Here is a 72,089-nt window from a genome sequence, read left to right as displayed (position 1 = left end):
TCAAAAAAAGTTACAGTTTTAACTCCTGAACAACAAAACTATTAGACTCTATTAAAAATTTACTTAGTACATATTTTAAAATTTTATTATCTTTATTAACTTTTTCAATTTTGACATTTCATTTGCAAAAATAGAGAATTAACAACATTCTTCTCTAAATTTTTTATCTTCAATTGTAGTATGTTGTGCCTAATTTCCTACACCAACATGTTAAAATCAAGTTTTTTTTACAAATGAAATATTGAAACTAAAGAAGATTATATTTAAAAAAAAAAAACATTAAAAAGTACTAAAATATTCATGTACTAAGTAAAATGTTTATAGAATTTAATAATTTTGTTGCTTAAGGGGTTAAATCTGCAACTTTTTAAAAGAATTAGGAGTAAAAATGCATTTTTTTCCATTAATAAATAAAAAGAAATATTAATTTGGAGAGAGAGAATATATTATTATCACTTTCCATTTACTCACTATTTACTTATTAAAATGACAATTTATTATTGATTGAGACTTATATTGACACTAGTATTTTCTATGCGCGATGCGCAAAAATAGGTGCCCAATATTAGTACTTTATATTTTATATTAAAATTTTGAATTTATTTAGATTTTAGATATTTAAATTATTGTAAATAATGTAAATAATAATAATAATAATATAAAACATTTTAATAAATTTAATATTTATAATTTAGGAATTAACTAAGTAACTAATATATAACTCAATTATATAACGTGTATAAATTATAATTATTATTGAAGAAGATAATAAAATATATGATGGATACATGTGCATGGTAACAATAGTGAAAAAAATAACGGAAGTTATAACGGTAGGGGTATGTTTGTCCAAAATATTGTATAGTACCACTTTTATAGTATAATAATGTATTAAAAAGAAAACGTAACGAAAAAATGGACATAAATAAAATGTATAACTATCATTCACAATATTATTTTTTAGATTAGATTAGATTAGATGCCGCATCGCCGTGTACCAAATCCTATCTCCTATGTCATAAGGAAAATGCTCCAAATTAATATATCAGAAATGATTTGATATATGAAGAATGTAACAATTACTTTATACTTTTACGTTACCTGTTCACCTCGAGTTAATTATTGTAAAAATAAACAATAAAAAAGAAAATTGAACAGAAGTAATATTATCCATTAGTAAAACACGTTTGTTAAAACAAATAAACCATAACAAAAGAGGGGCACTGTAAGAATTGATCGCTTTTGTGGACTAGAATAGACTATGGAAAGCTAAGAAATACTCCATAACTTAGTATCTCCAATTTTAGTTTATTTAATTTTTAATTACTATTAATTCTGTTACAATTTAGTATTTGTCCATACATTATCAAGCTATTGAAGCATAAAAAGTCAATAGTCCTGTTTGGTAAATGGCTGTTAGCTATTAGCTGATTGGGTTAGAGAGTATGACTAGTTGATAACATTAACTGATTGTAGAAAGGTGTTTCATAAATTAACTTAGTTTAGTATAATTTCTTTTCTAAAAAAATTAATTGAAAAAGTTACTTTAACAGGGCGTTTGGTTGGAGGGATTTTAAATTCCCTTCCCACTTAATTCCCACCTAATTCCAAAGACCATTAAATTCCGTAGTTTGGTTGGAGGGAATTGCAATTCCATGGAATTAAAATCCCATGTCCCCCCTGGTATTTTAATTCCTAGGAAAAAAAGATAGTGATGAGTCAAAATTACCCCTGCCTTTTTTTATCCTAAAATTAATGTCTAACAACAATAATGAACATTTTTTACTTTATACTACTTATTCCCTTTCAATTCCCATGTATACCAAACATTGGAATTGAAATTCCCAGTAATTCTATTCCTGTCAACCAAACACTGGAATTTAAATTCCCACTTTATTCCCAGTAATTCAACTCCCATAGAATTACAATTTCTTTCCCACATAATTCTCCCCCTCCAACCAAACGCCCTGTAAGTAATTTTTTGAATTTTAACTAATTAACCATATACTTATATTGATTTTTAAATTAAGTCAAACAGTATTCAATGTCCCACCACTAAGGATTCAAGACCTCTCATTTGGAAAGCTACAATTATGTGGGCTCTACGGCAAGGTTTTGGCTTAGTTTATTTAATTTAATTAGATAAAAACATAAAATGAAAAAGCAAGGTAAAATAGAAAGTAATCCGTAAAATAATACGGAGTATAATAAATAAATAAATATCAATACATCAAAATCAAAACCGAAAAAGAATAGTAAATTTGAATGCAAAATGGTTATTCATTTTCCTTTCCAATTTAAGCTAATACCTGTATCGTAGCCAAAAAGGAGACCCCCAATACCGGCAGTGATGGTCAAACCCAGAACATAAGGATTGCTAAAATATGTAACTTTCCGATCGCCGGCGTCTAAGTACCCTGAACTGCCAGGCATGGATTCGATCGTCATTTTTCTTCAATTTCTCTACTACTATACCCTTACGCTCGCAATCGAAATTAGGGAGTGAAATCCCAACGGATAAGGAAACTGAGGCCTTAAATGGGAATTCCTCGATTTCCGGACTTAATGTCTGAGAAAATAGGGAATAATATTGTGGAAGCAAATTGGAAAAGGCGATATGGATTTGCTGTTATTTCTCTCCGGCGAAGGTAGCTGCGAGGCACGGCTCCGGCACCGGCGCCGCCGGGGGCTGGTTGAGAATTGCCTTGAGAACGGAGAGAGAAGCAAACCGGAAAACGCAAAAAAAAAAATGTGATGACTACTCAACGCAAATGGACGGTGTTTTATACTGTGATATGATTTTGCATATACCCGCGGGTGAGTCACAGCTTTTTTTTTTTTTTTTTTTTTTTTATGAGAGTAAATGGAACGAAATATTTTTTTCCCGCAATTAGATAACAAAAAACTTGAGGAATGAAAGATATGTTTACTTCTACCATTTTTTCTTTTAAAAATTTTAAAAATAAATTTTATATTTAAAAAAAATAAAAAAATCACTTTTTTGCTGTTTTTTTTTTAAATAAATGTAATTTTATCTATATAGATAAAATTATTAATTCATTTATTTATTAATTTCTATTATCTGCCTACTCACCATTACCACCTATATAAATATCTATCCACATCTATCATCACGTACTCACCACATTCACATCATTATCTAATCACGTATGAGTGTATGACACGCATCTACATATTATTATGATTATATTCATTATTATCTTCCCTTACTTCGTAGTCTATCATCTATTTTCTCTATTTCATATTTAATATACCAATGTATCCTACTTACTTAAGCATTGTTCATATTATCTTAATTCTTGGTATCTAAATTAGTTTTTAGATTATGAGTGCACCCAACAACTAGGATATTCATTGTGATATTTTTAAAGGTCCATTTGGAAACTCAAAAAAGGACTTTCGGAAGTCATTCTTTTAGATTTTTCCGTGTTTGGATGGATACTCAATGAAAATATAATTTTTTTGATGAAAAATATAATAAGTCATAAGTGCAACGCCAAGTACCTTGTACTCAGATGACATGTAGTGACCTCTCCCATGTGGGAAGCCGAGATCGATTGACTCTTTGTGCTTCATTAGGTTGAAAAAGTATGTTTGAACAGATACTACAATGTAATAGTATCAGTAGCATTAAAAAAAAAAAAGGTCATAAGTGCAACATTACTTAATTTAGAAAATATAATACTTTTGAAAAAAAAAAAAAGTAATACTTTTACATCAAAATATAAATGAATTACATTTGTCCTAAAAAAATATTATGTTTTCCCTTATAAGTAACAAACAATTTATTCATGATTTAGTATTACATTTGCTAGAATAAGTATTACATTTGCACATTGACTCAACCCGACCCGATCCGACTCACACAAGTGTGACTCATATATATATATATATATATATATATATATATATATATATATATATATGTATATATATATATATATATATATATATATATATATATATATATATGTATATATATATATATATATATATATATATATATATAGAGTTAGGATCATATGAGAACATGTGTTTAGGTGAGAACGTGAGAACACATCATGTGCATCCATCTAATATTTTTTAATGGTCTAGATTAGATTAAGTGTGTGCGAACGCGCATTAAATGTGTGCAAACACACTAAATTGCGTTTGCACACATTTAATGCGCGTTCGCACACACTTAATATAATCTAGACCATTAAAAAATATTAGATGGATGCATATGATGTGTTCTCACGTTCTCACCTAAGCACATGTTCTCACTGGAACTCTACCCTATATATATATATATATATATATATATATATATATATATATATATATATATATATATATATATATATATATATATATATATATATATATGAGTTAATACCACCCAAGGTCCCTCGAGTATAGTGGTTCCGCCACCTATGGTCCTAAACTTTCAAATTGACCATCCGTGATCCTCCGAGTTTCAAAAATGACCTGGGGTAGTCTTTCCGTTAAGTTTCTCCGTCTCAACCGTGAAATCTAAGGGCATAATAGTCATTTCATTTATTTCCCACCCATTTTTGCTAAGTAGTTTGGTTTAGTATTTGGGTTGCGGTCAGAACTTGATCGGAGCTGGTTGTGAGCGCAGAAAGCTAGCCGAAAAGTTCATATCTTCAACTTTCGCCAACGATATGCGTATGATTTTCCCTTTTTAGCTGCTACAGATTAAAGAACAACAAAACTACTCCAAAGATATGAGGACTGACGCGATAAGAACGACTCCCTTGGCTCCGGCGAAGCAAGCATTTCTTCCTCCGAGAACCAAGCAGCGCCGCCATCGAAAGCAACCAGCAAGAAAAAACAAAATCTTCACGGAATGTCAGGTAACATATATAGGTTGGAACCAGAAAAAAAAATTATTAATTTAAGCAGGAAATTTACAGGGTGAATTAGGAGAGATGCAACAAAAAATGAAAATGTAAAGCGCGTTGACTTGAAGAGAGTCTTCGACGTTGATGAAGAAGGAGGTTTGATCAGCCGGCACGGAAATCCAGCAGCCATCTTTGAGTGAGATTTGAAGGCCCGAGGTGTTGTTGGATCTCAGAACAGATATGATTTGTGGGTCTGTGTGTTCGCCGAACCCAATCAAATTCCTGCCGTTGATTTCTTGGGAGCTACGGGCATGGAGGGTAGTGATTCGGCCTCAACATCGAGTCGCTCTCTTCATCCATCACCAGCCTACTGAACACATTCTTCGGCTGAATCTTCAGCCCCTTTGCCATTAATTCAAAAATCTCACACGCCATTCTCTTCACATCTGTCACATAGTCACTCACAGCGGCCCTGCATGTATTTTTTCCACTTTGTTACTATATGTTACACCCAATTTCCAAGCAATAAAATAAAAGAATCTGGCCAGAATATCTCACCAGAACATTTCAGGGGATAAACCGAAGTCTGACGAGAACTGTCGTAATCGAATTCCAGGTTGTTGAGGGATAAAAGAATGTATTCAACCCACTCGATATTGCCATTGCGGCCGATCTTTTTTTTGCCATACCCGGACGGGTCAGGCGGCCCTGCGTTTTCCTTGTCAGACATGGGAGAGGAGAAGAATTTCACCCCTGTGTTTTCCTTGTCAGAGATGGGAGAGGAGAAGAATTTCACGGCTTCGGATTCGAGCCTGGTTATGAATTCAGTGGGAACGCCATGGTTCACCATCTTAAAGAATCTGAATTCCTCGCATGCTTTGACGATGTGGTGTTTGGAGTCGGGCTGGGACAGGTCTATCAATAGAACTCCCGCCAATAATTCAAGAATCTCACGGCGGGTGGTGAGGAGGCGTGCGGGTGGTGGGTTATTTTATTTTCTGATCGAATTAATGTGTATTGGGTGGGAAATAAATGAAATGACTATTATGACCTTAGATTTCACAGCTGAGACGGAAAAACTAAACAGAAGGACTGCCCCAGGTCATTTTTGAAACTCGGAGGATCACAGATGGTTAATTTGAAAGTTTAGGACCATAGGTGGCGGAACCACTATACTCGAGGGACCTTGGCTGGTATTAACTCATATATATATATATATATATATATATATATATATATATATATATATATATATATATATATATATATATATATATATATATATATATATATATATATATATATATATATATATATATATATGGAAGGGATCAGGTGCGGGGAGGGCTTCCCGTGCGGTTGTGCAAAGGAACGCACCTTAAGCATTAAACTGCCACACTTTAAGCACACAACACACGCACATTAAGCACACAAACAAAATACCTTAAGAAAACAAACACACGCACCTTAAGCACAAAACTCACGCACCTTAACCACAAACCTCACGCACCTTAAGCACAAAACCCACGCACCTTAAGTTTCAACAACTACTCACATCAAGCACAAAACTCACGCACCTTAAGTTTCAACAACTACTCACATTAAGTACACACACACGTACCTTAAGCACAAAACTCACGCGACTTAAGCAAAAGACTCACGCACCTTAAGTACAAAACTCACGCACATTACTCACCGCAAAACTGCACGAGAAACACTTAACCGCACGAGAATATAATATGTTATTGTTGTTGTTTTTGTTGATATTGTTTACACACACATATATAACATTCAGTATAATTGATATTTATATCTTTTTATTTGAGTATTTATTTCATTTATATTATTTAAACCAATCAAACACTATAATATAATTTTTGAAGTATATTAGTTTTCAAAACCAAGCAATGGAATAGAATTTCTATTTTATTCTTATATATTCAATCCCTTATGAAATAACATTTATATTCACTCAAAAATTCATTATGTGAACCAAACATATTGTAAGTGAAAGTTCACTCAGAAGATACTTTCTTCATGCATGAGATTTTTGGAAATTGTTTTGTGGTGATGTTATTAAAAATTAAAATCATGTTTTTACTATATAAATGGAAGACTATTGACAATAATATATACAGTATATGGTTGATTTTAATGTTAAGTATGTTTATTATATAAATGGATCGGAGCAACTGCGCAGGAGGCCAGTGTGGTTAAACAGTGTTTATCGATGTATGAGGAAATGTCTGGGCAAGCAGTGAATTACTATAAATCAAGCATTTGCTATAGTAAGAACACGCGGGATGAACACAGAGAGGAGATTGCCAGTATCTTGGGAGTGGTTCAGGCTCCGAATTTTGGGAAGTATTTAGGACTTCCATCATTTGTGGGCAGGAATAGGAGAGCTGTTTTCTCATATATTGATGACAAGATTAGACAGCGAATTGGTTCATGGAATAAGAAGTTGCTTTCACAGGCAGGTAAGGAGGTCTTATTGAAAAGTGTGGCATAATCTATGCCCACCTTTTCTATGAGTGTCTTTTTATTACCTATGAATATTTGAACAGCTATTGAGAGAACTATGAATCGTTACTGGTGGAGATCTAAAGATGACCAGGGCATCCATTGGAAGGCATGGGATAAATTATGTATCCCTAAGAAATATGGATGGTTGGGCTTTAAGGAGTTGCATGCCTTTAATTTAGCTATGTTGGGGAAACAGGCCTGGCGTTTACTCACCAAACCTGAATCGTTGGTTTCCAGAATATTTAAAGCCAGATACTATCCTAAGGGGTCATTCTTTGATGCTTGTATAGGGAATAACCCAAGTTTCTGCTGGCGTAGTATTATGGCGGCACAGGAATTAATTTGTGGAGGAGTTAGACGCAGGATTGGGGATGGAAAGGCAACTCTTATATGGGATCATCCATGGCTTCAGGATGAAAATAATGCGAAAGTAATAACTGAGAAACCACCATACTTGGCGCAGGCAACTGTTATGGGGTTAATAGATCAGGAAACGGCGACATGGAATCATGATATTTTCACTGATATTTTCATTCCGGAGGATGTGACACGAATATTGAAAATACCTGTGGCACCGGATTATGAGGATATGTGGTATTGGTATGGTGATATAACAGGTGAATACTCGGTTAAAAGTGGTTACAGACAAGTAGTGGGGAATTATGTTCAAACGACAGGGATGTTTGATAAATGGCCCAAATTATGGAAGCTCAAAGTACCCCCGAGATGGAAAACATTTTTATGGAGAGCCTTGAATGATATATTACCCACAAAAAGGAACCTCATTATAAAGAGAGTGGAGATTAGCCCAACATGTGCTATGTGTGGGATTATGCATGAGGATGTTATGCACTCTTTGGTTAGATGTGATTATACAAGGAACATTTGGGCACAATCTCACCTTCCAATCCCCAATACTATCACAGATATTTTCCATGTTTGGTTTAATGAGATATTGAATATTCTAGATGATGATGGAATTATTTTTGCAGTAAGCCTGTTATATTATATATGGCGGGCGAGGAATGGAGCTGTGTGGGATGCATGCTTGCCCAGACCACGAAAGATAATTGCAGCCGGAACCGCAGGGATCCGGGCATGGCAAATAGCACACCCGGACCGCACGCAGCACCAACCGTCTCGGGATAGATTGGCCACGGCAACCTCCGAGCAGCGCCAAGGAGTGGATTTGCAACCTGCTGCCGTGACTGCCGCAACACACATGGCCATCTCCCCACGGATAGCTCATGGAACCATACGGAACAAATGTTATTTTGATGCGGCGTATTTCCATGCCACAAATAAGGCCGCTGTTGGGGCAATTCTCCTAGACGAACAGGGTTCGTATATCTCAGCTTTACAGGCACCATTGATAGACTGCTTTTCCCCGCTTATGGCAGAAGCAATTGCATGTAAAGAAGTGTTATCTTGGTTATGGGATCGTGGAGAGAGATCGGTAGACATCCTAAGGGATTGTCTGTCACTACAACAATATTTATCACTTGCGAAGGATACACCTCGTTAGTACCTCGGCTATGCCATTGACACCTGCAGAAACCGGATGATTTCCTTTGATTATGTTTCAGTCAGTTTTGTTCCTAGATCAGATAATTGTTTAGCACATGTTTTAGCCACTTCGGCCTTTAATTATTCAGCAGCTATGTATCCGGACTCTGGTCCGCCAGACTCTATTTCAACGTATTTCCAATAAATGCCGCGCAGGATCCTTTGAAAAAAAATATAAATGGATCGGATGACTATTGGAGATTTATAAAATAATTGATACTTAGATTTTAGACATGGTTATAAAGATAAAGAATTTAAATACTATTTTAGTGGCTTTCAAAAAAAAAAAATACTATTTTATTGTTGTGTGGTTTAAAATATTATTTGAAGTTAGTATGAATTTTTATTAATTATTATCTTTTATTTTTAAAAATACGAATTCATAATATGTGAACTATAGGTAAATAAACTTAAAGGTATTGATTTGTAAATTGAGTGTTTGACATGTAATCATGATTGTAATATACTTTTAATAGATATTTAGTTAAAAATTAGCAAGTTTCTATTATTAGCTGAATATATTGATTTTATAAACATGGAGATACCAAATTATATAGATGATGTTAACAATTATCATATATTTATACACTAATTTGGAGGGTGTGGTTGAGTGGAAAGGATTCATCCATTCTTAATTAACTAAAGGTCAAGGGTTTGATCCTTAGCTTTAGGAATGGAGCTGCCTTAAATCTCTAGGCCAGTTGAAGCTAATATTAGGGGTCGAAAGAATTATTATTTTCCTCCGTAGAGAAAACGGGAAGGAAAGATGAAGAGAATGACTCGTGTTTGGGGTTGGGTTTTTAGCAAGAGTCAAGCATCACTCTTTCCTTAAAACCTTATTTGCTACCTCCCACAAGTGCTAGGAGCGTGGAAAGATGAAGAGAATGACTCGTGTTTGGGGTTGGTTTCTAGCAAGAGTCAAGCATCACTCTTTCCTTAAAACCTTATTTGCTACCTCCCACAAGTGCTAGGAGTGTTGTAGCCTAGGCTTCCCAGGATAAAACTTGCTACGATTCAATGTTTCAGCTAGTAGAGGCAGAGAGTTTTGAGGCTAAGTTTTGAGGCTAGGCTACAGACGATTCAATGTTTCAGCTAGTAGAGGCAGAGAGTTTTGAGGCTAGGCTAGAATTATATAGGGGTGAAGGATTAAATAGCTTTTAATAAGGCACACTTAAAGGGCACCCTTACACCTTCTTGTAAGAGCAACCATTAAACATGGGTTTTAATTCAATATTTAAAGTTTGAATTAACTCCGTAACACCCCCCAACCTTTCGCGCAAGAGAGAACCTCTATGCTATACATTCAATAAGCTTCTAAAAGACTCTTGTATAAATAGTGGGGCAAATCCTCTTCCCAAACCAATGTGGGACAAAAGCTCACTTTTTCCCTTCATTTTTGCAACTCAATGGGTCTACTTTGAGAATCAATATCTCATTCACCCATTATCCGTTTTGAGCGTACAATATATCAATCTCTTCGTCTCACTACGAAGAACCCGAATCCACTTTGACCCGACCCAAATTGGAAGTGGACCCCACTGATAATTGTACCACAAAATAGCCACTTAACATGCCATTTTAAGCTATTTTTTCCAACAATCCTCCACATGAATGAAAAATTGATTTTCAGGGTATTTTGAAATCGGAAACAACTGTGTTCAACGGTCGATCCCTGCATAGGATAGGTAGGGGGTACCGCACCCTTTGAACCTTCCCTTGTGAAGATATGTTTACTCTACTGGCTGTACGGTAGAACGCAATGTCTTTGAACCGACTGCCGTTTGTGTAGACGATGACATTTCACACACAAAAACCTCTCAACTGTGCTCTGTTCTCATGAGTGTGCCCGTATTGTTCATGGGTCACCGTTCCTGGTTCTGCGAGAGTTTCTAAAGAATTGTGCCTCGTCAATTCTCCTTTGAAGCGACCCTCACTTCTCTCTTACATAGGTGATTCTTCCTCCAGTATCCCGCATACTCACACATGTCAACCGACATTCGAATCATTAAAGCATCAACGTGCTAGCCTCTTGCGGGAGTCACTGTTTTAACGAGGAGTGGTAGGGAGTCCGAGATCCCACAGTGACATGCTCCGTTCCATAATTTAGTTGTCCCATTGAACCTAGGTGCCAGCTAGGTTAGGTATCCACTATAGAACTTTTTAATCCAAGGGCTTTAGACCCATTCCTTGTGTCAACTTCTCCACAACTTCTTTGCCTAACCCTTTGGTCAGCGGATCCGCTATATTGTCTTTTGACTTTACGTAGTCAATCGAGACAACACCAGTTGTGAGAAGTTGTCTAATGGTATTATGTCTACGACGCACATGTCTAGACTTACCATTATACATATGACTCTGTACTCTCCCAATTATGGCTTGACTATCGCAATGCACACATATTGGAGGTACCGGTCTTTCCCAATTAGGAATATCCTCTAGAAAATGGTGCAGCCATTCAGCCTCTTCACAACCTTTGTCCAAGGCTATCAGCTCAGATTCCATTGTGGATCTAGCTATCACAGTTTGCTTAGAGGATTTCCATGCAACAGCTGCACCGGCTAGTGTAAACACGTAACCACTCGTGGACTTAGAGTCCTTAATATCATATATCCAATTTGCGTCGCTATACCCTTCAAGTACATCGGGATATTTCCCGTAGTGCAGTCCAAGGTCACGAATATACCTCAAGTATCTCATAACCTTTACTATTGCCTTCCAGTGCATAGCACTGGGGTTACTCGTATATCTACTAAGTTTACTAACCGCAAAGGCAATATCCGGCCTAGTACAACTCATAAGATACATCAAACTACCAATAACCCGAGCATATTCCACTTGTGAAATACTTTCTCCGTGGTTCTTGGTTAGATGAACGTTTGTATCAAACGATGTTCTAGCCAATTGACCATCATCCTTGTTAAATTTCTCAAGGATTTTGTCAATATAATGTGATTGGCTCAACACGAGACCATCAGGTCTTCTAATGATTCTAATCCTGAGGATTAAATCATCCAAACCCATATCTTTCATGTCAAATCTCGCATTTAACATGTTTTTGGTAGACTTGATCATCTGATCGTTACTACCAATGATGAGCATATAATCTACGTATAAACAAAGAATGACATAGCCATTTATCGTTTCCTCAACGTAGACACATTTGTCACTTTCGTTTATTTTAAACCCGTTAGTTAACATCGCATGGTCAAACTTCTCGTGCCACTGCTTAGGCGTTTGTTTCAAACCATAGAGCGATTTAACCAACTTACACACTTTCCTTTCTTGGCCCAGAACCACGAACCCTTCGGGTTGTTCCATATAGATTTCCTCATCTAATTCGCCATTTAGGAAAGCGGTTTTCACAATCCATTTAGTGAACTTCCAAGTTCCGCAACGCGGCTATGGCAAGTATCATCCTAATGGAGTTTATTCTCGTCACAGGAGAATATGTGTCGAAGTAATCAAGGCCTTCGCATTGCCTGTAACCCGAAGGCCTTGATTACAAGCCTAGCCTTATACTTCTCGATGGAACCATCAAGTTTCATCTTCCTTTTAAAGACCCACTTGGATCCTAAGGGTTTACTACCCGGAGGGAGATCAACAAGTTCCCAAGTGTGATTCTGTAGAATAGAATCCACTTCGCTCTTTATAGCTTCTTTCCACATTGGTCCTTCTGTAGAAGTCACGACGTCTACATACGTTCGAGGCTCGTTCTCTATCAGAAAAGATAGAAAATTGGGTTCATTTTCTAATAAACAAGCTAGAGTACCCGAATTATACTCTAACAAGTAAGTTAGAAAATCAGGACCAAATGATTTTTTAACTCTTGCCCGCTTACTGCGTTTTGGCTCGAGCTCGGGTTCTTTCTCAGATTCCCCCCTATCATTATCCATAGTTTCGTCAAACGTCCGTTTTGACGTACTCGGTCCCTCGTTGGACCTACAAGGAAATACAGTTTCAAAGAAATATGCATTTCTTGATTCTATTATCATGTTCTCATGTACGTCCGGTTATGGGACTCGTGTACTAAGAACCGATAAGCACTACTATTATGTGCATAGCCAATAAAGATACAGTCCACTGTCTTAGGACATATCTTTACTTTCTTAGGTGTTGGTACCAAAACTTTGGCAAGACACCCCCACACTTTAATTTCAAGTATTGGTCGGAAGGTTTCCTACCGTTCCACAGCTCATAAGGAGTCTTATCGAGCTTCTTGCGGGGTACCTTATTCAAAAGGTAATTACTTGTCAAAATCGCCTCACCCCACATACCTTGAGGTAGGCCCGAACTTATAAGAATCGCATTCATTATATCTTTCAATGTACGATTCTTTCGTTCGGCAACACTGTTCGATTGAGGTGCGTAAGGTGCCGTACGCTTGTGTATTATACCTACACTTGCACAGAAGTCACCAATCGGTGCTTCGTACTCACCACCTCTATCACTTCTAACCTTCTTAATTCTCCGATTAAGTTGGTTTTCCACTTCATTCTTATAAAGAACGAATTTATCAACGGCTTCATCTTTGCTCTTAAGCAAATACACATAGCAGTATCGTGTGTTATCATCGATAAACGTGACAAAATACTTATTACCACCTCTCGTTTGTATCGATCTAAAATCGCAAAAATCACTATGGATTAATTTCAGTGGTTCAGTTTCCCTTTCAATCGATTCGAAAGGTACTTTCGTTAGTTTTGCCTCAACACAAATTTCACATTTGTTATTTGTGTTAATTTGAAAGTTAGGAATATGGTCCATGCTAATTAATCTATGCATAGAATTAAAATTAACATGACTTAGTCTACTATGCCACAAATTGGAAGACTCAAGCAAGTAAACAGAATTAACTTTGCTTTTATTGATAACAGGAATTACACTGAGCTTAAAAAACCCATCAGTTACATATCCTTTACCAACAAACATTCCTAACTTAGACGAAGGAGTAAGGTTTTAAGACTGTTGGAAATCCATTGGTGAAAAAACCGATAATAATCCTATGAAAGAATTATTATTTTTCTGTAGAGAAAACGGGAAGGAAAGATGAAGAGAATGGCTCGTGTTTGGGTTGAGTTTTTAGCAAGAGTCAAGCGATCACTCTTGCCTTAAAACCTTATTTGCTACCTCCCACAAGTGCTAGGAGCATTGTAGCTTAGGCTTCCTAGGATAAAACTTGCTACGATTCAATGTTTGAGCACCCAAACAAGGAATCGGCGAACTAGAGCAAGATTATGAACACAATTTGGCTTAAGAAAGGAGTAGAGGCAGAGAGTTTTGAGGCTAGAAAAATATATTTCTGTTGTGTAAATTTTGTGCTGCCCCTACCCTCTCTTATATAGGGGTAAAGGATTAAATAGCTTTTAATAAGGAACTTAAGGGCACCCCTACACCTTTCTGTAACAGCAACCATTGGAGTTAAAGAATTAACTCCGTAATAGTAGAATTGAACACCCGAAAATCCAGTTCGTTCTAAAGTCTCCATGCTATAGATTCAATAAGCCTCATTTTGTTGGGATTTGATTTGCACCCCCCCCCCCCCCCCTGGTATTTTTCACATGAATTCCATTTTTTTAAATCTTTTTTTTTTCAGACCTACTTACTTCAGACTGAAATATTCCTTGTGTTCGAAAAGAGTCTTTCATTTGAGTTTTAAGGAAGAAAGATGTTCCATGATGTTGAAGAACGGATCTTAATTTATACACCATTGTTGAGATTATTTCTTAAAATTGAATCATATTATTTTGTTGGAAAATACTATATGTACTTCCATTCTCTACTCCACACTTAGAATTTTGATGTAGACACTTTTACATGGGCCTACATGAAAAAAAAAAAAAAAATCTATCAAACCCGCCATATCAGGCAGTAAAATTGATGGAGTAAGATTTGGGAGTACATATAGTAGAACTCTATTTTGTTTTGTGTTTGATTTATCTTATTTATTCGAGACCAACACTAACGTCTATCATCTTAGATAGTAGAGAAACGTGACATAAAATATGAAAAAAAGAAGAAGCAATTTTTAAAAATATAAGATATAAAAAGTGAGAGAATTGTGCAAATATTAAAAACAGGGAAAATCAATGATTTGGTCCCTCAATTATTAGCGAAATATCAATGTAGTCCCTTAATCGCTTATTCATCGATTTGGTCTCTAAAAATAACTGTTTTTAGTTGATTTAGTCCCTCCTGTCGTATTTCGTCGTTCAGCGGCGAGAGCTCCGATTTGCCATGGGCATTTTGGTCTTTTCTTGTCTTTAGTCTTCTTCTTAATACCTGGCGTTGAACTACACTCATCAAAGAGTCATGAGAATCATATTTCAATGATTTTCTAAGAATTTTTTGCAAGAATTTGTTTGAGCATAGTAGCAAAGCTCCAATGAATGTCAAGATCAAATCTAAGCCAACACAAACAACATATACACAATAAGAACAAAAAAGATAAACACAGAAAATGGTAAGATGACATACAAAGACCAAAACAAGATCAGGAACCAAAAACAAATATGCAGTCCAGTATATATATTACTATCCCCAAGCTGACAACTCTGAAAGTTAAGATCAGGAACCAAAAACAAGACTGCTAATATAAATCCATACATCCATAATTAAACAGGGCATCCAGAAACCACATATCTGAGATAAGAACCGGCCGTTCCGGGATGCTGCCGTCGCCTCCGTCGGAGCGCGTTGGATTTGGAAATTAGTGCCTGCTCTCATGGAACCGATCTCCATTTCTTCTTCTTCTTCTCTTCTTTTTCTGCTACTTCACCCAAACTGATTATATAATATAGATATATGGATTATGGATGATTATATCCAGTTTAGTAGGTATTTACTAATAAAAATAAGATTTTTACTTTCTATTTTGTGATTATAGGATTGTTTTAATCTCAATTACTTCCTTTATCGCAAAACGGTCAATTAAGGTGAGCCTCTCCTCAATCGTAGCCATCTTCTCCCATTATGCTTCTGAAAACCCCACCGTTGGCTTACCTCGACCCTCCTCTGCCTCTAGATTTCTCCTTCGCAACAGATCTACTCGATCGCTCTCAGATCTGGAATTTACGTAACATGGAGGCGCGATTTCTAGAAAGCGGACACAATTTGACAACAAATCCCCCATCTGATCATCAATCGAAGCTTTTAGAGACCTCCTTGACGCTGTCGCTGATTTCGCGATCTCCGGCGACGTAACCGCCGCTGGAAATTGCTCCGCCGCCGTCCAATGTTCAATCTATTGGAGTATACTATCGTGAGTACTCATATCATGCACGACATGAAAGCAATCGGAGTTTCTTCGAAATTAAACACTCTGCAATTCGGTACAAAAACAAAGAGATAAATTACACAAAGCGATCTCCGACGACATAACAAAGGGCTTTCATTTCATTCTCCACTTTGGAGTCAATGGCTTGGTAAGAAAGGGCTGAACAAAGGAAAAGGCCAAAATGCCCATGACAAATCCGAGCTCTTGCCGGCTGAACGATGGAATACTGCCGGAGGGATTAAATCAACTAAAAACAGTTATTTTCAGGGACCAAATCGATGAATAAGCGATTGAGGGACTACATTGATATTTCGCTAATAATTGAGGGACCAAATCGTTGGTTTCCCTTAAAAATATAAAAAATTTATACCAAGTGAGATCCTCAACTATTGTGATTTATTTAAAAATAATTCTCTCATTAATTTCTTTGCTTGAAAAGTCGATTTTGTCCCTAGGTCTAACAGTTAATCTAACAGAAGAAGACTTAACAAAGTTATGTTTTACGAGTTAGAACTTAGAAGACTAAATTAAATAAAAAATTAAAAAGACAATAGTCGATCCTAGTATTAACTTTGTTTTTTTTTTCATTCATTCACCAATCACCGAAGAACATTCTAGGTCCAAGACAGATACAGTCACGGGTGAGTTTATCAAGACCCCATCGATAAATTTTTTTTTTTTTTTTTTTTTTTCAATGACCCATAAATCGATAAAATCTTGGAAGCTTCGTAATTATCCATGCCAAGACGCCGTACGTGTCAATATGGATAACCACTAGTGACTAGTGTATTAATCCAAAATGCTTACAGCATGTCTACTACACGCGCCGTCTTATGCAATACTGATGCACTCGCCACACAACAGCTCCAGTTGTTCCGACACTAAAATTTTTATGGCGCTCGATGGCGCGTATCTGAACGCGCCAAACGAAAAGAAAGAGTGCTGCTTCATGCATAAAGGGAGATATGTCACTGTCCCGCCACGTGGGTGAAATGGGTAGAATGTTTGGTACACGCACTCGCAGAAGGGTATACCTGTGATGTGAATGATTGACGAGGTTAGCACGTTTATTGGGATCATTTGGTGAATCATGTACTTGGGTGACACAGCACGGATTTTTATTCGCGAGACAAGTCGGGTCGAGTCAAATTTACATGAAAATGTATTTATATGCACAAATATCATACTTATATGTGTAATATTAATCAAGAATAAAATTTTTGTTACTTATAAAGAACAATGTAATACTTTTGAGAAAAAAATGTAATATTTTTGTATTTTGATATAAAAGTATTACATTTTTTATAATAAGTAATGTTGGCAAGTGCCCTTTACTTATAAGGAAAACATAATACATTTAAGAAAAAAATGTAATACTTTTAAATTGAAATGTAAAAGTATTACATTTTCCTGTAAAAGTATTACGTTTACCCTTATAAGTAACAAAAATTTTATTCCTGAATAGTATTACATTTGAGCAGAGTTTTATCCCAAAATGGTCCTTCAGCTCGACTATTGCTCATTCTCAATTTTACATTTCGACTTTCAATTGCACCAAATGTGTTCCTCAACTTTCAAAAAGTCACTCAATTCAGTTCTCCGTTAGATATTTCGTCTACTCAGAGTTAAAATGGATGACATTTTCATCCATTTCTCTATTGTACGCCTAATACTGAGAAATAGTCGAGGGACTATTTTGAGAAAAACTCTTTTATTTATTTCATTTTTGTTTATTTTTATTTTTTTTTGAATTTTTGTAGATTTTTTTTATCAAAAATATAAATAGTTAAAATCTCACAATCCAACCTCAAAATTTTTATCTTTTTCTACAGACTTTTTCCCTATGTCGAAATTTTTATCTTTTTTATATTCACACACACACACACACACACACACACACATATATAGAAGAGCGCTCATATGTGGTCATGTCATTAGGTGTGGTCGTGTGGTCGTATCTGTGTCGTTGAATCAGTTTAATCTAACGGCAGTGATAATTCTGAGGATTTTCGCGCGTTTTGGTAAGTGGGGGTGTTATGGTAATTACAGTGGCCATTTATAGCGGGCGGGTTCTAGAATACACCAACAGTGTTGACAACATACACCAATAGTGTAATAAAATACACCACAATGAAGCACACCAATGGTGTATTCCCGTGTTATGGTAATTACAATGGCCATTTATAGCGGCCGGGTTCCAGAATACACCAACAGTGTTGACAACATGCACCAATAGTGTAATAAAACACACAACAAAATCTTGATTAATATTCTGGTGTTTTATGACGAGTTTACCCTTGCAGTTCGCTGGGTAGGATAATGTGCGCGAAAATACTAGAAAAATCTTGATTAATATGATTCATTGGATCTATCTAATCTAATGGCCTATAATTGACCATATGACCACACCTAACTACATGGCCACATGTGATCACTCCTATATATATATATATATATATATATATATATATATATATATATATATATATATATATATATATATATATAATCATACTAAAAGTTTAATAGACAATTAATTATTATGTATCACATTAAATATTAGTTTTATTGTTGAAAATAATAATATTATTTTTTTCATACCTTGGTAAAAAAGTTTCGCTTTCAAATTTAAGTTTATTAATATTCATATATAAAATACCAAAAAAAAAAAAATCAAAATGGCAAGAACTTGTAATTGTAGTAAAGGATGAGGCTTTAGGTTTAGGATTGTCTATTTTATGCTAATTATTTTTGCATTTGATTTGTTAGGTTTTACTTGTCCTTTAACACATAATTGGTAGCCATAGTTGTAGACTCTCTTTAGCATGATGTACTACTTGGTAGCTAGGAATTTGGAAATGGTAGCTACGGTTTGTACTAACTTTGAAATTGAACTAATAGCCTTGCAAGCTAAGTTAAGCCTAGCTACTTTCCAAAAATATTTTTCAACATTTTGTAATTGGTCGAGAAGTGAAGCGTACTTCTCAGTTCCGAGAAGTGCCAAAAGCACCTCTCTGACTTAGAAGTGCACCATCGGTCGTGTGATCGAGAAGTAAACTTACCTTCCGGTCATAGACGAGATTTTACTTTTCGGCTCAGCCGAGAAGTTTATTGGAAAAACTTACCTTTCAGTCCAACATTTTCCCTACATTTTGCACTATTTGGGTGTCTAAACTCGAAAAAAATAATATTATTTTCAATGATAAAAATAATATTTAATGTGATCCATAGTGATTGATTGTCTATTGAATTTTTAACATGATTATATATATATAGAGGCGGGTTCAGGTGCGGCAGTGTCTTACGGTGCAGTTATTTCTTACGGTGCGGCAACACCAATAGTTCACCAAATATGCACCATCAACGTTAGGAAATACACCACACAAAACAGAGTAAACAGAGCCCTGCATCACCAAACACACACCATTGGGTGTGAGTAAAAACACCATACACTGTTCGGAAATACACCATTGGGGGTGGTGAGTTATATGGTGTGTTTTTTTGAGTCTATGGTGTATTTTGTGATGTTTTATTACATTTCATTGGGGTGTGTTTTTATTACATTGTTGGTGCATATTGTTAACACTGTTGGTGTATTCTGGAATTTGACCGCACCGTCGCACCCTAAGACCCCGCCGCATATGAGCGCTCTTCTATATATAGTGATTGAGTGAAGCCTTTTCAAGTCAGTTTATTAGCCTGACATAATTAGTGTTTGAAGTTGTGGAAGATAGTTTCCAAGCCTATGCAAGTTAGATTGTACTATGTGCAATTCACTTTTAATACGAGTGCAAGTTATGTGCGAGTTATATGTATCACGCGTGTGCAACTTATTATACTTTCTGTGCAAGATGTATGGTATGTTGTGTTTAGCGTTCTCAAGATAGTCTATTTGCGTGTGCACGTTTTTGTTTTAGCTTGTGCAAGTTACTGTTTATGCCTATGCAAGTTACTGTTTCGTTTTTGTTTTAGCCTGTGCAAGTTACTGTAGAGCCTGTGCATTTTATTTTTAATGACAGTGCAAGAGTGCAAGATATGTGCAAATGTATAGACATAAAATATTTTATTATTAAACCACACGAAGAGTCATGAGTTAGTTGATGAAATGATGCTGTGTGATTTAATATGTAAGCGAATACGAATCATATGTTACAGGTGTGTGCGGTGCAGAGCCCAGTGGTGAAAAAGAATCAAAAAAGGATTGCAGTATGGATATTAGCCATGGGGGTACGAAATATTGGTTTACGGAATGCGACCCTAGCTTGAAACTATATGAAGGCCAACATTTTAACACAATGGAAGATGGATATCAATTCTATAAGAAGTATGCCGCAATAACTATATTTGAATAACTCCCCTAACCCAATTTGATTCATGGCTTTCCGTTGACATGCATTTAACCGCTTTAGGTGCGAAACCAGGTGCTTTGGAGATGCACGAGTGTTCAGAGATGGGAATACAGCCACACCATCACCACCGGACCCCACTTGCGCCCCACTCAAGGGCGGCTGAACTTGAGCTGGGATGGGCACCACAACGGGGGCAACTGGTGGAGACCCAACATGTACACCATCCAAAACCGGTTGTACTTGAGCAGGGGTAGACACCTCCGCGGGAGGAACTGGTGGAGCTGCTTGGGCAGTAGGAAAACCCACACCAGGAGGTGCTGCAAATAAATCCGAATTGTTCTCTACAAGGAAGACAACCAAACCAGATAAATTTAAAGCCATAAAAAATAATAGATGAAACAAACTCACCACCAATGTAATTCGCACGTGCCATAACAACGAACTACACACCAAAAATACAAAAGAACAACCCTAGACAAACTATTACACATAGTCCGTAATGTATACTCTTAAACGAAAAACCATTTAGAAAAATAAAACAAGAAAATGCCATTGACAAATAAAATAGAAAGATAGAAGACCGAACTATTACAAAATAAACAAAATTGATTAAGACGCACACACCATAACCCTGCAGTGCACACAACTCAAATCCTTGATTTAAAATTAAAAAAAAAAAAAACAAAACCATTGACCAAAATGAAAATGAAATACAAAAACGTATTTATAACGAAAACGAACTTATAACGCACATAATAAAATTACAACACGCCCTGTGCAAACGAGTGTACGAATTATTTCCCATACCCTACAGTTGAATACAAAGTTGCACCCACCACAAATAGCAAATGCACACAGCAATTGAATTTTCACACGCTCAAACCCTATTACGCAACCACCACCACCCCGCCCCAAACGGCGAACAGACACACCACCCCCGACTAAAATAAATTATTCTTCTTAAAAAAACGTGGGAACAAAATCACCAACCACCCATCACCACCATAAGAAAACATAGACGGATGCATACAATAGCAAATTTAAACACACGCAGTACATATGTCACGTAATGCTAAATTAAATACTACAATTCAACGTAATGCAACCGCATATCACCACACCCGCACACACCGACATATCCATTTTCACTTTAGGGAAGCCATACCTTCACTGCACCGTGAGCAAAAACGGAATAAACCCCGGACAAATAAAAACAGGATGCACACGCTGAAATCCTATAATGCACCCACCGCTTACTAAACATTACGGCAATCACACACCACCTGCTAAACATAAAGTCCTTAAAAAAGCAACAACAAAAAAAAATGTGTAGAAACCATTACCCAGGCATCCAAAACACAAAAAACTTAGAACCTTAACATCCCGCTACAATCCACCCACCCAAACAGACCAGAACCACCACCCCATCCGTCTCGCCGCCACAAACATGCAACACCAGCACAAACCCACATACACGAAGGAAAACAAAACAAACAAACAAAAAAAAAAAAAACGCAGCTACCGGAATACCTGGAACGCAACTGGAAGACCCACTCCTCAAACGCTTGGACCGACGGTTGGTAGAACCGGCCATCACGATAGAACGGCACAGACAAAGATGAGCAGGGTCGGCGCTAGCCTAAAGAGACAGGACGAAGAATACACACGGCGCGGAGGAGATTGCAAGAACCGAAGAGACCACCGGAGAATACATGCAAAAGCCAACTACAAAGAAGTCGAATAGTCTACAATTAAAGTTGCAAGAAAATAACACCCGATTTTGAACCATAATTAAATTGCACAAGCCCATAAAATCTTGTAAATAATTACTACTACCTATTAAAGATACAAAGAAAAAGACAATAATGACCCTACATCTACAAATAATCAGCGCACAAAGCAAGAAATCTCATTAAATCTGGGACGTCCATATATGCAAACAAACGTACAAGAGTGAGCCTCAAGACCTCACCTGACAATGCTAACCTCACCGGATCCAATATATATATATATATATATATATATATATATATATATATATATATATATATATATATATATATATATATATATATATATATATATATATATAGGTCTTCCCATGCGGTCAGTGCGGCATACACCATTAGGTATGCATAAATGCACCATACAGTGTTCCAGAATACACTAGAATGAAATGTCAAAAAAATGTACCACAAAAAAAAAATACACCACACATTATGGTGTATTTTCGAACACTCTGTGGTGCATTTATGCATACCTAATGGTGCATGCCGCACTGACCGCACGGGAAGACTTGTTCTCACAGGAACCTGACCCTATATATATATATATATATATATATATATATATATATATATATAGGGAAGGGTTCAGGTGCGGGTATAGCTTCCCGTGCGGTTAGATTTGAGCTGTTGATCAAATTTAGATCAACGGCTCAAATCAATAAAAATTAAAAAAAAAAAAAAACGCGTGTCGGGAAGAAGATAGCGCCTACACAGCGTCTACACAAATGATAGCGTCTACACAAATGTTAGCGTCTACACATAGTGTCTACACAAATGAGTAGCGTCTACACAAATGATAGCGTCTGCACAACCTCACGCACATTAAGTACAAACCCCACACACATTAAGCATAGTCTCACGCACATTAAGCACAAACCCCACGCACTTTAAATATTAACTCACAAATTTTAAGTTTCAACAACTATTGACCCTCACGCACATTAAGTACAAACCCCACACACATTAAGCACAACCTCACGCACATTAAGCACAAACCACACGCACATTAATCACAGATCCGCTAACCTTAATTTTGACCTACATGCAAAAATTATAAAATTGCCACCGCGTTTTTTTTTTTTTTTTTTTAAATTTTGACAATTCTGAATGTTGATTTAAGCGAGATGAATGGTCCAGATTAAACCGCACAACCGCACCTGGGCACTCTAACCGCACCAGAACCTAATTATATATATATATATATATATATATATATATATATATATATATATATATATATATATATATATTACGGAGATAAATTATATAAAAACAAATAAATAAATAATTAGTATATATTAAATAAAATTAAAGGTTACCCATCAATTAAATTATGATTTGTCGCTTGAGGAATCAATACGCCATTGGCGTAATTAAAATTCCTTTTTGTTTTTCTTCATTTAGCATCAGCATAATCAACTGTTTGTGTATGTACTGTATGTTTATATATATAATATATGTTTGTGTGCGTACTGGTTACAGGTAACCCATCATATTAAAATCCTAATTTGATTAAAGTTTATCATACTATTCTAACTTGTTTAAAATTAATTTAGGGTTTCTCAATCATAATAAAATCGTTGAACATAATAACAACCTCATACTATAAAAATCCTGCAGGCTGGAGTTAATTTTCTACATCATTCTACAAGCTACTATAATAATTAATCATGTTTACCAAGATTGTTTTTTTTTTTTTAAATGTTACTGGCTCTATTACAATGTAGTATCTGTTCATACTTTCTCAACCTACTGAAACACAAAGAACCAATAACGTCTCCACTGAGGCTCCACCAAGATTGTTTTGTTGATATGGTTTTAATTGTCTTTTTTTTTTCAAGCATCAATTTTATATCGTTCCAGAAATATCAATTATACAAATTTATTCAGGTCTATGAGTACCATTATAATTGTTCAGTTTATCCTGGTTATCCTTTTCTCCTTGTTCCACCTTTTTCGTGAAGGGATCAACAATGAATTCATTAATGATTATGATTATGATGATAGCGATAATGATGATGAGGATAACGGTGATGATGATGATTGTTATTTATTTCAGACGCAAATTGCCTATTCTGTACTAATTGAGGATGGGGATGAGGATGAGAATGAGGAGATAGTGGTGATGAGGGCAAATTATGCTGTGCATCCGTGTGCACCAGCGAACCCTGTTAAAGTTCAAACCATATAAGACATGTGTTGTTACTCCACTCCATCCCATGTTATTTTTCACTAACATATAAAGACATACACAACGCGGCGCATTAACTTATAATCTGATCGACTTTGGAAGTACACTGGCAATCCAAAAACCAAACGGGAAAAAAAGCTTGCACAGGTTTAGCTCACTAGTTTGCAGTATTTGAACAAATAGATCAAGATTTAAATTTTGATAGCAGTATTGTAGGGATTATGCTTAAAGTGGGCAGATTCTTTGTGTGCAAAGATATTTGACCTTGTCTGTTGAATCATTAAGTTAACATAATTTACACCATCCTAATACCAACTCCAGGGGAGCGCTAAAATGGCGCCAAATGCCAAAGTGGCGCCCAATTTGGCGCTGAACCTTCTCCAGTGAAGGCGCCAAATTGGGCGCCATTTTGGCGATTGTCTACAGTGCAACACCATATTTGGCGCTGCACTGTAGCTTTATGCCAAACTGGATTTACATATTTTGTTAAATACATAAACATAAAATTATGGATTTACATATTTTGTTATGGATCCCTATTTTGTTAAAAACTGTTGTCTTATATGGAAAAGACAACAGTTAAAAACCGTTGTCTTATATGGAAAAGACAACAGTTAAAAACTGTTGTCTATGCATATGACTTTCAACAACACTCAATAGACAATTATTTTTAACCAATGTCTTTTATAAAAAAGACAACGGTTAAAAACCGTTGTCTATGCATGTGACTTTCAACGACATCGATTTTAACAACACTAAATAGACAACGGTTAAAAACCGTTGTCTATGTGTGTGACTTTAAACAACACCTATTTCAGCAACACTCAATAGACAACGGTGTTTAACCGTTGTCTTTTGCAGAAAAGGCAACAGTTAAAAGCTGTTGTCTATGTGCGTGACTTTCAATAACACCGGTTTCAACAACACTTGAAAATATGTAATGCAGATATGTAACGCAATATGTAAAAATAAATGAAGCATCAAATAAGTACACAACTGAATTTTTTAACGCAGTTGGAGAACACCTCCTAATTTGCGGGGCCACACCCAAAAACTTTTTCACTCAAGATCAACCCGCGATTTTTATAATTACAGGTTCAATGAATTACAAAACTAGGTCTACCACCTATTTAAACATTAACCTTGTAAAACAACTCTATAAAGAAGTTTACAAATACAGTTTAAACTAATTCTTCCAATTAAACAAACTGTAACCAACCTGGATTTCAACACAGCTTGAACTAATATAAAATGGAGCTGACTTCTCCAGATAGTACACCAATCTTTCCCTGTTTGGAGGTTTTCTTGTAGCGTCTTCCAAATAATTCCTTGTAGCACCTTCCAGAATAATATTTCAATTTTTCCCGTTTTTGAAACTTCAATTCAAGTTCTTCATTATAAATATGTCTATTTATAATATTGAATCTCTCTTTTTCCCTTTGGTTCATGCCATCATCCAACTTCCACATAATTAGTATGTTTTCACTTCCACATTTACTCACCCATGCACTACACACGTACACCACTACTCATGTCACCATCTTACATCCACAATTCATGCATAACCTCAATTCATGCATTATCTTTGAATTCATAACCACACACCACATCAATAACAGAACTCCACAGAAATAGCTTCATTAGTTTCACGATTAATTTGGACCATCATATTTATAATAATCCAACCAAACAACTAACATATGCCAATTAAAAACTAAATTAATATTTTCATATTAATTTTGTACTAACAACACTCAATAGTTTAACCGTTGTCTTTTCTAGAAAAGACAATGGTTAAAAACCGTTGTCTATGTGCGTGACTTACAACAACACTGGTTTCAACAACAAAATTTTTACCCTTAAGACAATTGTTAAAAATCGTTGTCTATGTGCATTTTTCTTGTAGTGTTCTCTACAACGTATCTACTTCAACTGTCATGTACTGTGATGACATTCAGGTTACTCATCCAAATGGATGGTCATAGGTTCTTAGATTCTTTAGGCTGAAATTGTTTGAGAAAGTATAGAACATATACTACCTAGTAAAGAATCATGAGTATTTAAAAAAAAAATAGGGTGAAGTGCCAAATAACACCATGAACCAATCGCGATATGTCATGCCGCACCCTGATCTTATAGAAGTGATTATTCAATTCACAAACCAAAATAAATTGTCTGCCTAGCCTTTTTTATAGGTAACCTTCAAGTTAAAGGTTATAAGTTGGCGATGTGGCGGTGACTTGGTTGCGACGTGTGCTGTTTTGTAGATGTGGTAGAGACATGAGTAGATGTGGCATCCATTCAGCTGTTTAATGTAATTTAGGCGAAATTGAAGTATCAAATTCAACCCCAATTTCATTTGTATTTCGAATCCCTTTCAATGTCTGAAGAAACCCTACCTTAATCTCAGTCCCAAATCCCACATCGCGACTTGAACAATCTCATTCTCAAATCCATAATCTCAAACCCAAATCCCTAATCGCCTAGCTTAAGCCCTAAGCCCTAAGCCCTAATCTGTATTTGTAATTCGAAACCCTAAATCCCTAAAGGCGACGACAATCTCAAATCGAGTGGAAGAAGACTGGAAAGAAGATTAGAAATAAGGCTCAAACCTCAAACCGAGTAAGGTATGTAGAACAATATTTGAATATCCTTGTGAATATATGCTTTTAATATGTAATTTTGTATTGATTGTGATGTATTGGGGTCATGCTATACTGTCTTTAAATTGAATATATGTTTGTATATAGTGTGGTCCTATATGCTTTGAATATGATGCTGGGTGAACCTACTACTTTAGTTTTTCGTTTAATTTTGTATTGATTGTGATGCAGTGGGGTCCTGCTATAATGTGTTTAAGTTGTTTTTGTTTTTATATACTGTGGTCCTGCTCGAGTTAGGCTGTTTTTTTTGGTCTTGCTACGCTAGTTTGTAAAGTGTGTAGAAACTAGAAAGTGATAAAGTATGATGTTGCTTTTATGTTAAAATGTGCTTTGCAATTTTTTTTTTTTGTTAGGATGACTGATAGTGTGGAATTAATAATTCATCATGGTGGTAAATTTGTCAAATCCCCTAGGTTAAAATATTTGAATGGTGAGACAGAGGTAGTGGATATGGACCCTGACTTAATATGTTATCCCCACTTAATGAAATATATAGCAGCCCAAAGATATGGGAAAATAGTCTCACTTACATATAAGTTGACCTCTGAACCCTTTACAACTTTAAAACTCTTACATAATGATGCTAGTAGTCTACATTTAACTCAGATTGCTCGTGAAAATAAAAAGTGTGAGATATATGTTGAGCATTAGGTAGATGAGCCTGAGGTGGTTGGTTTATGTTTACCTGGGCCTGAGGATGATGGGAATGAAGCTGGATTAGTAGGTGAGGAAGGGGGGACAAAAGCTGATATATTGGGTGAGAGATTAGGGGCAGAAGATGAAGTATTGGGTGAGGAAGTGAGAGGAGAAGATGAAGTACTTGGTGAGGAAGAAGGGAGTGAAGTAGATGCTGATTATGGTGTTGAGAGTGACTATAGTGGTTGTGAGCATATAAGTAGTGGCAGTGAGGGTGAGGAGACTACAAATAGGGATAAGAGGAAAAGGAAAATAAGAGTACAAGCTGAACCTATACCACAATCTGTGCCCACGTCTGAAAATCCTTTAGTAAATGAGGCAGATTCTGTGTACTATGATTCACAAGATCCACCAACTGTTGAAGAAGACTTGGAGAATGAGGATGGGAATGAGGTTCAATCAAGGTACAATGATAAGTACCCTAAATACTAACCCTAAATCTGATCCACCATTTCTTGAATTAAGCATGTACTTTGATAATAATGTGCAGTTCAAACTTGCCATGATAAGTTATGCTATACACACCAAGAGGGATTTATTTTGGAAGAAGAATGGTTTAAAGTATTTTAGAGTGGAATGTGTTGGAAAGGGGTGTGAATTTCATGTGAGTGCAGGGTGGGAGGAAAGAACAAAGTGTTTTCAATTGAAAGCTATGGTGTTGGATCATAAATGCAACAATCAATTCACCTTAGGCATTATTAGTCAAAAATGGTTAGAATGGAAATATGAAGACAAGGTTAGGCTGAATCCAACTATTGGGTATTCTGAGTTGAGCAAAGATATAAAGTCTGAGTTGAACCTCAAAAGGGAAATAGTATGTGTAAAAGGGAAATTACTGGGATTCTGAAGAAGCTTGACAAAGGGTATGAAAGCCAGTTCAAAAGGGTTAGGGATTATGCACAAGAATGCTTGAATTCTAACCCAGGATCTACTGTGAAGATTAAAACAACTACAACTGTTCCTACTTCACCCTTGGTATTTGAGAGGATATATGTGTGTTTTAATGCCATGAAGAAGGTTTTTCTAGAGGGTTGTAAGAGGTTTATTGGAGTAAATGACTGCTTTCTAAAAGGTAAATTAAAAGGTGAGATCCTCTCAGCTGTGGGCAGAGATGGGAATAATCAAATGTACTCAATTGCCTGGGCTATGGTAGAGATTGAGAATAGCTCATCATAGAGGTGGTTTCTGGAGCTGTTGAAGGCTGACTTTGAGATTGTGGATAACACTTAATGGACTTTAATTTTGAGTGATCAGCAGAAGGTAACTCTGTTTCTGGTTTCTGCATTCAATCTGTTAATGTTTTCTGTAATCTGTTTCTGGTTTCTGCATTCAATCTTATATGATAAATCTGTTATAATTGTAGGGTTTATCTAATGTAATTCAGGAACTATTCCCTGGTGTTGAGCACAGAAATTGTGCTAGGCATGTCCATGCCAATTGGAGTAAGACTCATAGAGGGAGGGTTCTAAAGGGGCATTTTTGGCAGATTGCAAAGACCCCTAATCAAGCACTACTTACATATCAGTTGAAAGCTTTACAGAAGGTAGATGCTGCAACTCTTTAAGATCTCAACAAGTACCCTATGAAATTCTGGTGCAAAGCTTTTTTCAAAGAGGGAGTGAGATGTGACATGGTATATAATAATTTGAGTGAAGCATTCAACAAGACATTGTTGGGTGCAAGGAGTAAGAATATCGTTCCAATGCTAGAAGACATAAGTGTTGCAATGATGAAGAGGGTTGCAAAGAAGAAAACACTTGGTGAAAGATGGAATGGGAATTATGGCACATTAATTCTGAAGAAGTTGAATGAAAACGTTATTGGGAGTACAGATTGGAGGTAGTTTTCAATGGAGTTGATGGATATGAGGTGAAAAGGGGAAGGTTTTAATTCAAGGTCAATTTAGAATTGAGGACTTGTTCATGTAGAATGTGGCAGTTGACTGGTTTGCCATGTCCTCATTCCATTTGTGCAATATTTCACCAGGGGGATCAGCCAGATTAGTACATCCATATATGTTACAGTAAGAAAATGTACATGAAGACCTATCAGCATGTAATACAGCCCATGAATGGGGAACAATTTGGCCAAGGACTGAAGGTGATGAGATATATACGTGCTCCAGTTCCAAGGAAGATGACTGGCATGCCAAAAAAAAAAAAAAGAAGCTTGAAGATCATGAAAAGAACAAGGACAAAAACAAAATGAGCGAAGAGGTTAGAAAGCTTTCAAGGAAGGGAAGGATAATGACATGTCAGCTATGCAAGGGGAAGGGACCAGTGTTGTGAAACTCGGCCTCCTCGGCGCCTAGGCGGCCTCCTCGGCACTAGGCGGCGCCATGCCGTGACGCTTTTGATTATAGTCGGCCATTACTCGGCCAGCCTCCTAGGCGGCCAACTCGGCCAAACTCGGTCAAAATCGGCCAACTCGGCCGAGTCGATCGATTTTGTCCGATTTTGATTGATTTCGTCTGATTTTGACTAATTTTGACCAATTTTGTCCCATGTTGTATTTCATTAATTATTGATTTTAATATTATTATGATGTTATGACTTATAAATTATCGTTATTCCATTTATTTGTGTTATTTGATTGAATGTTGAAAACAATCTCTTAAAATTGTCAAACTACAAGTCTGTCACTATTTTTTTAAAATTTTTTTGGTGCCCGCCTAGACCGCTTAGGCGCTGCCCAGGCACCCGACTAGTGCCTAGCGCCTACTGCAACCATGGAAGGAATACAACAAAAGATATTGTACTACCCAACAAGGACAAGCTGGTACTTCTACTGTCAGAGGAAGAGGCATGTCTGCTGCAAGTGGTCTCACAAGAAGAGCTAGAGGTAGAGGAAGGGGTGTTGCTAGTGGTGGAAGAGCCATGTCTGCTGCAAGTGGTCTCACAGGAAGAGCTGCTGATAGTGTTGATAATGGATTGTTAACTCAAGAAAGCAACATTGGAATGCCAGGTAATGGTACAAACTGTTAATGTGGGTTGCTGCTATTTGTTGTTGGAGCGTTAGATTATCATACTAATCTTTTGTTTTTGTTTATGCTTGTAGATTGCACACAAAATTGAAGACGTCTATGGCATGATTGACTGTATTGCCAAGGACTTTTTGGCAAATCTAACTATTTTGGCTGGACTTTTTGGCAAATCTAACTGTTTTGGCATGGACTTTTTGGCAAATTTGACTGTTTTGGCATGGACTTTTTGATACCAGTGCAAACATGCAAATCTGACTGTTTTGGCTTATGTATTCTATGTAAATCTAAATGTATTCTATGTAGTATGATTTATTGGCTATTGTAGTTGCCAATGTAGTATGACTTATTGGCTAATGGCCTTATGTACTGGTAATGCTTAATGATTTATGGCAAGGTACTTATGCATTGATTTATGGCTTAGCTTCTGTATGGTATTGATTTATGGCTTACTGTATATTATGCATTCATTTACAGTTAGGCAGCTGACAAAACATTGGAATTGATTTGTGCATATATTCATTTACTGTATGTATAGTAGTGATTTATGACTTTAAATTGCAAACTGGAAATTGGCTTAAAATTGCAAACTGGAAATTGGCTTCAACAATGCAAACTGGAAACTTAAAATGCAAACTACCAAATTTTCATTACAATGTCAAACCATTATAATTTCTAACTACAAATTTTTGCTAGAAGGACCACAATTACAATTAGGAGAACAACACACTTGATCCTCAACATTTGATTTTCTTTTTTCATACCAGTATACTTATTTACAATTAATTGTTTAGCAACTTCGATTTCACGCCTCAAAAACACCACCATCTTCTTTAGGTCTTCATGCTCACCTTCGACCCTTCTTGCATTGTGATCCTTCCAAAGAAAGAAGCCACAACCATTTCCATCCTATACAATGAACAAACCATAGCTTTAATTACCAAAAGATATCAAATTACCAAAACTATCAAATTGCAGATTTGCAGTGCTATCAAATTACAAAAAACAAATTACCAAAGCTATCAAATTGCAGGTTTGCAGTGTTATCAAATTACCAAAATCAAATAACCAAATAAAATACTCAAACAACGAACAAATCCTAGCTTTAAATTTTAATACAATTGAAAACTCAAAATTCATACAAAATTTCACTAACTGCGTACCTTCCATCTTTGACACGCAAAGAATTGCTTTCCCGATTCTCTACTTGTGCAAATTGGAGCTTTCAACCCACAATTATAATAAACACTAGGCGCGTACTCCATATTTACTCTAACACCCGTAACACATGATGAAGTTGAGGAAGATGATATCTTGTAGAGCTGTGGCTTCGACGGAGGAACTGGAGCCAACTATTGGGTCGTCGGAAACTGAAATGGAACTGGAAACTGGAGCTGTGACTTCATATACAATAGCTTTGCGATAGGAAGAAGAAGACTCCGTTATAAATAAGCACAATTAGTAGGAAATGTACAAATCAGCTTCCACGTCATATTTTTATCGGAGCGATGTCACCAAGGCAATAGGGAGACCTGTAAAAAAGGCTAGGCAAACATTTTTTTTTTTTTTTTTTGGTTTGTGAATCGAATAATCACTTATGTAAGATTAGGTTCTGGCATGACATTTCGCTGGAGTTCATTGTGCTATTTGGCACTTCACCCATAAATTTATTTGTTTTGTATTTCGGTTCAAAATTTTTTAAATTGAAATAATTTTATTTTATTCAAATTTAATTGTATATATTTTCAATCTTATATTTAAATTAAAGTAAATATTAATATTTGTATTGATTTAAGCTTAAAATAATGATAATGATTTAGTTTAATGATTTATATTCATAATATAGTAATGATTTATGTCCAAAATATCATAAAATAACTAAAATTATATTAAAGAATGGATTGTACTCAAAATAATGGTAATGATTCATAGTTTTAATGATTTATGCTCAATATAGTTACGGACTATATTAATTCATAAAATTTAATAATTAAATTCTTTTCATTTGTACATGCAGTTTCCTTAATTATAATTAATAAATAGGAAATATAATTAAGGAAAAAAACTTATAAAATTTACAATATATGTGTTCATAAATATTTATTTTTTTTAAATACATGTATACATACATATACTTATGCACTATATTAATCATATAAAATTTAAATGCTAATTTTTTTTTTTAATTTTTAAATGTAATTATTTTAAATATAAATCTATCAATATCTATCTATACTACTAATAAAAACAATTTTTTTTTTTGGTGAAAATAAAAACAAAATCCTACTTTTATAATTTCCACTCAAACTATATTACTATATAAAATCTAATAACTATTATGTTAATTAACCTAATAAATACATAAATATTAGTATAATTACAATTAAACATGGTATAAAAGTATAATTGCACATCGTGGAATCTGATTGCATTGAGGCCGTCAAACTCATCACGACAGAAGGGAACTATGATGGTCTGGGAAGGAACATTATCACTCTCTGTCGTGCAGCAAGGAGATGGGACTGGTTAATCCAAATTCAGCACATTCCAAAGGAGCAAAACAAAGTGGCGGACAGGATTGCCAAATTCGTCCCCGAGCGGAACAAGCAGGTGAAGGACTTTGTGCTGAATAACGAGAGCATGAAGTAAGCCTTGAGAGAGGATGAGCTTGGCCTTTTAAGAGTCTCGTCCATGGTGAGGATCAGCTACTGATATTGGATTTTCTCCCACCTTTTTTTTTTTTCAAAAAAAAAAGTATAATTGCACAATATTAATATAATTACCTAATAATTATTATGCTAATTAAGAAATTAATTACATAAATATTAGTATAATTAAATAATAATTATTATGTTAATTAAGTTAATAATTACACGAATATTAGTATAATTGCAATTAAACATGGATTGTTAGATTTTTATAATAATTACAATTAATTCATTCAGATATGGAGGATGAGGATTGGAAAAAACTAAATGTGATATGCTGAAAATGAATATACTTAATGTATAAAAGTATAATTGCATATATATTAGTATAATTGATTAATAATAATTGACTAATAATTATTATGATAATTAAGCTAAACATTGATCGTTGTATTTATTTTTATAATAATTAAAAGTAAATTATTTATCATTTTTTCCATATTTATTTTAGTAATAATTTAATTACATAAATCATATTACATATCGATTTTTTAAAGATAATTGCAGACAAATGAGTCTTATATTATTCAATTAATTGAGTGATACTTTTGCACTAATCTTATAAATTATAATCAAATAAATGTACACGTTCAGTATTAGAATTTTTTATAATTTTATCTTTAATTTTATTATCTAAATATATAATAAAAAAATTTATCCGCATATCGCACGGATAATTGGGCAATTATTTGCTCGTTCAACAAATTTTATCAATTGCACTATATAATATTGAATGTTATAATTTATATAAGAATTAATTTCACTTTTGGTCCCACGACTTTTGATGTTCTATCACTTTTGGTGCACAACTTTAAAATTTTTTAATTTTGGTGCCTAACTTTGTTATTTTTATCAATTTTGGTCCTTTCGGCCAAATTGACAGTGAAATGTTGTTGGATTTTATATTGTTAGGGGTAAAATCGTCATCCCAAGGAAACATCTTCAATATCTAAACAAAATCACCGTAAAATCATATCTATAGGTGTTTGATGATGAGAATAATGGGGAAGATGGGCAGAAACCAGACAGATCTATGAGATTTATAGTTTTGACCATTGGCAAACTCTTCTTTTTCTCTTAATATGATTTTTCTTTTGTTTAAATATTGAAGATCTTTTCATGGGATGACGATTTTGCCCCTAAAATATAAAATTTGGAAATATTTTACCGTCAATTTGGCTAGAAAGACCTAAACTGATAAAAATAACAAAGTTAGGCACTAAAATTAAAAAAATTTAAAGTTGTGCACCAAAAGTGATAAGAACTCAAAAGTCGTGGGACCAAAAGTGAAATTAATTCTTTATATAATCCTATATCGATCTAAATATTCTTAGAATTTTATAACAAAATATATTCCGTACAACGAACGGTGAAAATACTAGTACATATTTAAATATCCAAAAGTCCAAGCATCACATAAAACTTAATCCAAATAACAAGATAGCAATCTAAGTGTTTAATAGAAAAAAAAATAAAAATTTAGAAATTAAATTTAGGAAATTGGAGACTAGTAATTTACGAAATCAATCTAACACTCATGCTATTTCATTTCCGCTGGCTGCTGGTTTCTCTGTTGGAGTAGGTTGTTTCTCATCAACTGGATTTGGCTCCTTCTTTGGTACTGGATCAAATGGTGAACATAATTCTTCACTTTTTATCTTCTTTGATATTGGAGCAAATGGTGAACACAATTCTGGACTTCTCTTCTTCTTTGATATTGTTGGAGTAAATGGTGAACACAATTCTGGGTTCTTTTTCTTCATTTCAGCAACATAACCCCTGCTTGCATATATAACAATTACATTAAAATAATAATAATAATCATCATTATTATTATCATTAAGAAATACATTAATAATCATCATCGACATATTTCATTACTTCTCGCCCAGGCATAGGTTCTCACAAGATTGGGAGCCAATTCTAATTCTATCCATCGGTGGATCTAGAAAACTCGGCGGCTCTGAAGCAAGGAAATAATAATGTGACATTTTGAGTGCACTCAACAACAATATCTATGGGAAAGTCTTGGCCTAACAGTCTAAGTGGAGTGTCCATCTTTAATTTATTGGTGATGTGTTAGTTCATTAAGAATAATGGAGATCTATTGGGCTAAAAAAAGAAGAAAGGTTGGAGTAAAATATTATAAGAGCTAGTACCTTATCGAGGACTCGGGGAGTATTGAACCCACAATCTCCCACCTAACAACACAAGTACCAACCACCCAAGCTACTCAAATTTCAAATATCAAAAGCAGGATGCTCTACTTTGCCATGTGAAAATTGCTAGCATCCAGGCAGTGGGGGGTGGGGGTGGGGGGAGGAGGGGACAGGCCAAGAATGAAGGCAAGCTAGTGTCGTTTGTCAAGCATGCGTGAAGTCTTTAACAATATAAATGGGGTCCATTGTCTCACTTTAGATATCATCCCTTCGTTCACTCAATCCCCCTAGTCCAATGGCTTGAGGTCCTAACCTTTAGCTCATATATACCAGGGTTCGAGTATTTATTATTTGGGCCGCCACTTTTGGCCAGTACCTTGGACTTTATACGCACTCCTTTGAATCTAGCATCCTGAACAATAATACTACTATTTTCCTATCCCGTTCCATACTTTTATATCCGATTTTATGATGCACCCAGACCCCAACAAAATCATCAATATCAATTGTATTTTACTATTTTATTATATCTAGAAGTTAGTGCACGTTGGTTACATCTTTTCAGGATGGACCAAATCTTATTGATTCTTAGTGCTCTCATGAAGAATAGTTCTCATGAGTGTGCGTGATCTATATTCTTAGTTGTACTTATTTCTAATACCATATTTATAATGATTTTTTTTTTATGTATCTTAGATCATTTAGTTTGGTGGAATATGGTGTATATATAATTCATTAATATTTTACTTTTAAGTAATTTTTAACCCTTTTGAGTGACATTTTTTGACTCTATAGTGTTCAATATTATGACTTCTATTAAAAATTTAGAGGTTCTAATTTAATTTCTTATCCTATTTTAACATTGCAAATCAAAATCTACTATTACACTTTTTTTTTTTTTTGATCAAATCTACTATTACACTTATTCCTAACAACATATCACAATATATTTTTTTCTTTCTCATTTTAGCAGATCATGGAAATTGATTTGAACTAAATACAATTTAAGATTCAATACTATATATATATATATATATATATATATATATATATATATATATATATATATATGGATTCAATTATTGAAACAAAAATCATGTATCGATTATATAAGAAATTATATATAAACAGTACTAATTGTTGTATAAGTCGAGACATTTAAAATTTTAATATAAACATATATATGTATTTCAAAATGCATACCTTATGGTGAAAGGCTTATCCTTGGAGTCTTCAGAATGATCCAAACCAATATTTTTGGTTTTTCCTTTATCCATGGGGGTTGTTTGATGATAAAATTTCTGTATAATTTCAAATTATTCAAATTTAAGAATGAACCAAAGTATAAAATTTGAATGAGAAAAGTTTCAAATTATTTTTTACAAAAATAAAAAATAAAAATGCAACTAGTGATTTATTAAAAAACAAATTAATGTCATATGTGGTCCTTCGAGTATAGTGATTTTGCTACGTTTAGTCCTAAACTTTCAAATTGACTACATGTGCGAAATCCTTCGACTTTTAAATTGTTGTCATCCGTGGTCTAGTCCTTCAAACTTTCAAAATGTAATCAGCCATGGTCCTCTTGACTATGGCTTGTGAAAAACCAAAGCATAATTTGAAAACTATCAACAATTGCTAGGCTTAAAATGGAAAATTTAAAACTTTACTAAAATAACATATTAAATCTATCAAACGAGGAGTGAATCTTACAAGAGCTTTTGAGTTTTTTTTTTTTTTTTTTTTTTTTTTTTTTTTTTTTTTTTTTTTTTTTTTTTTGAACTAATAAAGATAAAAAGGAATAAATTTCTGACAACATTGAAATTTGAATAACTAAGTAATTGATTGAACATATTTATTAGAGATATCAATACTTTTTAAAACTATTGAAATCTATCTTAAAATCCTTATTACTTTTCAACATCAATCTATATTGTTTTTTTTTTTTTTTTAAACAAATGAATCTGTCCCTAAATATATGATTTGACCAAAACTTATAAGTGCGCGCAAGTGTAAGTGTTATAAGTGTAAAGTATTTAATTTTGATGTTCCATCAAACACGTATCTAACTTTATACAAATTTAAAACAATTCGAAACACAATAAACTCACCGTACAATTAAAATTTAATCAATAAATATGAAACAACAAATGAATTAAACTATGCCTTTTTTCATAAAACAATTTGAACCGTTTGGTCTCAACATTCACCAAAGGTCCATCTAGCATGACTAAGTCAGCCCATTGTCAAAATCGAAAATGAAAAGTACACCTACTCATTAGCACAAAAAGAGAAGATCTTTCTAAAGTAGCTATCACATAAAGTACACAACCCAAAAATGAATCAAATTCTTTATCCAAAAAAATAAAAATAAAAATGAATCCAATTTGAAATGTCATTCTCTTGCTTAACATTTTTTTTTTTAAACTTGAACTCAAAATCCAAGTTGACGAGACTAGCTTAGTAATTTACCTTAAGTGATCAAAATTGGAAGGAGAACGAGAAGACCAGAGCAAAAGCAGAAGCAATACAACAGAGGATGTCTGAGTGTTTAGAGGAGGGCTGAAACTCTTATAGAGGGGAGCGAGGAACAGGGGTGGAAAGGGTAAAACTAGGGATGTTAAAGCGGGTGAAATCCCGTGAACTTATCCTAAATCATCCCGTCGTGAAGTAAATTAGAATAAATAATTTTTGGCCCGTAAAGAAAGTGGGCTTTGCAGACTTACCAACTTGGGGCTGTCTCGCAGGCTGACATCATAATACATCTTTGGTTACAATATATCTTCCATAATGGACATTACTTTATTACATTATTTTTTCTCTTCATGTATATTTCTTTTTGAAGACTTTACTCTGACTCTTGAAAACTCTTCTAACTTTGGAACATCATTTCGATTAACTTTGGTACATCTTCTGAAGCATGCAATTTTCCAAAGTTCTAATTCTATCGGATTTTCATATCTTTTGTACAAGATCTAGAGTTTGACTCTCCTACATAATATCTTCTCTACATATTTCATTCGGATGTTTAAACTAACTCGTGCAAAACAATTTTTTATATATATATAAAATAAAAATATGGAAAACTTTAAATACGAGCGATAATGTAAATGCACAATATTTATAAAAATTAAAAGAATATTTAATACAATAACATACATTTATTGAAATCCCAAAATTATTTTTCAATTTTGACCAAATAAAAAGATTATCGTATATAGTATATTTTTATAAATACATTGAATAGGATTTTTTATTTTTTCCCTTGCATAATAAATGTATTGCAAATTTAAGAGTATGAGATATTTCTGTATTAAGTATTAAATGCACACATGAGAAATATTAGAATTTTCAAAATTTTAAACAAATGAATTAACAAAAATATAATGTGGTTGGGTTAATTCAATAATTGTACTTTGATTCATGGACGGTCTAACCAAAATGGTTAGTTAATAAAGATTGAATTAAATATTTCTTTTAACATTTTTGGCATCTTAGTAATTGATTAAATATATCAATAATTTTTTAAAAGTTATTGACATCTATCTCAAAATTATTGTATTTTTAAGCATCAATATACAATACCACCTTTTCTTGTTTCAAAGAAATAATTTTATGTTTGCATGATCTAAAATAAACTTATAATTTGTGTGTTAGAGTCTATACTATCATTTTATAGGTCCGAAACATAGTGAAAAATAACAGTGCACATCTAAAAACATAATAAGTGTGAAGTGTGAATAAATGTTATATCCTTCATTTATATCCATTTTTTTCGTTAATTTTTTTTATACATTATGCTATAAAAGTTGTACTTTACAATATTTTGGACAAACATACCCTTACCGTTATAACTTCCGTTATCTTTTTCACAATTGTTACCATACGCATGCATCCACCATATATTTTCTTATCTTTTTCAATAATAATAATAATATATACACATTATATATTGGAATTATATGTTAGTTATTTTTAAAATATAAATATCAAATTTATAAAAACTTTTTACATTATTATTATTATTATTATTATTATTATTATTATTATTATTATTATTATTATTATTATTATTATTATTATTTACAATAATTTAAATATCTAAAATCTAAATAAATTTAAAATTTTAATAAAAACTAATGTTGGGCACCTATTTTTTACGCATCGCACATAAAAAATACTAATATATAAAACACGTGTTATGCTCCAAAAAATTTAAGACCTAATGTAAAACAAATGGCTTGAATTCAAAAAGAGGGCAACCATGAACCAACTACACTGTACACTGTTCTCTGCATATGGGAGATTGATAGCCATTTGAATTTTGTTTTCTCTCCAATGAACAAATTCAAAGGCATCTATACATAGCCTGACTCAAGATAGATAAAGGGTTGGTCATTTTTTTGATAAAAAATTCTTAGTATTGAGTGCAAGAGATTTCAAAAACTATTTAGCTGATTAATAAAGAGAGAACAATTTCTAAAGCTCCAAGGCCAAGATCAAGAACAGACTCAAGCAACAATCAAGATCAACAATTACTATGTGCTGTGTGGACTAGGGTCCAAAATATCGTCGTGAATATTATGAGTAAAAATAATGTACATTATGTGTTAGAATAATGTATATTATGTGTAGAATAATATACATCATGTGTTAAAATAATGTAAATTACGTGTTTAGAATAATGAAACATCTAAGGTAACATAACACATATTATGTTTTAAAATAATGTGCATTCTGCTTTAGAATAATGTACATTATGTTTTAGAATAATGTACATTATAAATTATAAAAATGTATGTTACAGCTAGGTGTTCGAAAAAATAACATTTAATAAAACGACGTCGTTTTTGGGCCGTTGTCAACACAGCTGTGTGGACCATGATCCATGCAATAACTGAGCAAGTTCGAGAAAATCAACATACATGTGTTAACCGACCAAAATCTCTAATTGGAGAGATATAAGAAAACAACAATAACATATATAGAATTGAATTTCATACAAAGTATATTTTTGGGAGTAATTCTTTGCCAAATTGGTACAAGCTAAGGTTCTAATTTTTATTCCCTGTGAGACCTATCAATTGATCTGTTCGTTTGATCAAAATACACAAATTTTAATCGAAAAAGTTTGAAATCATTTTTACCAAAAAATAAAAATTAAAAAACGTGAAAAATACAACGGAAGTAATTTATTAAATGAATGAAAATTGCATATATAGCTTGAATTCAATGGGTAAACATATTCAAATATAGATTATATATAGGCCAAATACCAATTAAAATTTAATTAAACTATTCACTAAATCAAGTCATGAGATATGGAGAAATATGCTTGATTCAAAAACATATCAAACAGTACATAAATCTAAAATAGTTTGAAACACAATAAACTCATCAAACAATTTAAATTAAATCAACACCATTAGCATGAAAAAAAAAGATTTGATTTTTCTTTTTAAAAACAAATTTGTTATCACATAAAAAGTACAAAACCCCAAAAATGAATCCAATTTGTAAGGTAATTAATTCTCTTGCTTAAAATTTTAACTTGAACTATAAATTCAAGAAAATAAAATAAACAAGAACTAGATACTAATATACTATTACCTTGGGTAGCCGATGAGGGCAAAGGCAGAAGTAGTCAAGCAGTGGCGTGAGTGGAGGTCTGGGTATCTGGTCGTAGACGGAAACTCTTATAGAGGGGAGTGAAGAACGGAAGCGGAAGGAGTAAAACTAGCTAGGGGTACATGTTAAAAGTTTCGTGAGCTAGTTTTGAACCTTCCAAGGAAAAGCAAATTAGAACAAATTATTTTGAGTCCGCAAAGAAGCATACTTTACAGCTTTCACATGTTAAGGTGAGTTAAATTCAGTAGATTAGTCTTAAATCGTCACGCAATAAAACAAGTTAGAACAAATAATTTGGGCCCACAAAAAAAGCCGTCTTTGCATGCTAAAAGCTGATTTTGCTGGCATATATATACAACTATTACTATTAAAAGCAAAGCTGAACAAATTGTTGCGCTTACTCACTAGTTGATCTCATCATATATCATTACTTATATTATAGACTAGGTGTATATAGCAACATACATGACCTTGATATTGGATGTTAAAATTTCAAATATTCTAGACTAGAAATTAAAAATTGTATATGCTCCACTTAAATCAAACGCCCAAAAATAATTTGAATATTTGATATAAAAAATCACTCAATAATTTGAATTTATGATTAATTTTATAATTTTGTATATGTTCTTGAAATTTTGAATTTGGAAATGAATGTAGTTGATTATATTAGTGCTACTGAATATGTTTTCCACACTAGGAAATAAAAATAGAGAATGGAATACAGAAAAAAAGAAGAAAAGAAAAGAAAAAAAAAAACAAAGAATCGAAAACTTAAAATATGAGGTAAATGCATAATTTTTATTAAACCGAGAAGAATATTTATTACAATAACATACACTTATTGAAATTCTAAAATTGGTTTTCAATTTTCACCAAATATAAAGATTAAATTTATCATATATAGTGTATATTTAATTAAATGATTAAAAGTTACTCCGTATATTTTTTTCTTATTCTGCCCTTGCGTAATAAATGTATGGAAAATTTAAGAGTATATGAAGTAATTTTGTGTTGAGTATGTATTAAATGCATACATAATAAATATTAGAATTTCAAATTCTCACACGTACAAATAATGAATTTAAAAAAGGAATAAGGGTCAAATAGGTCATCGAACTGCACAGAATAATGCAATTAGGCCACTGAACTTAAAAAAGTTACAATTAGATCCCTAAACTAACAATTTTCTTGCAATTTGTCTAATTTGTAAGTTTTCTAAGTTGTTAGCAGGTCACCTTTAATTTAAAATATTTATTATTTAAATAATTATTTAAAATATTTTTTTTTTAAAAAAAAAGAAAAAGAAAAAGAAAGAGAAAAGAAAAACAGACCGTCTCCGGCCATGGATTCATCTCCATGGTCGGAGACGAAGAAGTTATCTTCACCTCCGGCCAGAGACAAAGAGACTCATCGTCTCCATGGCCGGAGACGAAGAGACCGGCCATGGAGACGAATCAATGGCCGGAGACGATCTGTATCTTTTTTTTTTTTTTTTTTTTTTAAATTTAAAATAATTATTTAAATAATAAATATTTTTAAAAATATTTTAAATTAAAGGTGACCTGCTAGTAACTTAGAAAACTTACAAAATAGACAAATTGCAAAAAAAATGGTTAGTTTAGGAATCTAATTATAGCTTTTTTAGGTTCGGTGGCCTAATTGCATTATTGTGTGCAGTTCAATGGCCTATTTGACCCTTATTCCTTAAAAAAAAAATGATCTTGTTTTGTTAGTTCAATAATTGTATTTCAATTCATTGGAGGTCTAACCAAAATCGTTAGTTAATAAAGATTGAATTAAGCAATTCTTTTTTATTTTTGGCACCTTAGTAATTGATTCAACATATTGATTAAAGATATCAATAATTCTTTAAGTTATTCACATCTATCTCAAAATCAATACATTTTCAATATCAATCTACAATACCATTTTTTCTTTGGTTAAAACATTGGTTAAAAACAATGTGTTTATGTTAATGTAAGGCTATACTATCATTTTATAGGTTCGGAGCGTAGATAAAAAAAAAAATTAGCTCATATATATATATAGAAAGAGTCAAATGCATTATTGTCCAAGAGTAGGGATGACAATTTCAATCCGACCCGTGGATATCCACCCGAATCCACCCCGCATGGATCGGGTTTTTTTGGGTGATGGTGGGTGGTGGGTCGGGGGTGGGTCTTAAAAAAGCAAACCCGCGGTAGGTCGGGTTGGATTCGGGTTCTATGTACAAGACCCGCCTAGAACCCCACCCGACCCACCATGTGTGTTTATATATATATATATATATATATATATATATATATATATATATATATAATAGTAAATTAAGTACTAGTATGTAGTTATTTATAAAAGTTTATATAACTTCGTGTATCTTTTTACTATTTTTTATATCAAAACTACTAAGTTTATTTTTAAAAATTAACAATTTAGTTATTATATTTAAATATTTCCATTATTTATGTTTTAGTATCACTAATGGATTTTATTTTTTTTATTATGTGTAAATAATTTAAATATTATTTTTTGAAAAACTTAATAAGATGATAAGTGGTGGGTACCCGTAGTGGGCACCCGCACCCGGTGGGGGTGGGGGTGGGTTCTGAAAAAGTCCACCCGATGCGGGTTGGAGGTGAGGGTGGGTGGAGAAAATATAAGGTGGGTCGGGTGATAGATGTAGCCCTTCCCCAGGGCCGGATTTTAGGCTGTGCAAGCTGGGCTACCGCACAGGGCCCCCAATTTTAGAGGGGCCCCAAATTTTAGAGGTTCAATATTTAATTTTTACGTAGCTAGTTTAAAAATATAAATTAAAAAGTTTTCAATTAAACTTTAAAGGTTTCATAAAGAGATGGTAAGAATGTGTATTTATTGTATTTTAACTTGGAGGTCAAAGGTTCGAAACTTGCATGTATTAGTTTTAAAAATTATGATTTTAGTAGGGCCACATTTATTTACTAGAACAGGACCACCAAAACTTAAAATACGGCCCTGCCCTCCCCGACCCACACCCGACCCATTGTCATCCCTATCCAAGAGTTATATGTGACCCTTGACCACAATGCATGTTGGTACTCAAGCTTTTAAAAATTATTGACCTAATTTCAAACAAATGGTTCGAATTCAAGAAGAGGACATCCAAAGTTCAAAGTATTTGAGTGCAAGAGATTTCAAGTGCTATCTAACTTACCAGTAGAAAAAGAATAATTCCTAAGGCTTTAAGGCCAAGATCAAGATCACTAGACTCAAGCAACAATCAAGATCAACATCTAGAAGTTCAGTCCACAAGTTAGTATAGAAGGAGAAAGAGTAGCAAGTGAAGACTTGTGAAAAAAATACTTATGACTTGTTGCAATTCATTTTCCAAGGAAGTCATCTTACTTTGTGCAAAAAAAAAAAAAAAAAAAAAAAAAAAAAAAAAGTATGATTGCCTTTTAAATTTTAAGCCCGCCTTCGTGTTATAGTGCGCTGCAAATATAACACCATGTTTAATTTGCAAACAATACTGCTTCACATGATAGAGGTTTTGCAAACCTTTACTGGTCTAAAAAATAATGGTTCAAAATATTTGTGTAAACATTGGTCGAACAAAGATGATGATAGATCTTGAAAGTAAAGATATAAGCGAAGCTAATAGTTTTTTTAGAAAAGGTGAGGTATGAAATGTGTTAAGGCCGGGTATCTAGGGACGGAGGCAGGATTTGTGGCTGCGGGGGCCAATCATAATTTGAAGAGAGAATAATAAAACATATTAGTATTTATTTAACATCTTTCAAAATACATCATTATATTACAAATCTATTAAAATTTGAGATGTTTTTCAAAATTTAATGGCTCAATACTTGTAAATGAATTTACTTGAGATGTTGAATTTCATAATTCTTTCTTTTAAAGAAAAGATCAATTCTTTGTGTCTTTTTCATTTCAACTCAAACTTCCGATGTTCACAATGTTAATTTTTTTTTTTTTTGACAAATCAATTGAATTAACTAAAACTGAAAAAAAAAAGAATAAATAGACAAAGATTAAAGTAGTAGAAATTTAAAGATTTTGGTAGCAAAATGACAATTTATTATTATAATAAACACAATTGCAATGTATTTCATTTGCAAATAAAAAAAAAAAGAGACAAAGGTTAAAGTAGTAGAAATTTAAAGAATTTGGTAGTAAAATGATAATTTATTATTATAATAAACACAATTGATCAATTATTTGTGTCTTTTTCATTTCAACTCAAACTTCCGATGTTCACAGTGTTAATTTTATTTTTTTTTTTGTTTTTTTTTTTGTTTTTGTTTTTTGTTTTTGACAAATCAATAGAATTAACTAAAACTGAAAAAAAAAAAATAGTCAAAGATTAAAGTAGTAGAAATTTTAAGATGTTGGTAGCAAAATTACAATTTATTATTATAATAAACACAATTGCAATGTATTTCATTTGCAAATTAAAAAAAGACAAAGATTAAAGTAGTAGAAATTTAAAGATTTTGATAGTAAAATGATAATTTATTATTATAATAAACACAATTGCAATGTATTTCATTTGCAAATTAAAAAGACAAAGATTAAAGTAGAAGAAATTTAAAGATTTTGATAGCAAAATGACAATTTATTATTGTAATAAACACAATTGCAATGTATTTCATTTACAAATTAAAAGACTAACTAGATAGCAAATTAGCAATCCACAAAGTTATCCTAGAAGCTTGCTTGGAGGGGAGCAAAATAACAAATATTTAGTGAGGAGGGCCAAAAAAAAAAAAAAAAACTACAATACTGATTATATATAAAAAAAATGGTTGGGAGGGAGGGGGGGGGGGGTGGGGGTGGGGCGGGAAGGCTTCCTGCAAGTTTCATGTGGCTCCACCACTGCGGGTATCTGTTGTGAGCTTAGCAAATTGTGCCTAAAACTATCGTCGCCATTATATATTCTTAGATGATTATGAGCCTAGGTTATATATATATATATATATATATATATATATATATATATATATATATATATATATATATATATATATATATATGATCAGATGAGATCACTCTATCCATATGAGATTGTGAGATCAAATAATGTCGTTCAATCTTATATTTTGGAAGGTTTTGATTTGTTTTAAAGACGCCTTAGCTTGTTTTTCAAATTTAGGGGTATTCAAGTAATTTCAAAGTGGTGTGCATCATTTTGCGTTTGGCAATCCTGAGATTTTCTGCTTCTTCTTTGCGTTGGGTCTCTATTTATTATCTTCTTTTCTCTTTATTCATTACTGCTATTCCCCCCCCCCCCCCCCCCCCCGCCCCGCCCCCCCTCTAAACATTTGTTTTTATCTCTCTATTCCTTCTGGTTTGCTCACTTGGTGGGTGCAGAATGACTGACAGAGATCCAATGGCAAAAACTATGCTTCGACGTTCCTAGAGGTGGATGTTGTGTTCCCGTAATAAGGGCCAAGGTATTTTGCTTCATTTTTTTTCCATGCTTAGTGTTCTAGTTGTGGCTTGATAGGGTTTTGGATTGTGGGTTTATCTTTTGGGTTAGGGTTATGAGTTTAGAGTTCAATAATGAAAGGTTTTTTTTTTTTTTTTTTTTTTTTTTTTTTTTTTTTTTTTTTTTTTTAAAGATGGGGGTTTTGGCGTGTTTCTGCCAGCCGGGTGGCTTGGGACTGGTGGTGGTTGTGGGTTTATTTTTTGGGCATGGTTGGTTGGGAGGTAGAGCTTGGTTTAGTAGTGTGTGCAACTGGGCGTACATTGCGTGCACTATTGTATGCTATGTCGATTTGGGCACAATTTATGTTCGTGTGTGCAATTATTCATTTTGATATTATGCGTGTGTATGGTTATGGGTGATTACTTTTGGTGTATGCATATTTAGTATGTAGTTTGTGCATTGGTGCGGCGTGTGCAGAATTTATGTTCAGGTGTGCATTACGTTGATTGGGATTCTATGCATATGTACTTTTATGGGTGATTTCTATGCATATTCTTACATAGCTTGTGCATTGGTGTTAGACGCAAAACAATTTCTATGCATTTCTGTTATGTAGTGTGCGTCTGCATTGTGCGATGTGTACGTATTTATTGGGATTGGTAGGGAAGTCCTTTTGGGTGTGTTGATGTGGTCGGTCTTGTTGTTTGTGGTTCATGCTGCGGTTTGGTTTTTTGTGGTTGGTAAAGTGGTGGCTAAGCGAGTAGGCATATGCATTGTAGTAGTATAGTGTTTGCATTGACGTATTATGTATGTATGTGCAAGCAATAAGACACGGGCTTCTCAACATAGTTAGGGTTGTTCGCAAACCTTAACGGGTAATGATGACTTCGCGCCTCCTCCTTCGGCGTGCCCAAACTTGCTAATGACACATTGTCACCACCAATGCACATGAATTCGCCAAATTCAGGCTCAAACTTGCACACACCATGAACACTTTGACGCATAGTACCCAGTGGAAAAAGGCCCTTTCACCTCTATTTCGTTAATCACACATTATGGATGGTTTTTCTGTTTGTTATCATGCCAACTGTTACTCTTACTTTATACATTTATTGCATGATAGTAGCATTGCATGTGCACCGAATTGCAATCCAATCTAACGCACACGCCATGGCACATTCTTGCACACTCGTATGCATCACCTTTATTCATAGATTTCATTTAAACATTTACCTTTATGTAAATTCTTTGACGGGGAAATTATAAAAAACACACACATACAGAACACATTATGCTCTATGGTAAATACTGACCACAAAAAGAATACTGACAACATCTATATGGTCAACTTGACCACAGTCTATTGACCTGTACTCACAAGCAATATTGTCAACCCAACCACGAGCACCATCACTAAAATCCTAGGCTAAAAGACAACTCATCCTTAAATTTATTGTGCTAAAAAATAGCGCGCTCAATGTCTTCAACCGCAGACAAATTTTTAGCATTACTCCTAAACATATCCTCAGGCTGTGAGAAAGTCGGCTTAGGAGAATGAGTACCATCAGGCACAGAGGTAGAAGGCCGCTGTTTAATACCAACAAGCAGCTAAATGGAATCATATATCTGTCTACAAAATTCCCATCACGTGCCTGCTTGAACTGTAACACCCCCTAATTTCCATGCTATTTAAAGCCTTAAACATGCAGATATCTAAACCAAAACATCAAACACAGCGGAAGACTGAAAGAGGAAATATATAAACTGGAAGTATAGGGGTGCTATACCACGCTCACCCAAGGGTGAATGCACAGGCTAACATATGCATTGTTCAAAATCTAAAACCAAACATCATCAAGTACTAAGTCTAAATTGGCTCACAGGCCACAAAACATAAGGGATGAGCTACTCTAGCTGGCACTAAACCGCGCACTCGTCTAAGCATCACTTGAAAGAAGCATATAAAACATGGGACGACGCCCGGTCAGCATATAATGCTGGTAATCCACCAATACATGTGAAATATCATACATAGATAAGATATAAGTTTGTAAAACCATTTTCAAAACGGAATACATATATATAAGTCCAAAACCAAGAGTAATAGTCAACACAAGACTCAAACACTCTCAACAAGAACACGGGAACACAACCCAAGACTAAAAAGAACAACAACGACTCACAAGAAGTCTCAAGGTATAATCTATCATCACACAATAGATTAATACCCGACATACATAATTCAAGGAATAAGGACACACCAAACGGCAACACATGCGAAGGCAACACATGCCTTTGTGACTACACACGTCATAAGAAGAGAACTCACAACAACGGCTACACAAGCCCTCGTGACATCACCCATCACGAGTTGATATGCCTTCCTTATGCCCGGTTCCAACCTTATGACTACCCACAACCTTATATCTAGTTCCAACCTTTACCTCCAGGACCCCTGTACAACCAAGTCCAACCTTTTCCCTCCGAGGACCGTCGTCCCCATCCGCCGACAAAACGCCAACAAAACCACCAATTTCATAGTACACGAGGGTACCGATCACACACATGGCAACACATGCCTCGGCAACACATGCCTCCCAAGAAATACGTGAACCTGACACACAGGTCACAACTCCATAATCACGTCATGGTCACCACGAGCACCACTGCAATACCTTGGTGACTAGTGTCCCATACCACTAATCGTGCAATCCAGGTAAAGCCACACACACATCACACCTCAACAGGAATCAATCAACGGATCACAACGAAGATATGAAACCACACTCAATCAAGGAATGGGTCACAGCCCAACCACAACAACAATGAATAACACAAGTTATCATCAACCAATAAGAAGGTACAAACAACGCACACGCTAGCATTTAAACACCGAACTAGCATGCTTAACAAACGGGTAAACCAAACGTAGTTCCGAAGAACCCACAAGACTCATCACGGTTCAACGAAACACAATGTTGAACACTTAGCACGATTCAAGACTCCAAAACCTACATGGATTCCAACCATATAGTTCTAGACATACGAAACATCAAGAAGACACACAAATAGTTCCACAAAAGAACATCGGGAAGTCAAAAGACCAAATACCGAGTCAAAAGAATCACGGGGAACAAATCCCCAATCAACCACACATCGTACCCCGCGGGTGGACCAACGGGTAGGCCCCTACCCGCGGTTCCGCCCGCGGGTACACACCCATGAGTCTCTTGTACCCCGCGGGTGGGCGACGGGTGGACCCCCTGCCCGCCGTTCCGCTCGCGGGTACGTAACCCTGTACAAAATAATCCCTTCGGGGATTTTCAACTCCAAGCTCAAATTCAAGTCCAAAACATGCCAAATCTCACCAAATACAACAAAATGACTTGAATAAAAGGAATAACCAAGCAATGTCATACAAGAACCATAAACACAAGCTTTAGATATGCATTTTCACAAGACAATGCATAAACACTCACATTTCATAGCAAAACACATGTAGAATCCAAGAAATATTCATATAGGTAAGCAAAATAGATTTTGTAGAGCATGGGTTACCTCTTGAAGACAAAAACATTCTCTTAACACCTCACCAAGCTCTTAACAAAGCTCACCTTCCAAACCCGCTTCAAGAACACACCAAAAGATCATAAAGATTCTATCTTTAAGAAAAGACACCTTAGAAAACACTAAAAACACAAGATGAACATGGATCTTACCCTCCTAGATGCCCAAATGTATGAAAGGTAGAATCTTTGGAGACAACTCTTGAAGTTTTGACAAAGCTTCAACTTGGCTTGGAAGAAAAGCTATCTACCTTTTTAGAGAGAAGGTGGAGCAAGAATTTGGAAAGTGTAAGGAGAGAAATGAGGGTGTTCTACTAGGTTAGCTTACAATACTAACACAAGATGAAAAGTCAAGAATACCCTTACTAACATGAAGAGGTGTAAGGGAACAAGGGAACTCCCTACAAAGCTCAAGGTACAACTTTGACTTTGGGGTTGACTAGTCAATTACTAGTCCCCGACTATTGAATTTTCAGGATTTTAGAAATTAAATTACCAATTGAAATGAGATTAATTATTTAATTAATCCCTTAATCGAATTTGGATTTTGCGGTGTCACATGAACAATAGCAACAATTCGAGAATAGATCTTGCCAAGCCAATAGTTTTCTCGGCAACCAAATCTGCAAAAGACTAGGGAAACCCACAAAAGAGAAGACATAAGAAGGAAACTCGTGTGCACACAAATATAAAACCGTGTGCACTAGCAACAAAAACACCACACATTTGAAAAAAAAAGGACACTATAATGGAAAAAGGGATCGAGTGTGGAAGCGGTTAAGGAACAAAAATCTCGAATAGACAAATAGACAAATAGACAACATTGAAAATTTGAAAACCTAAATACATATAAACTAGAATAGGAATTAAATTAGAAATATTAAAGGTGTACCTTAGGACCATATTCACAAGGGGGCGATGGACTATAATGACCGAGTACGTGTGACGCACATGGCATCCCTGTGCAACTTCGCTAATACGGTGTGCATCACACGTAAGTATGTCGAAATTTAAAGCACATGTGACGCACATGGTACTAGCCCAAGTTGCACAGGGATAGCAACAACGTTCTCATCCCTCAAAGTCGTGTTTTGGGTCAAAATTCTCGTGAATACAATGGGCCATGCGCAACGGAATGTCATGCACACGAAGATGAAGGATCTGGTCAAGACCAATCTCACCAACTTAAGCCCTCAAATTGAACCGTTGCATCGGCTCAACCAACAACGTAACTTACACTACGCCTGAGTTTTCATAGTAGGGTAACATGTATTCTCCTATTCGGTCAAATAATAATCCGGTGCTTGCCACTCCGTTTCCACCTGCATGCGTCACAGACAAGCAAACCGAGGCGATACATAATCACTATTATCTGAATATGTATGAGGTGCCCGAGTCTTATTTCATGCACATACATCATAAGCACTTCTTCTAACGACGGTGATTGTGTATCTCTTCTGTTAGCTTGTCTGCAACGCATGAAAGCAGATCCGGAGTGGCATGCACCGGATTATTATTTGACCGAGAAGGAGAATACATGTTACCCTATTATGAAGGCTCGGGCACAATGAAAGTTGTTGGCCAAGACAATGTAGCGGTTCAATACACGTTAGAGGGCTGCAGTTGGTGCGATTGGTCTAAACCAGATCCTTCATCGTTATATGCATGAGGTTCCGTTGTAAATGACCAATTGGCTTCTAGGGAATTTTGACCCAAAAATCATGACTTTGAGGGTTGAGAATGAAGTTGTTATCCCTGTGCAACTTCGACTAGTACCGTGTACATCACATACTAGTACCTCGTGCGTCACACGTACTTTGAGGGTATAGAGCTGCTCCCGCAGTCCCTAACACTAGTGAATATCCACTCCCATGGTATAATCACCCAATAAAACAAGAACATGAATCATAATAAATTCCTAACTACTACTATCTCTCGATGTGCAATAATCAAGAATTAAACTCCCTAAGTTACCCTTTCCCAAGGTGCAGCAGTTAGATACAATTGTGTGTGCCCTAAATTATGCCCAACTCTCATTGTGACACAAAGATAGCTATGAAACAAGTAATTACGGCCGTTTAACTACTAACAACAACAATGCAAATCACAATTGCAACACAAGTATTAAACCTAAATAATAATAATAATAATAATAATAATAATAATAATAATAATAATAATAATAATAATAATAATAATAATAATAATAATAATAATAATAATAATAATAATAATAATAATAATAATAATAATAATATATCAAAACATTAAAGAACTAGGCACATAGGTTCATAAATACTATCACCCAAGAATCTCTAAGAGAACATAGCCACACAAGGCTAAGATGCAATACATATCAAGTATAAAGAGTTTACAAAATAATCTAAAGAGTACAAGAATTAACCAAGCAATTTTTCCAAATCTCCTTGGCTTTCTTCTTGCTTCCAAAGACACCTTGTAGCTCTCAATTCTCCTCTTTATTGTCTCCAAATTTGAGCTTGAATCTTTTAGGGTTGAACCAAGGTGGAATTTTATTGCGGGAGTCATACCAGGGCGAAATTGAAATTCTTCTTATTTAATTTAGAAATTGCCGTCCTAAACCCTCTTTCCATTTTGAAAATTATTTGCTTTGATTTGCATGGGGATCAGTGCCAATAATTGGAATGTATGCATTCCCTTTTCAAACTTTGGGAATTGAAGCTTTAAATTTGGAAAGAAACAAAACTGAAGTGAAAACTAGCAGCTCCTTTTTAATCTTCGCCGAGCCAGCGCCTATCGATGCGTCGAACCTCTTTCTTCAATTTCTGGACGCGTACTGGAAATTTTGGACTTTGGCTTGACGCGTCGAACTTGCTGTGCATGTGTTTTTCGATCTATTTTGGCTCTAAATTTGTCCTCGAACTTCCCTTGCTCTTAACCTTGACCTATAATGGTTCAAAAACATTAACAAACACCGTAAAACATTCAAAACGAGTGTGAACCATAACAAAATGATAAAACTAAGGGATTGTGCAATTAAAATACCAAAATTAAGAACCTAAGCCTAACAAATATAATTAAAGCAATATTAAAAATATGCATAATTGGACTCATATCAACTAGCTCAAGTCACACAGGGATAACAACAATGTTCTCATCCCTCAAAGTCATATTTTTTATGTCAAAATTCTCTTGAAGCCAACGGGCCATGCGCAACAGAACGTCATGCACACAATCCAACCGAAGCGACACAAAATCACTGTAATCTGAAGAAGTATGATGTGCTTGTGTCTTATTTCTTGCACAAACATCATAAGCACTTTTTTCGGACGACGATGATTTTGTATCACCTCCGTTAGTTTGTCAACGATGCATGTTGGCGGATCCAGATTGACAAGCACTAGATTATTATTTGACCGAGAATGAGAATACATGTTACTCTACCATGAAGACTCGGCGCGCAGTGTAAGTTGTTGGTCGAGCCGATGCAGCAATTCAATGCATGTTAGAGGACTACAGTTGGTAAGATTGGTCTTGATCAGATCCTTCATCTTCGTGCATGACGTTCCGTTGCGAATGTCCAGTTGGCTTCAAGAGAATTTCGACCCAAAAAACATGACTTTGACGGTTCAGAAAGGATTTGTTATCCATGTGCAACTTCGGCTAATACCATGTGCATCACACGTATGTATGTCGGAATTTAAAGTACGTGTGACGCACATGGTAGTAGCTCAAGTTGCACAAGGATAACAACACCGTTCTCATCCCTCAAAGTTGTGTTTTTTTTGGGTCAAAATTCTCTTGAATCCAACGGGCCATGCGCAACGGAACGTCATGCACACGAAGATGAAGGATCTGGTCAAGACCAATGTCACCAACTTCAGCCCTCAAACGTGTATTGAACAGTTTCATCGGCTCAACCAACAGCTTATATTGTGCCCGAGTCTTCATAGTAGGGTAACGGGTGTTATTCTCCTAAGTTAATTAATAATCGGGTGCTTGCCTCTTTTGTTTTGCCAGCATTCGTCATTGACAAGCCAACAGAAGCAATATAAAATCACCGTCATCTAAAGAATTATGAGGTGCCTGTGTCTTATTTACTACACATACATCATAAGCGCTTCTTTAGATGACGACGATTTTGTATTGCCTCCGTTAGCTTGTCTTTGGTGCATGCTGGTAGAACCGGACTAGCAAACACTAGATTATTATTTGACCGAGAATGAGAATATACGATACCCGACTATGAATTCTCAGGATCAGTATAAGCTGTTGGCCGATCCAATGCAGCGGTCAATGAACGTTACATGGCTACAATAGTTGAGATTGTTGATGACCAAATCCTTCATCTTACTGTGCGTGATGTTCCGTTGAGCATGGCCCGTTGGCTTCTAGAGAACTTTGACCTAAAAAACATGATTTTGAGGGTTGACAACGGAGTTTTTATCCCTGTGCAACTTCGACTAGTACCCTGTGCATCACATGTACGTATGTTGAAATTTAAAGTACGTGTGACACACAAGCAGGGTCGACCCAGAGTGGGGGGCAGGCTGGGAACCTGCCCAGGTCCCATCTCTAGAGGGGGCCCATAACCATAAGATATTATATAAATATATATATATATATATATATATATATATATATATATATATATATATTAGTTAGTATGTATTAAAATAAAGTAGGTTAATTGTTGTACTATTGTTTAGAAATCCTATACTTCTAATTATATTGTATTGTTGTTTAAGAGTTGGGAATAAGAATTTTCTTTGTCTTTTGATTCTATTTATTAGGATTATATTCCTATGATAATGAAATTGTAAGTTTATTAGTTTTAATATATGAAGTTTTGTTTTATTTTAATTTATTTTATGTGTTGAGAAGGATATGCTAGAGAATATTAATCTTTGTGGTAATTAAGATGATTTTGCATCAAGTAAAGCACGCAGAAATTTTTTGTCATGATTATTTTTGTATTTAAAAAATTATTAAAAATTTTCTAATCTTATTTCATCCTTTATCCTTTATATACTAAAGCTATATGGTTTGGGAAATATTTAATGTTACAATTAATGCAACAACATCCTTTATTATATATAAAAAAAACACAACATTTAAAAAATAAAATAGCTATATATTATATAATCATATAAAAAATATACTTTTGAAAAATAATAGTTATATATTATATAATCATATAAAAAATGTGTTCAATTAGAGTTTAAATTTACACCTACAAAATTTGAAATTTGCTTTCCAAATGTAATTATCTTAGTTATTATTCGTATTGTGAAAATTATAATATATATGAAATACAATTAAGAATAAATCAATGTAATTATGTAAATTCTCTCTATAAATTTATTTGAATATGCACATAATTAGAGATTATATTAACCATACAAAATTATAATTTTAATTTTAATTGTAATTTTGTATTCTATAAAAATAATAAATACTTGACCAATGGAAGCTCAAAAATATTATTATATTAAATAATTTAAAATATTTTAGTTTTTCTATTTTTTATTTATATTTATAATAACATAATTTTTTCCCGTGCATCGCGCAGGTGAATTACTAGTGTTATTTAATATTATCATTTTTTTTAGTATTATTAAATTTAAATTTTAGTTTTTCATATAAGGGCCCTTTTTAAAATTTTGCACCGGGCCTATAAAATGTTTGGACCGGCCCTGCGCACAAGGTACTAGCCTAAGTTGCACAAGGATGACAACACCGTTCTCATCCCTCAAAGTCGTGTTTTGTGGGTCAAAATTCTCTTGAAGCAAACGGGCCATGCGCAAATGAACGTCATGCACACGAAGATAAAGGATCTGCTCAAGACCAATGTCACCAACTTCAGCCCTATAGCGTGCATTGAACCGTTGCATCGGCTCAACCAACAACTAACACTGCACCCGAGTTTTCATAGTAGGGTTAACTGGTATTCTCCACATCGGTCAAATAATAATCTAGTGCTTGCCATTTCGGTTTTGCCTGCATGCATCGCAGACAAGCCAATGGAGTCAATATAAAATCACTGTAATCTGAAGAAGTATAGGTGCATGTGTCTTATTTCCAGCACATACATCATAAGCACTTCTTCTGACGACGATGACTTTGTATCGCCTTCGTTAGCTTCTCTACGACGCATGTAGGCGGAACTGGATTGGCAAGCACTAGATTATTATTTGACTGAGAAGAATAATACATATTACCCTACTATGAAGACTCGGGCACAGTGTATACTGATGGTCGAGTCGATGCAGAAATTCAATGCACATCAGAGGGCTGCATTTGGTGAGATTGGTTATGACCAGATCCTTCATCTTAAAGTGCGTGATGTTCCCTTTTTATGGCCCGTTGTCTTCTAGAGAACTTTGACCCAAAAAACATGACTTTGAGGGTTGAGAACGGAGTTGTTATCCCTGTGCAACTTGGGCTGGTACCGTGTGCATCATACGTAAGCATGTTGGAATTTAAAGTACGTGTGACGCACAAGGTACTAACCCAAGTTGCATAGGGATGCCAACGGGCCATGTGCAACAAAACGTCATGCACACGAGGATGAAGGATCTGGTCAGGACCAATCTCACCAACTTCAGCTCTTTGACATGCATTGAACCGTTGCATTGGTTCAACCAACAACTTACATTGCGCCCGAGTCTTCATAGTAGGGTAACACGTATTCTCCTCTTCGGTCAAATAATAATCTGATGCTTGCCACTCTGGTTTCACCTGCATGCATTGTAGAGAAGCCAACTAAGGTGATACAAAATCACTGCAATATGAAGAAGTACGATGTTCTCGTGTCTTATTTCTTACACAAACATCGTAAACACTTCTTTGGACTACGATGATTTTGTATGGCTTCCGTTAGCTTGTCTATGACGCATATTGGCGGATCCAAATTAGCAAGCACTAGATTATTATTGATCGAGAAGGAGAATACATGTTACCCTACTATGAAGTCTCGGGGCACAGTGTAAGCTGTTGGTCGAGCCGATGCAGCAATTCAATGCACGTTAGAGGACTGCAGTTGGTAAGATTGATCTTGACTGGATCCTTCATCTTCATGTGCGTCACACGTACTTTAAATTCTGGTCAAGATTAAAGTACGTGTTTTTATTCCTGTGTAACTTGTGTGCTAGTATGTGATGCACATGGTACTAGCCCAAGTTGCACTGGAATAACAACTCCGTTCTCAACCCTCAAAATCATTTTTTAAGGACAAAATTCTCTAGAAGCCAACCGGTCATCCACAATGGAACGTCATGCACGCGAAGATGAAGGATTTGGTCAAGACTAATCTCACCTACTTTAGCCCTCTGACGTGGGCTAGTACCGTGTGCATCACACGTACTCTAAATTCCAACATACTTTAATTATTTGTATATGTGCAACTATTTAGAACGCTATGTGCATGTTGAAATTATATGAACTGTGCAACATTTCTTCATATTTTGTGCATTGTTCATTATCATTATAACACATGCTCTGGACGTGTTATCCCTATGCATCTAAGGCTATTACCGCGTGCATCACCCGTACTTTTAAGTACTTTAAATACCAACATCCTTACTTATATGGATATATGCAACTTTTATGAAAGCTATGTGCATGTGAAATGTTCTTACTCATATGGTATGTGGCCATGTTATATATGTGCAACTTAGTCATATTGGTCTGTGCGAAATATCATTGCGTAGAAATGATTAATTCACAAGCATACACCCAAATTCATTTGTGCAGTCAACCATACAGGCTTGTGCATCGTGTAACAACATACCGGCAAACATAAAAGAAAAAAAAAACGCCACATAAACATTGCGTACCTGTGTTCTCTAAACTTTGACGTCGCCAGTCGCAATTCTGTGTGCAATCATCGTTGTTCCCTTTTATTCTGCCTTATTTATCACTATTTGTTATTAGGAAAATATTTTCAGGCAATATTACCATCAATAACAAGTCTTATCAAAGTACTAAATCACCCCTACTAATTCTTAACATATTAAATGGTAGAGAATCCCAAATTAAATCACAACCATTTATTTATATTTTTGGTCTGATTATATTTTTCTTCGGCGCACTAGGGTTCAATTCTTAGCGATAACATTATTATTTGTATTTCATTATTAGGAATATAGTATTTATTATTTATATATACTTTGAACCGCTGTTTTGGGCCAATATCTCGAGCTTTGCACGTACTATTTTGAACTTAGCGCCCTGAGCAGTAATACTATTATTCTCCTACCCTCTATTCGGTACCTATATACTCAATTTATGGTGGACCGGGTCCCAAGAAAACCATCATATTGTTACATATGAGATAAAATGTAATACTTATGAGGAAGAAAGTGATACTTTAATTTTAATGAAAAATGTAATATTAGGAGTTAAAATTTTACTTGTGAGGAAAATTGTAATAGTCTATATAAATTATTTCCAATACAAAATTCAATTTCGGTTTGAATGAAAAGACATGTTAATCACAATTACACCACAATCAAAATTGGATGGACTATAAACATTTATTATCAAATCATGAATTAGTAGTTAAATGAACAAAAACCAAAGCATAGATTGAAAACTATCAATAATCGCTAGGTTTAAAATGTGATTTAAAACTTTACTAAAATAACATGTCAAATCTTTCAAAAATGAGAAGTGAATCTTACAAGAGTTTTTAAGTATTGTTAGGACTCTTGTTGCCCTATACCTCTAGTCTTTGTATATCTCTATCTGTGCATTTTTTCTCACGTCTGCATCTCTGTAAAGGTTAATCATAAAATATACAATCCTAATCTGGTACCAGTTGCTAGGTTTCTTCCATGGCTAACGACAGCTCTGCCGGTGACTCCGAGTAGACTGCTTGTAATGTTTTTGTCCCATCCTTACCCGCCTCTCTTTCAACGGCTCATTACTTTGTGAGTCTTAAACTTACCAATCACAATTTTTTGTTCTGGAGGACTCAACTACTTCCGTTTCTTCGTGGTCAGAATCTGTTGGGTTACGTTGACGGTACGACTCCGTGCCCGTCGTCGACGATACCGTACGTTGCCTGCCGGTGAAGCTACGTCCGGCGCTGCCCAGGTGGATCCTAATCCTGCTTATCTTCTTTGGATTTAGCAGGACCAACAGCTTCTCTCCATGCTCATATCCTCCCTCTCGAAGGAGGTGCTGCACTTGGCAGTTGGCCGGCGAACATCCATGGAGATCTGGGTTGCCATTGAGACGGCAGTGGCCTCTTCTTCGCGTGCTCGGCAGTTGCATCTGCTAGGCCAACTTCAAACGCTCCGGCAAGGTGAGGCTTCAGTGGCGGACTACTTAGCAAGGGCGAGAATGATTGTTGAAGACCTGGGGCTCGCCGGCCAGCCAGTGTCCATCGAAGAGCAAAGTATGTTTGCGTTGCGTGGTCTTTGTCCGGAGTACAGGTCTCTCACTACCTCTCTGTCGAACCGTGCTACGCCGCCGACGCTTGAGGAGCTAGCTGGCTTTCTTGGAGCTCAGGATTTTCTGATGGTCAATGACTTTTCCCTGGCGTCTGGAGGTGCTCTCGAACCGGTCGCGCATATGGCCCGCCGTTGTGGTAGCCGTTCTGGTTCTAGGAGGCGTGGATCTGGTCAGCAGTGGCGTGGCGGTGGTTTTGGATATCAGCGCGGCGGTGGGTCTGGTTTTGGTTTGTCGCGGGGCAGCAGCTTTGGAAACTAGCGTGGCGGTAGCTCTAATGCTAATAAAGGGCGTGGTGGCAATCAAGAGAGGAGTGGTCCTAAATGTTAGATATGTGATTTGATTGGTCACACGGCTTTAACTTGCTACCGTCGCTATTCCGATGGTCCCCAGGCCAATCTTGTTAGGAATATAATAAAAGGGAAAATAATATATATATATATATATATATATATATATATATATATATATATATATATATATATATATATATTATATAACTCAAAAATGAATTGAGAAGAAACAATATAATATATATATATATATATATATATATATATATATATATATATATATATATATATATATATATATATATATATATACGTGAAGACAAAGAAAAAGTGAAAGAATGAATTCAATTGTTTGATGCATTGAATTACAAAGCAAATGTTACTATTTATACATTCAAGAAGAAGAGATAAAAGTGGCATGCCAAAGATGAGCTAGCAAAAAAAACGGAGAACGTGTAGGAAATGAGGAATATATTGCATGCGACGCGGACGTTGGTCTACGTGGGAGCTGCTGCATGGTGGTGGATAGATTTGAGCCACATTATTTTTCTAACATTTGTCTATCATGATGATTCGAGTTCGGGTGCTGCTTTAACATCTCAGAGTTGGTTCCCGGACACAGGTGCCACGGATCATGCCACGCAGGACATTCACGCTCTCAATACGTCTGAGGATTATGTGGGTAATGACACTTTACGTGTCGGTAATGGTAAGGCCTTGTCTATTTCTAGTGTTGGTCGTACTTCGTTTTCTACCCCCCTAGGACTTTCTCTATGTCTCGTGTGCTTCATTTTCCTCAGTTATCTGCTTCTCTACTTTATGTTCAGAAGTTTGCCTTTGAAAATAATGTGTTCTTCAAATTTCACCCGCTCTTTTTTGTTGTGAAGGATTTAGTCACCAAGGAAGTTCTTCTACGGGGTAAGCAAACTTTTTAAAGCGGAAAAGCGCATTAAAGCGACTAGGCCAGGCTTTGCTTTAAAGCGAAGCGTCGCTTTTCATAGCGACGCTTTAAATATATATATATATATATATATATATATATATATATATATATATATATATATATATATATATATATATATATATATATATATATATATATATATATATATATATATAGTCAAAAACTCCAAATATTCTAATAATTATGCAAAATAACATAAGAAATAACTCCTAACGTCACAACATCATACTAATACAAACATCATAAAGTCACAACATCATAAGTCATAACAATTAACAACACATCATAATGTCATAAGTCACAACACAATCATTCACCCATTCAATCCTCCATTACTCCATATCAAACTCTTCTTCTTCATCAAACAAATCCGTATTGTCAAATTGCATAACTCCATCATCCTCACAAGCTTCTTCCTCATCTTCATCATCTTCATCTTCATTCACTAGTCTATCTTGGGAAACCTTTTCCTTTCCCTTACCCTTAGACCTTGAATTTGAACACCCAACCTTCTCTTTTCCTTTTGAACCATGCCTAAGAGAATAAGGAGTTTCATTTGCACCCGAAAATTTAACAATGTCACCACAAGTCAAGTCATCCCCATCACCAAACACCAACTCATTTGCATCCTCCGGGATACCTGTCAACCATTCATTGGCAAAATCAATTTGATCCAAACTAATTGGATCAATGGTATCCTGCATTTCCCATCGTCGCCTCAATGCCCTATTATACTTGATGAAAACCAAATCATTAAGGCCCATGTGTTCAAGGCGACTCCTCTTTTTCGAATGCAACTGGAATATTTAAAATGAATTAGTGCATGAATATGTTATAATTTCTAATTAGTTCTAAATTGACTAACATACATGCTCAAAGACACTCCAATTCCTTTCACATCCGGATGCACTAGTCGTGAGACTAAGAAGCTTAATTGCGAATTCTTTCAAATGAGGAGTTGAACCCCCAAAAGAAGTCCACCAATTAACTGTAAAATTTGAAAATTATTAAAAATTTGATTATAAATAAAAATTGTAAGTTAAATCGTCTAAGAAGTAAGAACCTGGAGTTCTAGAACCGCGGTGCTTCTTGGCAACTGTCAAGCCGAATAAACCATCCCCAACTTCCCACATAGATACTTCCTTAGTAATTTTGTCCTGCAGATCTTGATCTGGAACCAACCTCTCCAAACAAGAATAAAATCCAGCAACAACTTCTGGCGAATTAATTGTAGGAGAAACATGTGGCTCACCCCTATACCGGAAGTAATCTGGATTTAAGTAATACGCAGCTGCATGCAATGGTTGACGAAGCTGGGAAGTCCACCTTTTGTCTATGATCTCAAATACCTTCTTGTACTTGCTTGTGTTGTTGTCGAAAGATTTTTGAATTGCTTTCTTTGTGATCTCCATCGCAGGATAAATATAGCCCATTGATGGCTTAACATCCCCATCAACTAATCGAAGAGTGCTAATCAATGGACCACCTATTTTAAGTGCTTCTAGAATTGTATTCCAAAAGCTTGGCATTTGCACAATTCTAGAACACTCTTTTCCTGCCACTTCTTTGAAGTAAGAGCTAGTGAGGAATTCTTCTGAGTTGAACAATTTTCTCAAATTATTTTTCTGCTTGTGAAGCCTCTTGAATGTCAAGAATGCTGTAGCAAACCGAGTCTTAGCAAACTTGACCAAGTCACGCTTCCCAGTATACTTCCTCAACCAATTCAAAAGCTCTGTCTTTGAATGGATATACACCGACAATTTCAAAGCCCGCTTGTACGCCATTGAAAAGTGACGAATCTCAAAGATGTCTTTAAACATCAAATTGATGCAATGGGCAGCGCAGGGCGTCCAGTACAATGTCGGGTACAACTTCATTAAATCCTTGCCTAAATTATGTAAAGAATTAATAGGTTAAAAAATGTAAAATTTACAAATCTTAAATTCTTATATAAAAAACCAAATATTTTAAACATACCAGCTCTCACGTTCTCTGAAGAATTGTCAGATATGACTTGCACAACTTTATCCTTCCCCACTTGATTGACAAAAGTTTCAAAGAGCTCAAGCATTTTCTTAGCATCCACAGTGTCCTTGCTAACATCTACCGACTGGAGGAAATACGATCCAAGTGAACAATTAACTAGGATATTTATAAATGCATGACCTCTCCTATCTGTCCACTTGTCCATCATCAAAGAACAACCATATACATCGCATGTCTCCTGATGTGGCTTGAACAATTCCTTAACATGCTCAACCTCCTTCTTAAGATATGTCACTCTAACTTCATGATAGGAAGGTGGCTTCATTCCCGGTCCATGTTGTGCAACACACTCAATAAAGCCTTGTAAGCTTTTAGTGTATTGAACACAATTAAATGGCAGTCCGGCCTCATACATCCACCGTGAAAATTGGACCATAGCCCTCTCCCTCAACTCCTTACATGCCTCCAATGTTACTTGCTCACTGCCTTTTGCCCTTTTCAAACTTTGGTGTTCCTTTTTATTAAAATACAAATCCATAGGACCTTTAATTGATTTGGTAGAAGATCCCAAACTAGATCCCATCACCGGATTTCCCGCCACCTCTGGAAAATCCATACCATCATCACCTTCGTCATCAAAGTTTGAAGGAACACTCATTGTCGCCGTTGAACTTACCTCCTTCTTTCTTTGCTTCTTATTGAGCATAAACTCTCTCATTGCATCCCTAACAACTTGAGGACATTTTGTACATGCTTGAACATTTTTATTTCCTCCCACGAGATGCAATTTATGCCTATAAATACCACCCTTTGTTACTTTTTCACAATACTTGCAACGCACATGTGTAGTGCCTTTATCCAGAACCGGTGTGCCATGCTCCCATCCTGGATCTTGATTTCTTGGATTAGACATTATTATAAATGATAATATTCACCTACAAAATTACAAAGTATTCAAGATTCAAGAATCAAGATTCAAGAATAAAATACTCAACTAATTAAGGGTAAAAATGTAAATTGTAATTTTCAAAATTAAAAACTTTTATAAGTTTATTAACTCTTAAATCTTAATCTTATATTCTTATTAGTTATTATCATTTATTCATTTAATCAAAATAAATTATTAAATGAGCTAAAATAACACAATAACATTCTACACTTTTAAGTCTTAACTTCCTAAGTCCTAACAGGTTATAGGCTAGTGAATGCTACTGCCTACTGCCCTACTGCGGACTGCCTTGAGTGCCTTCAACAATCAACAATAAATTAAAGCTTCAAGCCTTCAACTCATATATATATATATATATATATATATATATATATATATATATATATATATATTATATTATATATTATCTTCCATCTTTACGGAAGAAGAGATAGAAAAAAAAAGTAAGAATATATATGTTGTTTTATTCTCACGTTTGCGTCTCTATATGTTGTTTTTGTTCAACAGGGCACGAAAACGATCAAAAAAGATCTCTATCTGTGTATTTATTCTCACGTTTGCATCCCTGTAAAGGTTAATCATAAAATATACAATCCTAATCAGTATTAATTATGGACTAATAAAAGATCAAAATCTATCTAAAAAAGTTTTACTTTTCAACATCAATATATATTGTTTCTTACAAACAAATAAATTGCTCCGATATGATCTAACCAAGACTTATAATATGCGTCTGTATAAGAGTATAAATATTTAATTTTGATGTTCCATCAAACACATATCTAACTTTATATATACGAATTTAAAACAATTCAAAACACAAACAATTCACCATACCATTAAAATTTAGTCAATTTAAAACGAAGGAATTAAACAATGCCATTTTTCATAAAACAATTCGAATCAATAATTGGTCTCAACATTCATCAAAGGTCCATCTAGCATGACTAAGTCAGCCTATTGTCAGAATCGAAAATGAAAATCATACATTACTCATTAGCACCAAAAAAAAGAAAAAAAAAAAGAGTAGTTATCACATCAAGTACACAACCCAAAAATGAATCTAATTTGAAAAGTAATTCTCTTTCTTAAAAACTTAATTAACTTGAACTCAAAATTCAAGAAAATGAAACAAATAAGAATCGGTGACAAACATAGTAATTTACCTTGACGGATTAAAATCGAAAGGAGATGGACGAGAAGACCTAAGCAAAAGCAGAAGTAGTAAAAAGAGGAGGCCTGAGTGTCTGGCAGAGGGTTGAAACTCTTATATATAGAGGGGAGCGAGGAGCAGAGGTGAAAGGAGTAAAACTAGGGGTGTTAGGGTTTAATCTCGTGGGCTGGTCCTAAATCATCCTGTCGTGAAGCAAGTTATAACAAATAATTTTTGGCCCATAAAGAAATGGGCTTTGCAAGCTACATACCAACTCTGGGTCTGTCTCGAGGGCTGACGTCATCATACATCTCGAATTGCAATATCTTTCCCAGAGATATAACTTTATATTATTTTTATTTCTTTTGAGAACTTTACTCAAATGACTCTTGAAACCTCTTCTAGGAGTGAACCTCTATCTTCTAACATTGGAACATCATTTGATTCATTTCTACTAACTTTTGTACATCTTCTGAAACATGCAATTTTTCCAAGTTCTAATTCTATCAGATTTTCATATCTTCTGTAGAAGATCTAGAGTTTGACTCTGATACATAATATCTTCAATTCTCTACATATTTCTTCTGGATATTCAAACTAACTCTTGCAATTCAAATCAATTTTCTTTTTATAATATATATATATATATATATATATATATATATATATATATATATATATATATATATAAAATAGAAAGCTGAAAATATGAGGTAAATACACAACGTTCATAAAAATTAAAAGAATATTTAGTACAATAACATATATTTATTGAAATTCCAGAATTATTTTTCAATTTTGACCAAATACAAAGATTTATCATATATAGTATTCATTTAATAGATTGATTAATATTTTTTTTTTCTTATTTTGCCGATGCATAATAAATGTATTGCAAATTTAATTTAAGAGTATGAGATATTTCTATATTGAGTATGAAATGCATACATGACAAATATTAGAATTTCAAATTCTTAAAAAATATATATAATGTTAATTCAGTAATTGTACTTAGATTCATTGAACGGTTAATAAAGATTTAATTAAGTAATTCATTAACATTTTTGGCATCTTAGTAATTGGTTAAAGATATTAATTAAAGATATCAATAATGTTTTGGCATGGACCCTGTGGGACGATTGCTCAAGCATGCAGGATGCTCAAAGATTGGGAGGTGACCATAAAATGTTCTCCCCGTGAATACAATCGCGTAGTTGATTGGCGGGCTAAATTGGTCCATCGCAGGAATTGTGATTGAATCGAGTTCCATGATTCAACGATAGAAGTTATTAGTGATCAACTTAATTTAGATTGATAAAGCTAGAATGGGTCTACATAGGAGGATTGTTTAAGTTTTTGAGAGTTTAATTTGTTTCGAGTATCTCCCCACCCCTCAAAGCTGTACAGGTTGTAATGGCAAACCCGTGCTGCTTCTCTAAGCAGTACATGTTCTCAACACTTGGGAAAATAATTTGAAATTTGGCAAAACTTTAGCTTGTCTGAAATGTCAATTTTCAGACGAGCGTTCAATGCGTTTGGGTAGCTCATGCACACGAGTCCAAACTTTTGGGCTCGTTTTGCATCTCTTACACGCAAGATAGAGTCCTTATGTTATATACAATTGAAACTCTTCACAAAGTAGAATTGTATATATACTAGTGAAAACCGCATCCCTTTCTAATCTAATGTTAGACAAAAGTTACTAAAAAGCCTTCCGACTTCCTTTTTCCAAACTCAAATGAGTAAACGTTAAGAAACAACTTCTAATTCATCATTATATATTTAAGAGCGTAATATATCAAATTAAACCTCTCACTTAGAGAAACATGAATTCACTTTGATATCCGACCCACATAAAAATTAGAATTATAAAGCAAAATGACTGCTTTAAATGTCAAATTAAGTCAATTCTTCCAACAATTGCATTGTCAAGTATAAGTTGCACCACAAATTAAAGCATATTTTTCCTCCTACAACAATTTCTTCAGAGATAGTGAAGATTGGCAGAGAGTTCTCAGTTTCACATAGCGGCTGAAGGTTTCTCTATTGGAGTAGTTTGCTGCTCATCAATAGGATTTGCCTCATTGGTTGGTTCTGGAGCAAATGGGGAACTCAATTCTGGGGTTTTCTCCTTCATTTTAGCAACATACCCCCTGCACGCATATATAAAAGCTACATTTAAAAATAATAATGACCATAATCATAATTAAGAATTACATTAATGATGTCACATTTGAGGGTTTTCCCACCCATTTGATTATATATATATATATATATATATATATATATATATATATATATATATATATATATATATATATATATATATATATATAGAATTAGGTTCTGGTGCGGTTGTGCGGTTTAATCTGGACCATTCATCTCGCTTAAATCAACGTTCAGAATTGTCAAAATTTTAAAAAAAAACGCGGTGGCAATTTTGTAATTTTTGCATGTAGGTCAAAATTAAGGTGAGCGGATCTGTGATTAATGTGCGTGGCATTTGTGCTTAATGTGCGTGAGGTTGTGCTTAATGTGTGTGGGGTTTATACTTAATGTGCGTGAGGTTGTGCATAATGTTGAAACTTAAAATCTGTGAGTTAATATATTAAACTGCGTGGGGTTTGTGCTTAATGTGCGTGAGATTGTGCTTAATGTGTGTGGGGTTTGTACTCAATGTGTGTGAGGGTCAATAGTTGTTGAAACTTAAAATCTGTGAGTTAATATTTAAAGTGCGTGGGGTTTGTGCTTAATGTGCGTGAGGCTGTGGTTAATGTGTGTGGGATTTGTACTTAATGTGCGTGAGGTTGTGCAGACGCTATCATTTGTGTAGACGCTACTCATTTGTGTAGACGCTAACATTTGTGTAGACGCTATCATTTGTGTAGACGCTGTGTAGGCGCTATCTTCTTCCAGACAAGCGTTTTTTTTTTTAAATTTTCATTGATTTGAGCCGTTGATCTAAATTTGATCAACGGCTCAGATCTAACCGCACAACCGCACGGGAAGCTATACCCGCACCTGAACCCTTCCCTATATATATATATATATATATATATATATATATATATATATATATATATATATATATATATATATATATATATATATATATATATATATTACCATTCTACTACTAATAACTAACAGTGCCCTAAAAATTTTTACACCGCCATTTTTTCCACTCAATTTTAGTCATTGTCCTTCCTATTAATAATTCTAATACAAAAAAAAAAAAAAAAAAAAAAAAACTTTGTTTTAATATATAAGGAGTATCATTTTGCATACCTTGTGGTGAATGAATTAGCTATGGATTTTGCTGGAAGTGCCAAAACAATTTCTTTGTTTTGTCCTTGATCCAGTGCAGGTGTTTTAGGATTAATTTTCCTATAACATTAAAAAAAAATTCAAATAAGAAATTATATATATATCTTAACACTACAAATTATTGCAAAGCTTGAAACAATAAAAATATTAAGACAACCAAGAAATTTGGTGTTATATATATATATATATATATATATATATATATATATATATATATATATATATATATATATATATATATATATATATATATATATATATATATATATATATATATATATATATAACGCATACCTTTTCTTGGGCGGATTAGGGTTTGCTGGAAGAGCCAAAACTATATCCATGTTTTGTCCTTGATCCATGATGATAAATTTGTCTATAATTTCAAAATATTCTAATAAGAAAACAACAATAACATAGAATTGAATTTCCTACGAAGTGTATTTTTGGGAGTAATTCTTTTCCAAATTGGTCCAACCTAAGGTTCCATTTTTTATTCCATGTGAGACCTATCAATTGCTCTGATCTTTCGCAAAAGTTTGAAATCATTTTTACCCAAAATAATAATAATAATAATAATAAGAAAAAAGGAAAAAAAAAAAGTACAACGGAAGTAATTTAATTAAATGAATTAAAATTGCATAGCTTGAATTCGATGGGTAAACATATTCAAACATATATAGCTTATAGGCCAATTCCAATTAAAAGTTAAACTATATTCAATAAATCAAGTCATGAGATATGGAGAAATATGCTTGATTCAAAAGCATATCTAACAGTACATAAATCTAAAATAGTTTGAAACACAATAAACGTATCAAACGATTAAATTTAAATCAACACCATTAGCATGAAAAGAAAAGATTTAAAAAAAAAAATTGTTATCACATAAAAAGTACAAAACCCCAAAAATGAATCCAATTTATAAGGCAATTAATTCTCTTGCTTAAAATTTTTAACCTAAACTATAAATTCAAGAAAACAAAAGAAACAAGAACTAGATACTAATATGCTATTACCTTGGGTAGCCGATGAGGGCAAAGGCAAAAGCAGTCAAGCAATGGCGTGAGTGGAGGTCTGGGTGTCTGGTCGTAGACTGAAACTTTTATAGAGGGGAGTGAAGAATGGAAGCGGAAGGAGAGAAACTAGGGGTACATGTTAAAAAAATCCGTGGGCTAGTTTTGAACCTTTACGGTAAAGTAAATTAGAACAAATTATTTTGGACCCGCAAAGAAGCATGCTTTACATGTTTTACATGTTAAGGTGAGTTGAATTTTGTAGACTAGTCTTGAATCGTCACGCGGTAGAGCAAATTAGAACAAATAATTTGGGCCCACAAAAAGTAGTCTTTGCAGGATACAAGCCGTTTCACAGGCTGGCATAACTATTACGGAGTATCATATACCATTAGTATCATAACTAGGTGCACATAGCAACATACAAAGTCTTAATATTGGATGTTAAAATTTCAAATATTCTAGACTAGAAATTAAAAATTGTACACGTTCCACTTAAATGAAACAAATACATAAATAATTTGAATATTTGATCTAAAAAAATCACTCAAAATTTTAAATTATTATTAATTTCGTAATTTTGTATATGTTCTTGAAATTTTGAATTCTGAAATGAATGTAGATAATTAGTGCTACTGAATATGTTTTCCAAACTCAAAAATAAAAATTATAATAGAGAATGGAATACAGAAAAAAAAAAAAAAACAACAAAAAAATGGAAAACTGAAAATATGAGGTAAATGCACAAAATTTATAAAAACGAGAAGAATATTTATTACAATATCGTATACACTTATTCAAATTCCAAAATTATTGGTTTTCAATTTTCACCAAATATAAAGATTTCTCATATATAGTATATATTTAATAAAATGATTAAGAGATATATTTTTTTTCTTATTCTGCCCTTGCATAATATAATAAATGTATGCCAAATTTAAGAGTATGATATATTTTTGTAATGAGTATTAAATGCATACAAAATAAATATTAAACTTTCAAATTCTCACACAAATGAATTAAAAAATGAGCTTGTTTGGTTAATTCAATAATTGTATTTAGATTCATTGGACGGCTTAACCAACATGGTTAGATAATAAAGATTGATTTAAGTAATTCTTTTACATTACTGGCATCTTAGTAATTGATTCAACATATTGATTAAAGATATCAATAATTTTTCAAGTTATTGACATATATCTCAAAATCAATACATTTTCATTTTTAATCTACAATACTATTTTATCTTTTGTTAAAAAAAAAAAAAAAGAATTTTGTGGTTGCATGGTCTAAACTAAACTTACAATGTATGTGTTAGGCCGTGTACTATCATTTTATAGGTCTGAAGCATAGTAAAAAAAAATAGCACATATATATGGAAATTAAGAGTCAAACGCATAATTCTCTAAGAGTTATATATGTTTGTGACCCTTGTCCAAAATGCATGTTGATACTCAAACCTTCAAAAATTAAGGACCTAGTGTCAAACAAACGGCTAGAATTCTGATCTAGAAGTGGACATCCAATTACACTATACAATTTTTTTTTGAACACAAACCAAACGAGCTTCACTAATAGCTTAATAACTCGGAAATACAAGCAGGTGGGATCACAGACCACGATCCCATGACAGACCTAGAACCAGTTGCCCGTGCAAGCACATGGGCCACTCGATTCGCTGACCTCTTGACATGGTGAACAGAAATGTCCTCCAAGTCCCTAGCAATACATAAACATTGCTTGACAATCAAACCTACGCAAGAAAGATTTATAGTAGCAGAATTGAACGCATTACAAAAAGTTAAACAATTAGTTTCAATAATGATGTTATTTCGGTCAAGACCTTTCAGCCATTCAAGAGCCTCCTTGACCGCACATGCTTCCGCCATGAGAGGATCGCGGTCGCACCACAGACGCCCGCTCTTCGCTGCCACAAAGCCGCTGTTGTGATCTCGAAGAACTGCCCCGAAGCCTACGCCATCGGTGAAGACCGCCGCATCCACATTGCATTTCAAACAGTCGGGTGGCGGTGGTAGCCAATGAACAGGACGAGGACCGGATTGGGTAGGATGATTCGATGGCTTAAACGTTTCCTTCCAGTCAGCCAATAATTTTGGTACTCGATCGCGAAGCGTTTCCACTAACCACACATCATTTCGCCATATCAGATCATTGCGTGTCGTCCACAGGATCCAGATGATAGCTGCCATTCTGAGGGCCTGACTCATACGCGGAGCTCTCAGCGCAGCGTCCATGAAGTCGAGTAAAGACCGTCCTTGTAAAACATTATCAGTCCCCCCATAGCTGGCGAGCAATCAAGCACTCGCAGAACAAGTGTTCTGGTGATTCGTATATATAACCGCAAAACGAGCAGCCTCCTCCAATCCACACCCTTTTGGACTTCAGTAATTCCCAGACTGGAAACACCCCTCGAGCACACCTCCATAGTAGATTTCGGACTTTTGGTGGCGTTTGCAGTGTCCACAGTTGTGTCCATGCGGTAAAGGATCCGCTTAACACATCGACACCCGCGTCGGCAGTGAGTAGCTTGTAGCTATGTTTCACGGTGTACATACCTCGT

The 72,089-nt window shown here is 34.6% G+C and overlaps 4 protein-coding genes across 4 annotated transcripts in view; all 4 read right to left on the bottom strand.

The window, feature by feature from the left end:
- Nucleotides 1-2,769, bottom strand: part of LOC109167939 (inositol transporter 1) — an 8,571-nt gene extending 5,802 nt beyond the window's left edge. The window contains exon 1 of the mRNA XM_019317022.1: nucleotides 2,310-2,769. Within this exon, the coding sequence (XP_019172567.1) occupies nucleotides 2,310-2,448 (139 nt within the window). The 5' untranslated portion in view covers nucleotides 2,449-2,769. The remainder of the gene's footprint in view (nucleotides 1-2,309) is intronic.
- Nucleotides 2,770-5,171: 2,402 nt separating this feature from the next.
- LOC109167857 (gibberellin 2-beta-dioxygenase 1-like) lies at nucleotides 5,172-5,718 on the bottom strand. Its single transcript, XM_019316929.1, has 2 exons — nucleotides 5,414-5,718; nucleotides 5,172-5,340 (listed from the first exon to the last, which is right to left on the bottom strand). Exons 1-2 carry the CDS (start codon nucleotides 5,716-5,718, stop codon nucleotides 5,172-5,174), a joined length of 474 nt encoding a protein of 157 aa, XP_019172474.1.
- A 29,316-nt stretch (nucleotides 5,719-35,034) lies between these two features.
- LOC109167907 (uncharacterized protein UU044-like) lies at nucleotides 35,035-41,476 on the bottom strand. The gene is made up of 3 exons (XM_019316972.1): nucleotides 41,377-41,476; nucleotides 36,970-37,067; nucleotides 35,035-35,386 (listed from the first exon to the last, which is right to left on the bottom strand). The coding sequence occupies exons 2-3, from the start codon at nucleotides 37,041-37,043 to the stop codon at nucleotides 35,143-35,145; spliced, it is 318 nt and encodes a 105-aa protein (XP_019172517.1). The 5' UTR covers nucleotides 37,044-37,067; nucleotides 41,377-41,476; the 3' UTR covers nucleotides 35,035-35,142.
- Nucleotides 41,477-61,397: 19,921 nt separating this feature from the next.
- On the bottom strand, nucleotides 61,398-63,976 carry LOC109167856. Its single transcript, XM_019316928.1, has 4 exons — nucleotides 63,055-63,976; nucleotides 62,141-62,965; nucleotides 61,947-62,065; nucleotides 61,398-61,874 (listed from the first exon to the last, which is right to left on the bottom strand). Exons 1-4 carry the CDS (start codon nucleotides 63,974-63,976, stop codon nucleotides 61,410-61,412), a joined length of 2,331 nt encoding a protein of 776 aa, XP_019172473.1. The 3' UTR covers nucleotides 61,398-61,409.
- Nucleotides 63,977-72,089: the final 8,113 nt, after the last annotated feature.

This window comes from Ipomoea nil, unplaced genomic scaffold (genome assembly GCF_001879475.1).
Source record: "Ipomoea nil cultivar Tokyo-kokei standard unplaced genomic scaffold, Asagao_1.1 scaffold3170, whole genome shotgun sequence".
NCBI classification, from domain to species: Eukaryota; Viridiplantae; Streptophyta; class Magnoliopsida; order Solanales; family Convolvulaceae; genus Ipomoea; species Ipomoea nil.
The sequence above is the reverse complement of the archived record's forward strand: the minus strand, read 5'-3'. Positions and strand labels throughout refer to the sequence as shown.

Excerpts from the sequence above, each read along its gene's own strand:
- LOC109167857 (XM_019316929.1), bottom strand. The coding sequence starts at position 5,718 with ATGGTGAACCATGGCGTTCCCACTGAATTCATAACCAGGCTCGAATCC. Across the intron at positions 5,341-5,413 it reads TGTTCTGGTGAGATATTCTG|GGCCGCTGTGAGTGACTATG; the intron begins GCCAGATTCTTT and ends AAATACATGCAG.
- LOC109167856 (XM_019316928.1), bottom strand. The coding sequence starts at position 63,976 with ATGTCTAATCCAAGAAATCAAGATCCAGGATGGGAGCATGGCACACCG. Across the intron at positions 62,966-63,054 it reads TTCAGAGAACGTGAGAGCTG|GCAAGGATTTAATGAAGTTG; the intron begins GTATGTTTAAAA and ends TACATAATTTAG. Across the intron at positions 61,875-61,946 it reads ATTGGAGTGTCTTTGAGCAT|TTGCATTCGAAAAAGAGGAG; the intron begins GTATGTTAGTCA and ends TAAATATTCCAG.
- LOC109167907 (XM_019316972.1), bottom strand. The coding sequence starts at position 37,043 with ATGGATAAAGGAAAAACCAAAAATATTGGTTTGGATCATTCTGAAGAC. Across the intron at positions 35,387-36,969 it reads GATAAGCCTTTCACCATAAG|GGGTTATGTTGCTGAAATGA; the intron begins GTATGCATTTTG and ends ATATGCAAGCAG.